This window comes from Thalassophryne amazonica, chromosome 15, assembly GCF_902500255.1.
Source record: "Thalassophryne amazonica chromosome 15, fThaAma1.1, whole genome shotgun sequence".
Lineage (NCBI taxonomy): Eukaryota > Metazoa > Chordata > Actinopteri > Batrachoidiformes > Batrachoididae > Thalassophryne > Thalassophryne amazonica.
The window spans coordinates 26,587,811-26,659,255 of record NC_047117.1 but is presented as its reverse complement, the minus strand read 5'-3'; the positions used below and the strand labels follow the sequence as shown (position 1 = coordinate 26,659,255).

The window sequence follows — 71,445 nt, the reverse complement described above, 5'->3', positions numbered from 1 at the left end:
GGAGGGCCGGGTCCAGGATGAAGCTCCTCTTCACCCAGGAGCGTTCTTCGGGTCCATACCCCTCCCAGTCCACCAAATACTGGAACCCCCGGCCCTTCCGATGGACATCCAGGAGCCGGTGCACGGTCCAAGCCGGCTCCCCGTCAATGATCCGGGCAGGAGGTGGCGCCGGTCCGGGGGTACAGAGGGGCAAACGTGGTGAGGTTTGATGTGTGACACATGGAAAACCGGGTGGATCCGCAGTGAAGCTGGCAGCTGCCAGCTTCACTGCGGCTGGACTGAGGACTTTGAGGATGGGGAAAGGTCCAATGTATCTGTCCTTCAACTTTTGGGATTCCACTTGCAGGGGAATGTCCTTTGTGGAAAGCCAAACCTCCTGCCCAGGCTGATACGCAGGGGCCGGGGCACGCCGGCGGTCTGCATGGTTCTTGGCCCTCGTCCGGGCTTTGAGCAGGGCAGAGCGGGTGGTACGCCACACCCGACGGCACCTTCTCAGATGGGCCTGGACCGAGGGCACCCCGACCTCTCCCTCCACTAGCGGGAACAATGGGGGCTGGTACCCCAAACACACTTCAAATGGGGAGAGGCCGGTGGCAGACGAGACTTGGCTGTTATGAGCGTACTCGATCCAGGCCAGATGGTCACTCCAGGCCGTCGGGTGCACGGAGGTCACGCAACGGAGGGCCTGCTCCAGTTCCTGGTTAGTCCGCTCTACCTGCCCGTTCGTCTGGGGGGGGTACCCAGACGAGAGACTGACGGTGGCCCCCAGTTCCCTACAGAAACTCCGCCAGACCTGGGAGGAGAACTGAGGACCACGATCCGAGACAATATCTGATGGAATCCCATGCAGACGCACGACGTGGTGGACCAGGAGGTCTGCAGTCTCCTGGGCCGTCGGGAGCTTCGGGAGGGCCACGAAGTGGGCCGTCTTGGAGAACCGGTCCACTATCGTTAAGATGGTGGTGTTTCCCTGGGACGGCGGGAGGCCCGTGACAAAGTCCAGGCCGATATGAGACCAGGGGCGACGAGGCACAGGCAGAGGCTGGAGGAGGCCTTGGGCCTTGTGGTGGTCGGCTTTGCCCCTGGCACAGGTGGTGCAGGCCTGGACATACTCCCGGACGTCGGCTTCCATAGACGCCCACCAGAAGCGCTGCCGGACCACTGCCACGGTCCTTCGCACCCCTGGGTGACAGGAGAGCTTGGAACCGTGACAGAAGTCAAGGACCGCAGCCCTGGCCTCTGGTGGGACGTACAGTTTGTTCTTCGGACCGGTCCCCGGGTCCGGGCTCCGTGTCAGGGCCTCCCGGACGGTCTTCTCCACGTCCCAGGTAAGGGCGGCCACGACAGTGGACTTGGGGATGATGGTTTCAGGGGGGTCTGACAGCTCGGTCTTGACCTCCTCTTCGTGCACCCGGGACAGGCCGTCAGATCGTTGGTTCTTAGTCCCGGGGCGGTAGGTGATCCGGAAGTCAAAACGCCCGAAGAACAGCGACCAGCGGGCTTGCCTGGGGTTCAGACGCTTCGCGGTCCGGATGTACTCCAGGTTCCGATGGTCCGTGAAAACCGTAAATGGTACCGATGCTCCCTCCAACAGGTGTCTCCACTCCTCAAGAGCCTCCTTCACCGCAAGAAGTTCCCGATTGCCGACGTCATAGTTCCGTTCAGCTGGGGTCAACCTGCGGGAAAAGTCGGCACATGGATGGAGAACCTTGTCGGACTCCCCGCTCTGGGATAGCACGGCTCCTATCCCTGAGTCAGAGGCATCCACTTCAACAACAAACTGGCGCTTGGGATCGGGCTGCACCAGAACCGGTGCAGTCGAGAACCGGCGTTTCAACTCCCTAAACGCGGCTTCGCACCGATCCGACCAGGTGAAGGGGACTTTTGTGGAGGTCAGGGCTGTCAGGGGGCTAACTACCTGACTGTAGCCCTTGATGAACCTCCTGTAGAAATGTGCAAAACCGAGGAACTGTTGTAGTTTCCTACGGTTCGTTGGTTGGGGCCAATCTCTCACCGCCGCAACCTTGGCCGGATCAGGGGCGACGGAGTTGGAGGAGATGATGAACCCCAAGAAGGACAAAGAAGTGCGGTGGAACTCACACTTATCGCCCTTCACAAACAGCCGGTTCTCCAACAACCGCTGTAGGACCTAACGTACATGCTTGACATGGGTCTCAGGATCCGGAGAAAAGATGAGTATATCGTCTAGATATACGAAGACAAACCGATGCAGGAAGTCCCGCAAGACGTCATTAACCAATGCTTGGAACGTTGCGGGCGCATTGGTGAGGCCGAACGGCATGACCAGGTACTCAAAGTGACCTAACGGGGTGTTAAATGCCGTCTTCCACTCGTCTCCCTCCCGGATCCGAACCAGGTGATAAGCATTCCTAAGATCCAATTTCGTGAAAATTTGGGCTCCATGCAGGGGCGTGAACACTGAATCCAACAGAGGTAACGGGTATCGGTTGCGAACCGTGATCTCGTTCAGCCCTCTGTAATCAATGCATGGACGGAGTCCGCCGTCCTTCTTGCCCACAAAAAAGAAACCAGCACCCATCGGGGAGGTGGAGTTCCGGATCAACCCGGCAGCTAACGAGTCCCAGATGTAGGTCTCCATTGATTCGCGTTCCGGACGTGAGAGGTTGTACAGCCTGCTGGACGGGAACTCAGCGCCCGGTATCAAATCAATGGCACAATCGTACGGACGGTGCGGGGGCAGCGTGAGTGCCAGATCCTTGCTGAAGACGTCAGCAAGGTCGTGGTACTCAGCCGGCACCGCCGCCAGATTGGGGGGGACTAAAACCTCCTCCTTAGCTGTCACACCGGGTGGAACCGAGGATCCTAAACACTCCCGGTGGCAGGTTTCGCTCCACTGAACCACAACCCCAGACGGCCAATCAATCCGGGGATTGTGTTTTAACACCCATGGAAAACCCAAAATCACTCGGGAGGTAGAAGGTGTTACATAAAACACAATCTCCTCCCTGTGATTCCCAGACACCACCAATGTCACTGGCTGTGTCTGGTGTGTGATTAGTGGAAGAAGGGTGCCATCTAGTGCCCGCACCGACAATGGTGACGGTAAGGCCACTAGAGGGAGCCCAACCTCCTTTGCCCATCTGCTATCCAGCAGATTCCCCTCCGACCCCGTGTCCACCAGTGCTGGGGTGTGAAGGGTTAGATCCCCACTCAGGATCGTGACTGGGATTCGTGCAGATCGTCGGGGTTTCCCCACGTGGGTGTTGTGACGATCTAAGGACGAGTGCTGCTGTTTTGACCGTTTGGGGCATTCTCTCTGTGTGTGCTCAGTAGAGCTGCAGAGAAAACACTCTCCACGGATCAGCCTCCTTTGTCTCTGATCTGATCGTTTTTTGGCCCTGCTTGTTTCCATAGCAACGTCAGCAGGGGGAGCTGTTGTCACGTGGAGAGCCCTGGCAGTGGAGCGTGGGGAAGTCGGCTCCCTTTCAGACCCGGGAGGAAGAGGGACGGCTTGTTCCTGACCATGCCCCTCGTCTCGCTGCCGTCGGTGTTCCGTTAATCGGTTGTCTAACCGTATAACCAGGTCGATAAGCCCATTTAAATCCCGCGGCTCGTCCTTCGCCACCAGGTGCTCCTTAAGGACCAGAGACAGTCCGTTTACAAAGGCGGCGCGGAGCACAACAGCGTTCCAGCCGGCTTGCGCTGCCGCGATGCGGAAGTCGACTGCATACTTCGCTGCGCTCCGACGCCCCTGCCGTATCGACAGCAGCACACTTGAAGCGGTCTCGCCTCTATGAGGGTGGTCGAACACCTGTCGGAACTCCCTCACAAACTCAGTATAAACCGTTAGGAGCCGTGAATTCTGCTCCCAAAGCGCCGTAGCCCAGGCGCGTGCCTCTCCTCGAAGCAAATTTATAACGTAAGCCACCCGGCTAGCGTCTGACGCGTACATGACGGGACGCTGTGAAAAGACGAGCGAGCACTGCATCAAGAAGTCCGCGCACGTCTCCACACAGCCTCCGTACGGCTCCGGAGGACTTATGTATGCTTCAGGGGACGGTGGGGGGGTTCGTTGAACGACCAGCGGAATGTCTGTTTCTGGCACACGGTCAGCAGGAGGAGGTGCTGCAGCAGCGCCCTGAGCATGCGCTTCCACCTGGGCGGTGAGAGCCTCTATCCTACGATTGAGAACACTGCTCTGCTCGGTAACTAAGACCAACCGAGCGGTAAAGGCGGTTAAGATGTGCTGCAGCTCACCCAACACGCCTCCTGCTGGCGCCTGTGCACCTCGCTCTTCCATTGGCTGTTCAAGCGATGGTTGACGCCCCTCGGGATCCATGACGCTGGCCGAGAAATCCTGTTGTGAAAGTGACGTGACACGGACCCACAACAGGGGGCGTTAATGAACGGACAATGGATAAGCCAAAAGTAACAATTTAATGTTGTGAATCGCACGACGACGTACAGACAATAACAATATGGTGGACTGTCAATCATACACCAGGTGACGTGTGGGCAGGCTCGACGATAGAAGACGCCTGGCGAGAGAAGAGCTGGATCCCCACAGCTTCCACCACCAACGGAGCTGAAGAACACCGGAACCGCCAAGCCCTGCGCCCCAGGTGGCCGCTGTCTTCAGCAGTCAGACCCGGTACTGCTGGCAGAAAACAGAGACAGTCCTGATGAGTGTGAGTTCGCACACTCAGTAATCCCACCGTCTGTATGCAGTAAGGAGGGAGAACCTCCACCTCCAATCGCACACTCGTGCAGCTCCTGGTCAACCACTTATCTGGGTTGGGGTGTGAGGCGAAGCCGTCGCTGTCACACCAAACGCCAATTCCCCAGACAAGGCAACACTCCAGAAAAACGGCTGCAACAGAAGTTCAGGTTATACACACAAAGTGTCAGTCAGCAGAGAAATTACCTGAATGGTAGCTGATTTCTCGGTGGGGAGGTGGAGTTGCAGTCCGGCCTTTATGGTGGTGGTGATGAGTAGTGGATGAGTGACAGCTGGTACGGATGATGAGTGACAGCTGTCACTCCTGGTTGCTCCGACGCCCTCTCGTGCTTGAAGCCCGCACTTCAAGCAGGGCGCCATCTTGTGGTGGTGGGCCAGCAGTACCTCCTCTTCAGCGGCCCACACAACATAGTCCATGAAATATACAATTATTTTTTTAAGGTTATCCGGATCTGGATCCAGATTCTGGATCAAGATTTCTGGATAAGATTACACTTTATATAGGCTTTGAAGGATTACGTCAAAACTACTTCAGGGATTCTCACCAAATCTGCACCACAGATAGATATTAGGGCATAAAAGACTCCACTGAATTTTGGAGCTGATCCGGATTGTCAGAAATCTCTAATTGCTCTTGTTAAACATGCAGTCCTCTTTAATGTGAAATCTGAATGTGTCAGCAACAGTAATAGAGTCATAAGTCCATTTTTAAGTATTTAACAATGTTTAATGCAGTTCATTGACAAATGAAATGTAAATATGTGCAAATATGGCATGAAGACATTAACTTGGCCACAGAAAGGGCAATAATTTTAAACAAAATAACATGACACCAAAACAATTACATTGTTTTTAGTTACTGCTGGAGAAGAGAAATATCGATTGGACAACTGGCCCTACAACGGCGCCCTCTTGTGGCTACAACTGAAAGTCATGTTTGCCACCAGTGTGGCAGGCTGCCTAACAAACCAACAGCGAGTCTGCATAACCTAACACCCCAGAGCTCCTTCTATGGAGCTAAATCCAGGCCAAAAGTTTTGTAATCTGAAAATAAAAAAAGACTGAAAAAATAAATTTTGAAATTGAAAATTCAATGTTTGTTGTTGAATTTTATAATCATTTAAAAAGTATTATTAAAATAAAAATAAGTGTAAGATATATATTTTTCAGTTTTAACCGGAAAAACAACTGCAGGAGCTAAAAACAAAGCAAAACAAACAAAAAACCCCAAGAAGTTTGTTTACTCTCCATGTTGCCAGGGCCCTACAAAGAAAGAAGCAATACTTTCTCCAAAAAAGGACAAACCTCTCGAGAAAAGAAGCCCCAAATAACCACCTAGTAAAGAAGTGCTCAAATGTTCTACAAATAAGCACCACAAATAATTATTGCTTTACAGGTCTTAGGATCAATTTCCTATATTTTGTTCTCTCTATGTTGCAAGGGTTTCCTCCCATAAAAACATGAATGTGAAATTTTCCTACCACTACCTGAAGGCAGTGCCTTTTGGCCTGAAGGGTATTCCAGAAAACTGGGTTGATTTCAGTTTAAATTCCACCTGAATGCTGTCTTAAAAGACTCTCACATCCATTAATTCAAGTAAGCAGTGATTTGAGTTTTAGCAATTGGTGCAAGGTTCTTCAACTCTAAGTAAAATGCCCATCAAAAGAAAGAAAAGGGCATTAACACAAGAAACCAGCTCAAATCTAGAACTGATTCCAAGTGTGACTTCTGGCAATCTGGAGCTAAATTTCACACATTTTTTTAAAATCCACTGCTGTTCCCATAACTTAACTGGTTAAGCAACAGTAAAAAATTGCACTATGCAGTTTATCAAGTCATTCACAGCCACAGAAGCCTATGACTCACAAACAATGTTCATGTATTCATCCCCTTAATTGTCTAAAGAAAACTGGCTGTGGCAGAGGATAATTGCTCTAAATTCATCCAATGCCACCAATCCAGTGCACATTTTATGCATGTATTTTAAATAGCTAGGATGCACTTGGGTCTTGGATGGCAAATAAATGGTAAATGGACTGCATTTATATAGCGCTTTTCCATCTGCATCAGACGCTCAAAGCACTTTACAATTATGCCTCACATGCACCCCGATGTCAGGGTGCTGCCATACAAGGCAGCCCACGACACACCGGGAGCAACTACGGGATTAAAGACCTTGCCCAAGGGGCCTTAGTGATTTTCCAGTCAGGCGGGGATGTGAACCGAGGATCTTCTGGTGTCAAACCCAACACCTTAACCACTAGACCATCACCTCCCACGAACATGATGGCAACAATACAAACAGTCAACTAGTCCCTTGCAGGGGTGCTCAAGTTCGGTCCTCGAGAGCTACCTTCCTGATACTCTTAGTTGTCTCCCAGACAAGTTGTCTCAGGAAGGTAGCTCTCGAGGACCGAACTTGAGCACCCCTGGATCGTCTACAGCCAGATGAAAAATGGGCATCCCCTTGGCATTGTCCAGTTGGGATCCTCAACACTGTCGCACCTGTACTTTGTGGTTCATGCCCTGAGAAACGCATCACATGGCCAAAACGTTGTAGCTGATATTCCCTCACAATACAAGTGGTAGGCATCATCTGAGTCTGCTGAAGTAACCATTTGTTTGAAACAAAGTCATTCTCGTGATACCCATGGCTCCTCTGAAGAGACCAAGTACGAAAGACATCCAGTTGTCTTCGGCCACTAGTTGGTATCTAAGTCTCACAACCATATAGTCACACAGGACACACTAGGACCCTAAGGCCTTGGACCTTTGTTCTTCTGCAAACATATTGGCACCACCAAACACCGACAGCGACTTCCTGACTCCGTAAAATCTTCCCAGGCGTCTCTTGATCTCAAAGTCCAACAACCCATCAGGGACATTAATGTCCCTGCAGGAGTCCAGAAATTCACTGAAAACCTGTTTATTAGTCTTGATCCAGGACAGTAAAACTGAAGCCGACCAGTCCATCAATTCAGTTGTTGGTCATTAAACCATTCCTAAACATTTTTAAAGGATTTCTCAAAAACAGAGGAATCCTCAAGTCAAAACTTATGAACAATGTTTTAATTATGATTAGGGTAGTATACAAAAAGACAGCGATACCTTGCACTTTAATTCATTATGTTAAAAAAAATTGACTTAAAATAAGCCGACCTGACAACACAAGACGCACCAATCACATAAGGAGTAGTTCTGTATCCACCAATAGAAAACGCGTAACGGTGAAACGTCGCTTTTTGTTTATCAGCTGTTCCGGAAGAGCGCGAGTCGGTCGCTGTATGTTGATGACTTTAGCAAAGCTTTGAAGTTAGTTTTTGTTAAAATGGGATGAAATTAGCGACGCAGGGGTTCGGTCTTTTGGACTAAATGACACCATGACGTCGTTGTCATGGCTGCAGCAGCTACTCGGTTCGCTTTTATCCCATATAGACGGTTTAGCGTTAGCAATATTTCTGACGCTGTATTTCTCGCTCTATATTCACTGCAAACGGCGGAAAGTCGGTAATATTCCTCCCGGTCCGACTCCGTGGCCGGTAGTCGGTAACTTCAGTCGTTTTCTCGTCCCTTCTTTCGTGTGGAAGAGGACTGAAGGAGGCCGCTCCGCCGAGGCGTCTCCTCAGGTGGTTTTAATGCAGCAGGCCAAAGTTTACGGTGATTTATACAGTATTTACGCAGGGAGGCAGCTGATCGTTGTGCTGAATGGTTATGACGTCATCAGGGATGCGCTGTCGGACCATGCTGACGTGTTTTCTGACAGACCAGACATTCCCGCCATCACCATCCTGACAAAGCGCAAAGGTAAAAGACTCACTTTATTCAGCCTCATTCTTAAATGCGGCAAATGCACTTTAAAGTTAGTGTGCAGGATTTAGTGTTATCTAGTGGTGCAGTTGCAGATTGCACTTCTTTGGTGAAGAAGGTTCATGCTCCCATGCCTTCTCTTGTGAGAATCGGCATGAGCCTCCATATCACGCACCAGCAGGGAAGGCATCCAGGGCCAAGACACTGCACGTTTTCCTTGCAACCAATCACCTCAGCAGGTGATGCTCAGGTGTAAACCCACCTGCTGAGGTGATTGGTTGCAAGGAAAACCTGCAGTGTCTTGGCCCATCATGGTACATGATTGCCCAACCCTGTATAGAGGGTTTTCAATCACGTGACCGATTTGCTCCTGTCTGCATCATGGATTACTATGCGGCTGCCGCATGAAAGAAAATAAGAGAGAATGAAAGCTTATTACAAGGCTTTAAACCCTCGAGATAAAGCTATTTATTGTGATCGATGTGTAACAGTTGGTTCATTGGATACATATGTTATACCTGATAGTGAATTTAATGACGATGTAACAAAGTGGCTGGCAGTTTCACAGCGTAAGCTTAACCCTCTGGGGTCCGAGGGCATTTTTTGGACAGTTCACTCGCCTGGCATAAATGTTTTATTATTGCTGTTAACAGCTCTCCCTGCATCCCACAATCAAGTTTTGTCTCTTTTTTTCAGGACAACCTGTGCCTTCAGAATATATGTTTTTGTTGTGTTTTATAAGTGTAATAAAGGTTTACAATCAAAAATAGGCAAAGAAAAAATAAAGTGAAAAATAATTTTCCACACATTTATTCAAAACACACAGCAAACTATAATAAACAACTGTTTTGACACGTTATAAAGGTAATTTGAAGTCTTGTGTGAAAGTCTGTACAACAAAAAGGTTCAAACAATAAACACAAATGCACATTTTGAACAATATATACAAAATGGTCTATGTATTTTGTTGTCCATTGATATGGTAAACAGTGCTTTACACAGAGAAAGCAACAGAGTTATCCAGTAACATTCACATGCAAACTAGTGGAGCAATCCTGATAGTTACACACTCTTTGTTTGAGCACGTGAGATTGTCATCAGAGGCACTCCGTGTGCTCCTACTTTCACTGATTGCTGTGCATAATGGCACAGGGCACACTGAGTATGTACTTGTTGGAGCACCCAGGGGGCTATTCAAACGGGCCAACTAGTAACACATCACTCCTGAAAACGATCTTTAGCTTTTCACGTGAGGTAAATCTGCCCTACGATTGGATTTTGGAAAACCATGTCACGGTGAACCAATTCTGATTGGACACTCACATTGCACACGTCATCACACAGCTTCTATGAGGAGTACAAAGATGGCCGATGGCTGGCTCCAAAGTCCGCGGAGTTAACTTTTCAGCAAAAAAGAAAGTAATTTTCTATCTCATATCATTCAAACCTTATTTATAATTTAGTAAAGCTTGGTCTTAGCCGTCGTATATGACGCGTCGGCCCCAGAGGGTTAATATGGCCAGAACCAAGCAGACCACCTGTAAATCCACCGGAGGAAAAGGTCAGAGGAAGCAGCTCGCTACCAAAGCCACCTGGAAGAGCTCTCCGGTTACCGTCGGTGTGAAGAAGCCTCACCATTACAGACCCGGCACCATGGTGCTGAGAGAGATCCACCGCTACCAGAAATCGACCAAGCTGCTGATCCACAAGCTGCCAACCAGGTCAGCCTCGCCAGCCTCCTGCAGAGCATCACAGTGGGGCTCTGAAAGCGGAGGTCGGTCTTGAAGTCCTGAGCGATTTCTCTCACCAGGCGCTGGGAAGGGCAGCTTGCGGATCAGCAGCTCGGTCGATTCCTGGTAGCGATGGATCTCTCTCAGCGCCACATTACTGAGCCTGTAACAGTGAGGCTTCTTCATGCCGCCGGTAGCCGAAGCGCTCTTCCAGGCGGCTTTGGATTTATGGGCGGTCTGCTTGGTTCTGGCCATATTAAAGCTTCCTTCACATCTGCTGAGCCAGGTCTCTCTGTGTTGCTTAGAAAGCTTGCAACACTCCACTACTTGATGCACAATAACTTCTCGTAGGCTGTAAAATGAGCGACCTGCCTCATTTTATCACCTCTGTATGAACAACTGACGACATCACAAAAGTTGACCATTGTTGAAGCTTCTGCAATTGTTTACCAAATGCACATAGTGTATCACAGCGGCCACCGCATCGTAATCCAGAATGGCCGAGGGGCGCAGAATCACGTGACTGATACGTCACATGAAAACCCTGTATTGTGTAGAGTTGAGCATCCAGTTGTTTTTTCTTTAATCCTCTGATGACAGGCCAGCAGCGGCCTCCATGTGGGGTACCATTTCCATGTAGATATGAAGTGTTCATTCTATTTGTATGAAAACACACTGATTCATTGTTGCACATAATTATGCACTATTGAACAAATGGTTACACTGCTAATTAACACCACTAAAGCCTGTGTACTGTGCTTTAAGTAACCACACTTAATAGCAACCTCATAGTTGAATACTGCAGTGCAGCAGATAACTGAAAAAAATCTTCCAAATGGTGATGCAAGTACCAAATTTGGCAGACATGATCCAAAGCAGTTTCAGTAGTGCAGCAGATAAGAGAATATTTACAGAGGAATCCTTCAAATGGTGATCCAAGTGCCAAATTTGGCACAAATACACCTTAGACATTACCCTTTTGAAAAGGCAGGTGTCCAATTGAATTTTCAATAGGCAGTCAGGTAGGGGTCAATTGAAGTATTTCACAGGGTCAAAATTAAAACATGCTCCAATCATACTGAAAACTATACCATATTATTTGTCTGTTCAGAGATTCCAAAAAGATATAGTTTTGGACTATCTATGACTCAATGTTATGAGGTAAAAAACAGCAAGAATGGTGACAAAGGTCAGTTTCAGTTTGTACAGAGGTCAAAAGTTAGTAGCTCTAATTTTGGGAAAAATTAATGCAAATTATTGGTTGTGTTAATGGGGTTTTAAAAAGGAATATTTTGCATCATGTGTCATGCTTAATTATCATATTACGGGGTAACATATGTCACATGTCATTGAATCCAAAGGATGTTGACATTGTTTAACCTTTACTTTGTAGACCAAGCACTCATCACAGTCAAAACTATTCCATTTATTAATCCTATTGGCTCATCTAATAATTTGCGTGTTTGTTTTTTTTTTTGTTTTTTTTTTACAAAAACTGGAGCAACTTTAACTTTTGACTCCTGTACAAATTGGAATTGACCTTTCTCACCATTTCTGCTATTTTTCACCCCATAACTCCATAGGATTCAGTTAGATGGTCCAAACTATACCTTTTGGAAATCTTTATGATCAGACAAATAATATGGAATATCTTTCAATATGATTGGAGCTTTTTTTTTTTTTTTTACCCCTGTGTAATTTCTTCACTTGGCCCCTACCTGGCTACCTATTGAAAATTCAAGTAGACACTCTGCTTTTTCAAAAGAGTGATGTCTAAGGAGTATTTGTGCCAAATTTGGTACTTGTATCACCATTTGAAGGATTCCTCTGTAAATATTCTCGTATCTGTTGCACTACTGGAACTGCTTTGGATCATGTCACACTGGACATCATATCTTGCAAAGATAGTCAGGTCCATAAGCACATGGACAGTGATGTGTTTTTTTTTGGGGTTTTTTTTTTTATAATTTTACCTCTGTATACCACTGCAATAGCTTCCAGCCCTCATGAGCCTTAATTGGAATAAGCAGTTTCAGAAATTGTCTCGAGTAATTTTTTATAATTAATTAATCAGTTTTCTTAAAATTAATTATTTGAGATCGTAAAATTTGGCCTTGACTGACTTGCTGTTTTTGCTTGGATTGTTTGTGGGTAAGTTGCTGTTATGTTTTTAATTGAATTTCAGGAATAGTTTTTGCACCTTATGGGCCAGTGTGGAGAAAGCAGCGCAAGTTCTGTCACACCACACTCCGTAACTTTGGCCTGGGAAAGCTGAGCTTAGAACCTTGCATCTTGGAAGGACTAGCCAATATCAAGACGGAACTGCTGCGACGAAGTGAGGAATCTGGCAATGCTGGTGTGGATATGGCTCCTCTCATCAGCAACGCCGTGTCAAATGTTATTTGTTCAATGAGCCTAGGCCAGCGCTTTCATCACGAAGACCACAACTTCCGTACTCTGTTGGACCTGATGGCACGTGGGATGGAGATCGGCGTGAACAGCCCTGCCGTCCTTATCAACATCTTTCCACTCCTGTACTACCTGCCTTTTGGGGTGTTCAAGGAGTTGCGACAGGTGGAAGAAGACATCACAGTGTTTTTAAAGCGAATCATTACAGAGCATAGGTCAACATTAGACCTTCAGAACCCACGGGACCTTATCGACATGTACTTGATGGAGATGTTGAACCAGGAGATGGCTGGAGAAGAGGACAGCAGTTTCACAGAGGACTATCTCTTTTATATCATAGGAGATCTCTTTGTTGCTGGAACAGACACCACATCTAATTCAGTGTTATGGATTCTGCTCTACATGGTGTTATACCCTGATATCCAAGGTAAAAGTTAGTCCTTAACATTCTATCCTTTACTAGCTGCTTAGACATAGTTTTGAAATTTGGCAACTTGTGGCACTATCTTGTGCATAAATGCCATCCACATTGGGGCTGAGGTGCACCTGCCCTCCATGGTTTCTTTGTGTAGCTGCTGCAACCACATCTGATTAGTTACTTCTGGTGTTTCCTGGCTGAGTACAGCTGATGTTAGTAATTGGCAGTGGGTGGAGCAGGGAAAGTTGGGAAAGCATGCAGGGCAGGTGATCTCCAGGAGCAGCTTTGGTGACCCCTGTCTTAAACATATGTAACCAAACAGAGTTATAATTAAAACCAATAAAACATTGCATCTTTGCACAGGCTAATGTGGCATTTTGGTTCAAATTTCTAAAACAATTATCTATACATTGGCTTTTTGACAAAACAACAAATACTATGAAGTTGTGGACATAACCTTCTTTCTAAACAAGTCATAATAGATTTTTCAGGTGGTCAAATGTTTAGGTACCATGTTTTTTTTTTTGTTTTTTTTAGTATTTGGTGGTATTGTTTGAATTATTCTGACTCAGACAATTAATATAGCCTTAGGGGCATATAGGGAAACAGGGCCATGTTTAAAAAAAAAAAAAAGCTGCATGTATTGGTCAAGAAAAGCCATGGCAACCAAGGAAGAAAAATGCCTCAACATTTGAAAACCATGACTGATACCGTCATAAATATAGTTTTGTTTGAGGTACCAACTACCAAATTTGGTGCATTTTGTAATTAAAACATCTACTTTCCAGTGGTATGGTTGGTTGGGGGAGTCGGGCATTGTCATGCATCAGTAATATGCACTTTAACTATTTTGTAGGTCTGGAAGTATTTTTTTTTGGGGTACATTTTTTTTTAATATACCTCAAGTCCATAAGTTTTGATTTCTTTCAGACATGCACCTTTGTACTTGCTATAAGAAGGTACTACAGCAGGACTAGTGTATTTAAAAACTTGAAACAATGTGTTTCAATGTGATATTTTTAAATATCTACAGTATACATGATTTTCAGCATGACATAACTTGGCAAATGTGCAACTGCAGACTAAGAATACTAGAAGGTGAAGACGTCTAATAATGTAGCGCCATACTTCCATATCACAAGCATGTAGTATGAATAGTTCCAAACAAGTAATGATTTGTGGAACATTGTGATTGTTGCTCACGAATAGGCCCCCTCCTCCAATCACCACCATCCTTTTGTTGAAGCCTATGTATTTCACAACCTAACAAAGGTACCAGTCAAAAATTTTCCACACTAGTTGTTTGGTTTCTTGCCATTATATGAAACTGGGAATAGAATGACCCTGTATTTTGATTGCTTTTGTAGTTGATATGAAGAAAGCTTTTTATTACAGCTTCAGATTTTACAGAAATGGGTGTAGTTTATGTTGCATAATACATATTTTGATCCATAGGCCTTACCGGACATCTTCCCCTACCAAAGTGGAAATCATTTGATAAAAGCCACCGTTTATCTGCTTCCTGTCTTAAGACTGTAAAATGACTGACTCAAAAACCACAGCAGTTTCACTACTGTACCATTCACATGCCAAACAAAAACACTGCATGTTTGAGTATGTTCTGCCCATCCATGTGTAATTTCATGGCTGTTGCACAGGATATCTCAGGAACTGCAGGTTGTACAGTTTTGGCAACGGCTTGCAGCGTAGCTAGTCGTGCACCATGGGAAAACTTTACCTTGTTACATGTCATTTTTGCTCCTTCACGTCTACAGTACTACATCAGTTACCACTGACCAGATTTTCCTATTCTTGATCTCAGAGAAGGTACATGCAGAGATTGACGAAGTGGTGGGCAGACATCGTGTCCCGTCTCTGACTGATAAGGGAAGCTTGCCTTTTACTGAAGCGATGATCATGGAGGTGCAGAGAATGGCTGTTGTCGTGCCTTTGGCAATTCCTCACATGGCCACTGAAACGACAGGTAAAAATCCACTTTTCACTAATTCCTGAGTTAATACTCAACTACTTGGTACCCTGAGGAGTAACTACACCTCAAGGAAACTGAATATTATGTACAGAGCTGTGTGTTGTAATAAAGAGCACAGATTCACCAACGTAATGCTGTAATTTTTGCTTTCCTTTCACCAGTTTTCCGAGGCTACACGATTCCCAAAGGGACCGTTATTGTGCCCAACCTGTGGTCAGTTCATAGAGATCCCACTGTGTGGGAGAACCCGGACACTTTCAACCCAGCACGATTCTTGGATGCAAATGGAAAGCTTCTAAGAAAGGAGTTCTTCATACCATTTGGAATTGGTATGAAATTCTTAGTGATTCAGCAACAGTATTATGAGGAATGAATTATGCTTGTGAGTTTCAGGTGTGTCAGGTTCTAACGATTTCATCCCTCGTGGCCCTCAGGCCGCAGAGTGTGCATGGGAGAACAGCTGGCTAAGATGGAGCTCTTCCTGATGGTTACCACCTTAATGCAGGCGTTTAGCTTCAGGCTACCAGACAGGATGGCTCCTCCTCCTCTGCAGGGACGGTTTGGCTTGACGCTGGCACCGTGTTCATACCAAGTGTGTGCGAGTCCTCGCTCATGATACTGCCTGGAGAATTCACTGTTGCTCTGGACCTTGAAAACTGCTAAATTATTATTTTGATATGTCTTTCAGGTAAAATGTGATGAGAGGACAACATTATTAGTGTGCCCATGAAATTTAACATTTCATGGGCACACTAATGCTTTTTTTTAACAGAGCAACAAATTTTCACCACAGCATTTCTGAACATCCTAGTTTTATTTTGGATACTGAACACTATTTTATTTTGCACACCAAAGCAACATTGCAAAAATCATAATCTACCCAGGTTAAAATTATTAGCCCCCAGATGCTAATAGTCAAGTATGTATTTTTTTGCTGGATAACAGCCTGCAGCTATTTGTTGTAGTTTTCAACAAGTCTCAGACATGTTTCCTGAGGATTCTCAGCCCATTCTTTGGTGAATCTCTCAAGCTCCTCCAGATTTGATGGTCTTCTCGCATGGACCTTGGTCTTCAGTTCACCCCACAGATTTTGAATGAGATTCAAGTCGGGGCTTTGTGGGGGGCCAGTCACACTACCTTTCACTTTGGTCTTCTGGAGGTAGTTTTGGGCCGTTGTCGTGATGGAAGACAAAGGGAAGACCCAGATCCAGTTTTGTTGCCGACTGCTTGAGATTTGCTTTCAAAATCTAATGCGCTGAAGCATCCCCACAGCATAATACTGCCAGTGCCATGTTTCATTGTGGCGGTGATGTTCTTTGGGTTATACCCTTCTCCATTCTTTTTTCAAACATAAGCAATGTCTCTATGGCCAAAGAGGTCTAGTTTTGTCTCATCTGACCACAGGACACGCTTCAGTCTGGCTTTAAGGTGTCTCTTTTGCAGAAGTGGGGTTTTTCTTGGTGTGCAACCTCAGTGCATTCCTGTCCAAGGCTCTAGTGATTGTCTTCTTCGAGACGACAATTCGGAAATACGCTGTAACAAATGGTGTTTGGTCAGTTATCACAGCGCTTTTTTTTTTCTTTTTTTAGAAAATAATTTATCTGCTTGTTGATTTGAGCCATTTCACGCTCCTGTTACAAAACAGTGATTGTCGTGCAGTAGTAAAGTTTCCATCTGGTAATCCAACCGTATGGGTTGGAATCCCATGGCATTTTTGTTCTTTTTATTTAACCAGGGTTATTTAACCGTGGGCTTCTGTATTGTGTCCCCTTTTATGTATTATTTATATCAACCCAGTGATATTCACTAATTATAGAGCTGGTTTTTCCTCCACATCAGCGGTGTGATGTGGTGCACTGTGTTCCTGCTCGAAAGACACCATCGCTTGCACGAACCTTCGCACCAGGATCGTGCATGCCTGCCTGTCGGCGCAAAGTTTTGTGGTGCGCTAATTCAAACTGTTTTGCTGTAATTTGACCAAATTCGTACTATGTGTGAAGGGGCCCTAAAGTACATCACTGCACAACAGGGGTTTGTGCTAATAAAAGATCCATTCTGAAGGGGGCTAGTCATTTTGACCCTGGTAGTTTTTGTGAACTTATTTTGTTTCTGTGTGCAAAGTAAACTAATTTAAGCATCCAAAACAAAACTAGGATGTTTAGAAATGCTGTGTTGAAAATTCTTTGCTCTGTTTAAAAAAAAAAAAAAAAAAAAGCACTAAGGAAAATTTTGGAGAAAGCGTTAAATTTCATAGGGGTATGTATGTGCACTGCCTATTTCTTAACATCCTTTTTTTTTTTTTTTTTTTTCCTTTTAACCCTGTGATGATCAGAGCGAGCACAGGATTATTGGACTCGGTCTACAAAATTTCAGGAAGTAATTCTGTAAAAAAAGTAATGAATACGTATTTACATGTGTATTTAGGAAAACCCAAATGTAAACTAAGCCTTTTTTTTTAAGTTGTTTGTATGTTTTTAATAATAAGGGCACTATCTTACTGGGCTGTGCCTGTTGGGGAGTAGTGGGAGACATAAATTTGTGATGAAATGTGCAAAGTTCAGTTGGTATCTCGCTGAAATGTCACTATTGTCAACAAGGGTTCAGAATCGGTGTGTGCTGCTGTTATGCTGCTATAATATAGTTATGTGTAAAGAAGCTGTAAAAATGCCCCAGACTGTAGGCATCGGGGGGGAAAAAAAGCACTGTAAATAATAAAATTAAATATAATAATAAATGGTTTGCATAGTGGCAACACACTCAATGATAACAGATTCGTCCAGCAGAGACAACCTCCCCCTCCGTCTCATTGGTAAATCCACACTTCTTTGGTGTTGAAAGAGTAGATACAGATGTACTTCTTGCTTCTCAAAGATGACCGTATGCACTCCTCCCTGCACACTGGCTGAGGGGCTTCTCTGGATGACCACCTCTCCACACATGGGCTGGAACAGCCACCTCTCTGTCTGTAAATTGCAGAGGATAAAACAATAAAATATTGTGCTCCTCAATACAAACAATCACACAGTCCAGATTGCGCAGCAGAGGGGCTGCTGGGCTCTCTTGGCCACTTCTAGATGCACTTATCTCTGCTATTTGGGCATGCTGCCATGGCACCTCGTACATTCTGTATGGAATGTGACATTCTCATTTTTGTTTCCAATCACTCACAATGTAGGTTCATCTGTTGTCAACCCCCTCACAAAGGTCCCGCACATTGAGTTGTGAAAACTACATTTAGTGGAATTCGTGACCACTACAACGGCTCTGAATATGGCGAGGACCTGTCGCATTGCCAACTCTGAACCATTCAAAATTCAGGTGTGACACCCTGTGACTCACGCAAGGGGAGAGTGACGCCCAGTGCATGTCACATGAGTGGAATTCCCTCGCAAATGCCATTTGCAAGCTGTTGCAGCCCAGTGAGATAGTACCCTAACAGATTATTTTATAATGTATATTTGTTTAAATAGGAATAACTCTAACCCTTAGGGTGAGAGGTTCGGTCACCCGTGGGGAGCTCGGAGTAGCTCGGCGGGTCGCCTTGGCTGGCACCTAGCAGCTGACTTAGAACTAATGCGGACTGGGGGAATCCGACTGTTTAATTAAAACAAAGCATCACTTTGTTCTTTCCTTTGCTCCTTCGCATGGAAAGGAGCCAGATGAGGTGGTTCGGGCATCTGGTAAGGATGGACATGAGAGATGGACATGAGAGAGATGGACATGCCTGGACATGTTCCAGGCATGTCCATCTGGGAGGAGACCCAGGACCAGGTGGAGAGCTTATATCTCCACACTGGCCTGGGAACACCTCAGGAACCCCCAGTCAGAGGTGGTCAATGTGGCACGGGAAAGGGAAGTCCGTGGTCCCCTGCGGGAGCTTTTGCCCCACAACCTGAACCCGGAAAATGCCGGATGCCCTCCTGACACAACTCCACATTACATGGAGAAACATGGCAGGAGTGGGGTTTGAACCAGGAACCTTCCCCACTGAAACAAAGTGCACTAACTACTTGACCACCAACCCATTAAAAGCCAAATCACTTAAAACAATTTCTGCGTGCAGAATGACAGCAAAATAACTTTAAATGGTAGATGCATAATTGCACCATACTAATTAACTGTGCAATAAATTTAAAACTTTGGCAGGTCTGTAATAATATAAATAACAGGTGCGAATTTCTTAATTGAGAAAATGATTTTATTTATTGATTTTTTTTTTCTTTATTATATTTTAATCAGTTAAATATTGTAGGTTGCACACAGTTGTATGTATAATTTTAGGACATTTCAGTTTTCTTTCAAGAATATACTGTAATTATTTATTTCCTGTCCAACTTGTTTATGTGGAGCAATCTGTCGATAAAATAAATCCTATTTAAAAATGTCCGACCTTCATTTGAAAGTTTGGTTACATGTAAAATTTCAAGTTTTTCGCAGTTTAACAAAGTTTTTTTTATTTTTTGCTTCCATATTTGCCATGTAGGATCTCTCTCTGTATATGTGTGTGTGTGTGTATATATATATATATATATATATATTGTACTCTGCATTGATTTACATTTATTAGATGGGACAGAAAAGCCAACACAGTTTAAGTTGACAAATTAACTCTTGCAAGGAAATACTATAAAGTGTGTGTGTTTAAACATTTAAAAGGAACTGACACTGGGGACCTTAGGTTGAAAGGATATGCACATGAACACACACAGTCAGCCTTATATATTAAATCATGACCTGCTCACTGGAGCCCTTATTTTCGCAGTTCACATGGTACTCAGGTTAGGTAGCAAGCATCACACTTTACTTACTACGTAGTAGCGGCTGGCTAGGGTGCCCTTTAATTAAAATCCGAACGGGCCCAAAGCACTTGCGCACGTGCGCTTTAATTACAACCACGACCCGTTCACTGCAGCCATTATTTTCGCAGTTCAAGTGCTACTCAGGTCAGGTAGCAACTATAACACTTTACTTACTACATAGTAACGGCTGGCTAGGGTGCACTTTAATTACAATCCGAACAGACCAGCATGCACCACGTACCAGTTAAAGCACACTTTTTTCAATTAAAATGTACCTGCTGTTTGCAGCATGCCAGAGCATTGCAGTGATATGACATGCTATCACCTTTTATCGTCATTCATCTGAGTCTCATGCATAGAACGGGTAACTCAGCTAGTATATAACACAATATTGTTTTTTACTTTTTTGAGAGACCACAATGGAAATAAGTCTAAAGACTTTTTTGTGTCATCCCTGTTATGTATATTTATGTTTTGTCCACAATATTGAAATTGCACAAGAAAAAAAAAAAAAATCCTTTTTCGGGTTTGTCCACGGGACGGCCAACAGGTGCTGATGCAGAATCAAATGCAAATTACGACTCCAATTCCGTGTTGTTTTACAAGGCAGTTATAACAACCCATAGGATTGGTCTGTGAGTGGGACAACCCATTGTGATTGGACAAAGGGAAAAGCGCATTACATTTATGAAACACCTCTTTTTGTTGAAGAACTGAAAGTTTTGGGCTTTGAGAGTTTCAGGCAAATGAATTACAAATTTCACATAAATTTTAAACACAAAACTTAAAATGTTCGATTGGTCAAAAGAATCCATAATTAGTGGCTCAATCTGCTGCCAAATATTATCGTGGCGCCGCTCCGCTGTCCGGATTGGCTGATTACTCGGGTGGTATGAAAAATATTACCTGTCTGCGAAAAGGGTGTATTGCCATTTATTCTTTAGTGTTTTATCCAATCATATTGGCGTATCATTTATAGGTATATGATAAGGAGCGTTATTGCTGTTATTAGGTTTTGTTTCTGTATAAATGTTTCTTTGTTTACTATGTCAGCCTCTAAAACAGCATTGTTTAAACACTGTTTGACCCGGTTGCCCTTTAAACCACTTATATTCTGCGCATTAAGTTACAGTAATTGTTTATTTTTTAATTTTTTCCTTTATTCACTCACCTCTTTGTACTGGTGCCTTTGTGTGAACTCTATATTGTGACTTAAGTGTCACGTTTGTTATTTAAAAAATAATCTGAATTTAATAACTTAGCTTTGTAAAGATAAGTAAGTTTTTGTTTATTTCATGACATGTTTAAATGTGTTATGCTTTATTACTTAAACACTAAGATGTTTCTTTAAAAAACATTAACCCATGTGATCAAAAGTACAAATTGTAGCATTCAGTCGAATTTAGTTCGCCCGGACTTATGATTTAAATACTTTATAATTGCAGTTATCAAACCAATGGAGTTCAGTGTTTTAACTTAATATTCTACTACACATATTACATTTACATATTAATTATCACTACACATATTTACAACATTTACCTTGTAGCCACTTTCAAATGAAGCTAAACTTTCCTCATTTCGTCTCCGTCTTTCTCCTCGCGCTTGGTTCACTTTTTTTTTCTTGTGTCAAGTTACATTCCGGTACCGTCTTTCAACGTACTTCCGGATTGACAGGAAATTCAAAAATAAAAGCATGATAAACGTCTAATGGACATTAACTTGACCCCTGGGTCATCACAATAACGGTTAGTTCGCTCTGACGTCACGCACGTTAGACAGAAGTATTTATTTGCTCGAACATCACTCACGTTGACCAGAAGAAGCACGACCTCAGAAGGAACAAGACGCAAATACAGACTGCACCTCCTAAAAAGCATTTTTATTAACCAAATACGCTAGTTTTTGATTAAATTCTGTTACAACTGAGAGGAAATTGGAGAAACATTAGAAGTGAACGTTTACAACAAAACACAGGTGAGTTCTTAATTCATTTCAGTGTTTGAAAATATAATATGAAGATAAACTGTGACTATTAATCCTGACAATTCATATTTTGTGATAAAGATGATGTGTGTGTTTTTGCTTGTGTGTTTTAAATCATGCATTTATTACCTCTGCCAGTGAAGTTGGACGTTTCGTTTTTGCCCGTTTGTTTGTTTGTGAACAGTCTGGAGCCCACAGTTTTTCAAATATCTTTATGAAAGTTTTACTGAAGATTCATGTCCTGACAGGCAAGAAATTATTCAGTTTTCAAGGTCATAGGTTAAAGGGCAAAGCTAGGAAAAATCTCAGAAAATTGTAAAAATCCCTATCTTTTAACATTGAATGAATTTTTTAAAATTCATAACTGTCAAAAAAGATAAAATTTCTTTTGAGAGGGTTATGTAGGATGGTATCTTTTATTGGCTGCCAAAGTTTGATCCGGATCTGATCCAGATTATAGATTTTGTGGCCATTTAAATTTAACATTGAAAACCCCATTTAATGTATATTTTACATGATATCTTCATCAAACGTGCCCCAATCACTCATATTTGAAACTGATGTGCAGACTGGCACTCACTATCACCTGACAAAGTTTGATCTGGATCCGATCTGGATTGTGGATTTTGTGGACATTTGAATTTAATATTGAAAAGCCCATTTGGTGTACATTTTGCATTGTATCTCAATCAAAAGTGCCTCAGTCACTCTCATTTGTGACAATTAGGTGCAAACTGGAATGCTCAATGAACAAAGTTTGATTCTCGTCTGATCCGTATTGCAAATTTAGCAGATATTTAATTTTGAAAAATTCATAACTGTTAAAAGCCCTTTGGATCTATATTTTGTATTAAATTTTAGCTCATGAAAAGCCCCTTCTAATATGACTTTGACCTTGAATTTTTTTTCCAAAGTAAAAATTTATGGAATTAGAAACTAGTGTTGGTGGAGGTTTGCACTTTAGTTTTGTGCATGATTTTGTTGGATTTGGATGCAGATTCATCATCTATGTTGTTTGTTGTATCACACTGCAGTTTTTGTTGCAAGCATTCTATATTTTCTTGAACAGAAATGAAAATTACTTTGGTTTTTCTGGTCACGTTCTGCTGAGATCTCACCTGTCAGGTTTTGTCCCTCCCTCCACTCCTGTCCGTCCCCCAGTTTTTGCCCCTCCCTCCACTCCTGTCCGTCCCCCAGTTTTTGCCCCTCCCTGCACTCCTGTCCGTCCCCCAGTTTTTGTCCCTCCCTCCACTGCTGTCTGTCCCCCAGTTTTTGTCCCTCCCTACACTCCTCTCCATACACCAGTTCACGCCCGTCCCTCCAGCTCTGCACAGGCCAAACCTCACACCAAAAAACCTCCCAACTCCTTTATGATTTTCTGGAAGGAGCAGCACCCCCATGTGGTGGCACAACTCCAAGTGAAAAATTGTGCCACTGTCAACAAAATTCTGGGAGAGATGGTGAGTGTTGCCTGCACACTCTTGCACATGCATGATCTTGTAGTTGTGTCAGTGAGAGTGTTAACTGACCGTGTGTTGTCGTCTGTTTTCAGTGGAATGCTCTGTCTCCACAAGAAAAGGAGAAATATCACGAGCTGCAGAGACAAGAGAGCAAGCGGTATTATGACGAACAGCTGGACGGAGCTCCCAACAAGAAGGTGAGAAAATAGTCAGATCATACATGTTGTATGTTTATGTCACACACACGTGACCCTTGACATTTATGAAGTCTTAATGTGTGTTTTTTTCTGCTTTTTGTGTGCAGGTTAAAACCGCCGGGCCGTGACTGACTCTCAGGCAAGAGTCAAGACAGAAGTCACATGACCAGAGCAAGAATTTTAGCTGAGGAAGCTTCTGTGATTTGAAGCGAAACGTCCTCGCGTCAAGCAACCCAGTCCAGTCGAAGATTCAAGCTTCTCTACTCAGGCAGCTTGACAACAACCAGCGCACTTTATTTTTTGTGTTTGCTTTGCTTTCCTGATGTTTGAAAATATTTTTGTAAATTAAAATATTTGACTGAATTCATGGTTTTGTGTGTTTTTGTAAGAACTGACAGATCACCACAAGGTGGCAGTAGTGAGGAATGGGCAGCCGTCTTTGAAGAAAGAAACAAAAATGAACAGTTACAACAGCACATGAGTTTATTCAGTTCAAAAAAGCAATAATAATGATAATAGAGTAATTAAATAAATAATAAACAGGGTAATAATTAGTTTTTAACTTTCTGAAAATGCTTTGATCTCCAAACCTTTAAAGAACCCATAGTGACCTTAGTTTACTTCATTTTCTCAACCTTCACTTCAACTATACCTTAAGAATCAATGAAGTAAAAGTAAAATCAAGAAATAAATCTTTTGGGGCTGAAACCAAAAATACAAGAAAATTAAATCAAAAAGATATATAAAAGCAAAACATCGCAGTGCAACTTGATATTAAAAGCCATTTAAAAAAAAGTCTCAAGCTTTGAATGAAAAAGTTCTCTGTCAGAAATAGTGAATAAATCAGGAGGTAACTTGTTCCACAGTTTGGAGCCAGTGACCACAAAAACACAAACGCACAAAGCTCATATTTTGTCCTCAGGACTTCTAAATATATTTGACCAGATGACCTCAGTGCCCTGCTGTAACTGCAGAGTTAAAATTTCAGACAGGTAAGACAAGACCATGAATGGCTTTAAAATCAAACGTTAAAATCAGTTCTAAAGCGAACTGGAAGTCAGTGGAGTGAGTAACGGACAGGGGTAATATGCTCACTTCTGGAAGTGTTCATTACAAAATGAGCATCATATGTTGCACAAGCTGGAGGTGAAGGTAAGACAAACACCAGACTAAAGGGAAGAGCTGATGAACACGTGAATGACCTCAAGATCACATCAATTGATGAAGGACTTCACTTTAGACAGAGTGTGAAGGGGGGGTGGGGGGCTTGTTTTGACAAAGGCGTTTATCTGTTGATCAAATCTCAAACAGCTGTGAAATATCACTCCAAAATTCTTAACAGCTGGTTTTAAATAAATTCAGTGCACGTGAAAAGTTTTCACAACACCTCACTTTTTTCCAGTTTATATTGCAACCTTATTCCAAAATGGAGTAAATTAATTTTTTCTCTCAAAAATCACAACATCCCATAATGACAACATGGAAAATGTTTTTTTTTTTAATATTTGCAAATTTCTTAAAAATAAAAAACTAAGAAATGATGTGCATATAAGTATTCACACCCTTTCCTCAACACTTTGTTGATGCACCTTTGGCAGTAATTACAGCCTCAAGTCTTCTTGAATGTGATGCCACAAGCTTGGTGCACCTTTCTTTGGGCAGTTTTGCCTATTCCTCTTTGCAGCACCTGCCAAGCTCCATCAGGTTGGATGGGGAGTGTTGGTGCAGCCATTTTCAGACCTCTCCAGAGACGTTCGATTGGATTCAGGTCTGGGCTCTGGCTGGGCCACTCAAGGGCATTCACAGTTGTCCTGAAGCCACTCGTTTGATATCTTGGCTGTGTGCTTAGGGTCATTGTCCTGCTGAAAGATGAACTGCTGCCCCAGTCTGAGGTCAAGAGCGCTCTGGAGCAGGTTGTCATCCAGGATGTCTCTGTACATTGCTTCATTCATTTTTCCCTCAATCCTGACTAGTCTCCCAGTTCCTGCCACTGAAAAACATCCCCACAGCATCCTTCTAGTCAAATACTTAACTCTTACCTTACTGTGTAAATTCTGCTGAACTGTATGCCTTGTTGTCACAACAAATCAAAAAGATTTTAAAGGAACTGTCACTTCTTATGACCACAATTTATTAAATAGTTTACAAATAATGAATGTTTGTGAGTTCAATGGTACAAATATTTCATGAGGTGAAAGATGGAATCTGATAACTGCAGAGAGTCATTTACAAGACATTTTGCAGATGTTAGTGTGCACGCTAACGTCCGCTAACTCGAAGCTAACTTCCTCTGGAGTTAAATTTGTCTCATTAATACCTGCAAATGCACAGAGGGTGATCTACAAATATTCCTTGATTTGCTCACCTTCCACTGTGAAAACCTAAATATTGTTTTTGATTGATTGACTGATAGAGGGGCTTTATTGAACATGTACAAATTGTACATAAGACAATTGGATCTTAATAATTAAACAACTGCAAATCCTAAAGAACACAATGCTTATATGGCCGAGGGTATTTTAGCATTGCGTTATATTTAAATAATTAATGTGCATTTTATTGCATGAAATAAGTATTTTATCCAATAGAAAAACAGACCTTAATATTTGGTACAGAAACCTTTGTTTGCAATTACAGAGGTAAGACGTTTCCTGTAGTTCTTGACCAAGTTTACACACACACACACACACACACACACACACACACACACACACACACACACTGCAGCAGTTGGTCCATTCCTCCAATTAGATCTTCTCCAGATCTTTCAGGTTTCGAGTTTCAGCTCTCTCTAAAGATTTTCTATTGAGTTCAGGTCTGGAGACTGGTTAGACCACTCCAGGACCTTGAAATACTTCTCACAGAGCCACTTTTAATTGCCCTGGCTGTGTGTTTCGGGTCATTGTCATGCTGGAAGACCCAGTCACAACCCAGCTTCAATGCTCTTACTGAGGGAAGGACATTATTTGCCAAAATCTCATGATACATGACCCCATCCATCCTCCCTTCAATACGGTGCAGTCATCCTGTCCCCTTTGCAGAAAAGCACCCCCAAAATGATGTTTCCACCCCATGCTTCACGGATGGGATGGTGTTTTTGGGATTCTTATCATCCTCCAAACACAAGTAGGGTTGATACCAAAAGCTCTATTTTGGTCTCACCACATGACCTTCTCCCATGCCTCCTCTGGATCATCCAGATGGTCACTGGCAAACTTCAAACAGGCCTGAACAAGTGCTGGCTTGGACGTATATCTGGCTGCCATCAGTATAACAATGAAAGGCGACACGACTAGGATAGCCCCTAGGGGAAGCACGTACAGGGAGAAAAGCAGGGATCATAAAACTGAACCCTGTTGAACCCCATATAAGAGTGGAGTGGAGGAGGATTCTGCTATGATCTGGACTCAGAATGGAATAATTTAGAACTCCAAATGCAAAGGCAGACTCAGATGGATTGGTGACAAAAACCCAGGTGATTTATTTACAGCAAAAACAGTTAACAAAAGCAAACAGGTAGCTGGGAGAAAACAGTGAGGGACTCAGGTTTCAACACTTAACAAAAATACTCTGACGGAAAATCAAAACCCAGTACATACTAGTTACTACACAGAGGACTACACAAAGCTCTTAGACCATCCACAGAAAGACAATGGATCCCCAACTCAAGACAAACAAGGCGTGGTATAAATAACGTGACAATAGACACAGGTGTGAGTAACTGACGCAGATGTGAGTTGTCGCTAAAAAAAAAAAAACCAGGGAAGTGAAGTACTAACACTAACCACTCGAGGGCAGCAAAACCAAGGCATTGCCAAAAAACATACTGTAACATAAGACCTTCACACTAATAGAGCCTTGTCATTTGATATTTTACCTGAATTTAGATGAAAAAAACTTATTAGGTCTGCTTTCCTCAATCCTGTGAAAAATCACAATTGGTACTTGTCCAGTTCTTCATCTGACAGTGTTTCAACGGCCACTAGAGATGTCTCCAGGAACACTGCCGAAGCTTCTCATCGGTTTATGGCGTATTGGATTTAGCTTCCTCGTATCAATGGGTGCTTTTTTACGAAAAGGTGGTGGAGCCATTCAGTGCAGCGAAACGTATGGAATAAACTGCACAAAAATTACGTAAATCAACCAATGGAACATTTTCCTATACAATAGGAAAAATAATCAATGCCATGTGGCATACAATCCATTTTTGTTTTAATAATTTTAATAGTTGTTCTTAACATTTTAAGTGCATTGCTGTTAAGTACTTTGTAACAATAGCTATTGAAAGCTCTACAGAAATAGATTTATTATTTTTTAATTAATCGTGGTTCCTTTAAAAGCTGTTTTTTTTTTTTAATGTTATTCAGTTTGGGGGATTTTTTAAGGTGCTTAAGCAGGTGGGATCGACAAGTAGAGGTGGGCGTTGCTATTGAACGATCCTTGTGTAAAAAGATCGATACTCAACCTTTTTTTTCTCCCGCACGCACTGACTGCTGCACACGCAGATTCATCAAAGTCTACTCTCTGTGTGTAAGCGCTGCGCTGTGTCACACAACACGGAGCAGTGCACCCTTGTATTGTGGTTTGTCAGCCCTCTACCTCAGGAGATTTAGTTTTAACCTCTTAAACCCTAGAGTCCCCAAATTTGGGGACTTGCCCTGTTTTGGAACATTTGAACACTCATAACTAACCAATGCTGACACCAACATACACTTATTATACATCAAAATGTCAAGCAAAGTCTCCTCTACAAAAGTATCCACTTCAATCACATATCAACTAACTACAGCTGAAGCGCCAAGCAAATAGAGACATAAATCAGAATTCATTTTTTGGGGAAAAAAACCCTCATTTACTCCTACCAAATATTATTTACTTTCAATGCTTTTGCATCCACAACATCCCCTAGGACCTGTCTTTTAGCTGATCCAAACTTTTGCGTTTTTGACCTTGTACAAGCTGAGAAATTCGTAAATCATAATGTATGGGTATGTGATTTTGGTGAAATAGGCTCTAGGGCTTAACGGGTTAAGTTGTGTTTAGTGATATTTTTTGAACAAAAATGGTGATTGTGATAAAGTATTTTGTTGTCACGTACAATGTTTGGCGAAATTCTATCCTAGGTCTTTTGGATCCTTTGGATCTATGAAGCGTAAATATGAAAAAGTATCGGTATCGATATCGGCGATACTGGGCCTGTATTTACTTGGTATGGGATCAATACCAAAATTACCGGTATCGCCCACCTCTATCAACAAGGTAACTTCAGACTGCAGTTTATGGTTTACCCACGTGCTAAAGGTCGTGGCGCTGTCTGCGGAGTCACGTGACCGCCTGCTTAGTTCAAGTCTGTGCGTTTTGTAGCGTTATTACCTCAGCATGGCTTTCTTCACCCGTCAGTTCTTCAGAGGTTTTTGCTCCTCAGGTGTCAGCAGAAGCGAAGTTATAAAACATGTAACTGTTATTGGAGGCGGACTGATGGGCGCAGGAATTGCACAGGTAAAGCGAGCACTCTGTTAGCGCTGGCTAACATAAGCACATTCATTAGCTAACTAGCCGAAGCGCTTCAAATAAACCGACGTTTATTACATGTCTGCATGTTTCCCCATGCAAGTGTGGAGGCTGTAGAGCTGTGTTTTCTTTACGATGGACAAAACTGCCAAGCTTCATTCTATGTTCCGCACAGGTTAATATTTGCTCCACTTTTAAATAGCTACAGCTAACTTTAGCGCTGTCGTGCTGCTTTCAATGGCGATTGAAGAGTCCGAATTTGCGAATTTCAATGAAGAAAACACCGTCGGATTTCTGACTCGATAAATCAGATAAAGCTTTACGGCATTTCTCAGATTCTGTTTGCTGCTGAATGTGGAACAAATAAGTTATTGTGCTTCCGGATGTGAGTTATGAAGCCAGGAATCACCTACAAGCATGTTTTCCAGGTATGTCCGCTGTGATCACAGTTGATCACCCAAGACACCATCTGGTTTTGACCATCTTGGATGGGTGGTTGGAAAGCCACCTTGTCTAGGGTAGAAAAACGGATGTTTTTTGGCCATTGACACAGTTTGACGTACAGAGAGTTTCTGTAGTGGGAGGGGTTGCTGTTTTGCCTTATTGCTGCGTGATAATTTTGACCATCTTGGGTGGGTGGTTGGAGAGCCATCTTGTCTATGATGGCACAGTGGATGGTTTGTTGGCCATTGACTTTATTGTTGGACATATTCAGATTCAGAAAACTTTATTGATCCCAGAGGGCAATTCATTTGCAGCATTCCAGAACAGTTCTCACATACACACAACATACTACCATCCATTTCAGTTACAAGTGGAATTCTGGTGGAACAATAAGTTATACGACATTTAAAAAAAAAAACAGTCCCCTTAGAGTTCATCAATTTAATAGCAGAAGGCACAAAGGAATTTGAGAAACGATTAGTTTTCCGAGCTGGAACATAAAAACCATGCCCTGAAGGCATCAAGATGAATTCTGGAGTCAAACGATGGAGTGGCTGAGCCAGGAGACACTTTGCTTTACTCAGCACCTGTTGCTCCCACAGCGACTGCAAGTCTCTCAATTTAACGCCTGTAATTTTAGAACAGGTTTTGACAATGCCCTGCAGTTTGTTTTTGTCCTTCACAGACAGGGATTGAAACCAGCAGATAAAAGAAAACGTCAATAAAAGAACAATACAAATTGGTTAAAATAGTTTTACTCACATTAAAAGAGTTCAGCTTCCTCAGAAGGTAAGTTCTTTGCTACCCTTTTTTAACAATGCTATCAGTGTTCAGGTCAAACTTCAATTTATCATCAATCACAATGCCCAGGTACTTGTAGCTACTGACAATCTCTACATTTTCCCCGCTAATGACACTAACACTGTGAGGTGAAGCACGTCTAAAATCAGTCATCATGTCTTTAGTTTTCAAAACATTCAGATCAAGGTAATTGTCCTCACACCACTGGACAAACTGCCCCAGAACAGGACCATGAGCCACCTCATCTCCTGACAATAATGAGACCAGGACTGTGTCGTCTGAAAATTTAATCAGAAATCTCTTCTCCTCAGAAGACCTGCAGCTGTTTGTGTACAGAATAAAGAGGAGAGGAGACAGGACACAGCCCTGAGGAGACCCGGTGTTAGAGATGGTGGGAGGAGACAAGCAACCATTAACCAAAACACGCTTTAACCAAACCAATAACCATTAACCATATTGGGATTTTCCAATTGTTACACAACTAAATTGCGCCTGTGCCATCCAACCATCATCTTAGAATTGGAAATTGGATGGCTTGTTGCAGGACAGTGTGTATAAGATGGCACACTGGAGTATGCTCTTCAAGTACAATCTGACAGGAGCTAGCTCCATATTCGAGTATCAAATATCGAACCCGGTGCCAACTTCACACTGGTCGTTTACACCAAGTCCACGACTGAGTTGCGATCGAAAAACTCACTGACTCCCACTGGGGTTGTAGGCTGGTCACATGGTCAGAAAAAGTTCCCTCTTGGTCGCCATCACTCCCGATCAGTCTCCAACAGGTGTGAGAGTGTACTGAACTGTTTAAAACACTTGCACAAGTTGTGTGACCAGTTAACAGATACACAGGTCCCATAATCAGTTCTGATAAACTCCCATGTCTCAACTCACTCGCATCTTGATCCTATGGGTTGCAGTAGACTCTCTCTCAATTGTCTGCATGTGTTTGCATCAATGATCGCAGATATTAACATAATTTTCACTTGCACAATTCAGTCACAATGCAAGCTTGGTGTAAACGCAAATAACAGCTCACAGTGGAGACCAACCAAGACTTGTGAGAGTTGACAAATGTCATGATCTTGTAGGTCTTGTGTAAACAAGGAATAAGCTTATCTCTCAAATGCTGGTGACCATGCAAATATCTTTCTTAGGGTACAGTTTGTTTTTGGGGTTAAGTTCTGTGAAATACCAAAAAAGGTCTTGAAATTTGAGCACTTTGAGTTGGTCGATGATTTGAAATCGTACATGGTCACTTAACACAAAGGCTTTGCACACTTCTGAAATAAGAATTCCACTGATTGTTTTCCTGAACATTCTACGCTGAATGGCTGAATTTCATGTAGTCAGAGTTGTTATAGGATAAGTGAATGATTGACCATGATCAAAAGTTTAGTTAGTCGTTCGTGAAACAGTCCTGCTTTTTCTTTAGGTGCACTGAAGACACATTTACTGCACACAAGAAGTCACAAAGTGATGCAAAGTGATTCTATGGTGCTTTTCTTGATTATTTGATCTGCCTTTTTAAAGCGTCTCAACTCACTTGTTACAGTGAAAGTTAAAAAAAAGTTGTCAATGTTTCAGTTAGTATTTTGACAGTTCAGCTGTTCATGAAGTAGTTTGTCAAAGGTATATAGTTACAAAGTATTATTTTATATATGCCAAGTTACATTTTGTCACAACAGATTGTTGATTAGGGTTTTTACCAAGTATTTTGACATTCAGATGCAGACTGATGGGGGCAATGACAAAATCAATGGCAGAACTTGAGACATTAGTTTGCATTTAGATCAATTTTGGGGGAACTGCTTAAACTTTAGCATTCCAGGGCTACCCTTTTTACGAAGCAGAGTAGTCGTGAATCTTAATTTTCCACTGTTAAGTCAACTTGAATAATAACAGACTTTCATTGTGGAACTGAAAAAAAACCAACAACAGCAAACCAATAAAAGGTCACCTGGTTGTCCTGCTTTATGTGGCGACATAACCTCTGGTGATAATTGTTGTGCGTTGTTATTTTGACTTACTTCCTTCTATCTTGTCCATTTGGGGGAGCTGAATATGGTTTACCAGACATGGGAAGAATAATTAAAATGACTTACTCTTTCATTTTATAATTGTCTAAAACAAATTTCTTTCTGGAAGGTTGCTGCTTCAACTGGCCACATGGTGACACTGTTGGACACATCTGATGACATCCTGAAAAAGTCTGTCAGCGGTATCGAAGGGAGCTTAAAACGAGTGGTGAAGAAGAAGTTTGCTGATAAACCAGAGGTCAAATGTCCATTTTATATCATTGTTTCTTTTTTTTTTATTATTTTTATTCCCCACCTGCCTTGACAAAATGTCAGTGCGGAATATCGTTGAGGCCACCATCTGTGTTCTCCTAGTCTTGGGTTTCAACTAGGCTTTTCTAAGCTGGTATCCGTGGGTGTTATGTAGTAGGTTATGATATTTACTGGTGCTTGTGCACATTACTGCTATATTCATTAGTAGTGTAACGGACCAAAAAAAAAGTCCCAGTAGTGAAATTCATCTTGTACTCAATACTGTGCACATAAATGCCTTCACAATTACGATAAAGCAAACGATATATATAAACAAGTCAGCACCGGCTGTGCCACTCACAAGAATAAATTGCACATTAAAAAACTTTTAAAAAATTCAGTTCAGATAACAGTTTTAGTCATGAGTTGGATTATATTTCAGACTTGCAAAAAAAAAGTGTGTGGGCGGGGGCAAATATCACTTTACCTTCCATCCAATGAAAACATGATCATTTTGCTCATGGTCCTGAATGAAAACTGTGTCATTCACTCACTTTCTATACCCACTTACTCCAACCAGGGTTCATGGGGGGGGCTGGAGCCTATCCCAGCGGACACAGGGGAAAAGACGGGTACACCCTGGACAAGACACCAGTCTATCGCAAGGCTACATACAGACAAATAAACCCATTCACATCTGTACACACACACACCTGTGGTTGATTTAAAGTTTCCAAAACATGGTGTCAGTGTTCAAATAATATTTTAATGTAAAAGTAAGTCCCTTCTGCTTCTCCCTTTTTTTTCACCTGGGATTGAGATGGATCTGCATGTTGATTTGGCACAAGCTGGATATCCTTGACACAACTCCACATTACATGGAGAATGGGCAGGGGTGATCTTGAATCTTCTGCTCTGGAAACAGGTGCACTAACCCTTTGGCCACCATATCTGCCCTAGATAATATTTGAATATAAAATACTTGATTATGAACAGTGCCAGTGAATAAAAATGGCATTTGTCGAAATAAAGCAGAGCTTAACTTCAAATTATTGTCTTTAAGCCATATTGTTCCACCTGTACTCAGCATTAGTGGGCTCATGACATCATGAGGACAAGGGGGAAATGCAGTTTACACACTCTATTCTCAGCTCCTGATATTTTGGAGTGGATTTTTATTTATTTATTTTCACCCATATTTGCATCCTGACATGCAGAGTGCAAGGTGGCAACGTGTGTATATATACAGTCCACGGGCGGCAGAAGCTTTGTGTTAAACAGGCTCTGTTACATGCTTATTTGCTTTTTCTCCACGCACACTTTGATTTCACTGTAACTCTGCATGAACATTTATACAGATAGTACTTTAAATACAAGCCGCATAAAAGTGCCTTGACACTTTAACAAATTTGATTCCTGCACTGGCATGCAATCTGGTGTGCCAATGAGTAAACTCATGAAATGTTGTAAACCGCACATGAATTGTGTGCGGCTGCCAGCCATTGCGCAGAGAAAATTTTGAAATGTTCAAAACTTCTGATACACATTAATTTTGTGAAGTAGTCATAAACATTGTCCAACCTATTCGAAAACACTGTGTGTCGATGAGTCTCATTGGCGCAGCACATCTGAATGATTACGATGAGATATTACATCTATAATAACGTAATTTTACAGATATATTATCAAACTCATAAGCAGGAATGAAAATACAGCTGTTTTTCTAATCCATTACTATATATATATATATATATATATAAAACCCCTGGCAATAATTATGGAATCACCGGCCTCGGAGGATGTTCATTCAGTTGTTTAATTTTGTAGGAAAAAAAGCAGATCACAGACATGACACAAAACTAAAGTCATTTCAAATGGCAACTTTCTGGCTTTAAGAAACACTATAAGAAATCAGGAAAAATAATTGTGGCAGTCAGTAACAGTTACTTTTTTAGACCAAGCAGAGGAAAAAAATATGGACTCACTCAATTCTGAGGAATGAATTATGGAATCACCCTGTAAATTTTCATCCCCAATACTAACACCTGCATCAAATCAGATCTGCTCGTTAGTCTGCATCTAAAAAGGAGTGATCACACCTTGGAGAGCTGTTGCACCAAGTGGACTGACATGAATCATGGCTCCAACACGAGAGATGTCAATTGAAACAAAGGAGAGGATTATCAAACTCTTAAAAGAGGATAAATCATCACGCAATGTTGCAGAAGATGTTTGTTGTTCACAGTCAGCTGTGTCTAAACTCTGGACCAAATACAAACAACATGGGAAAGTTGTTAAAGGCAAACATACTGGTAGACCAAGGAAGACATCAAAGCGTCAAGACAGAAAACTTAAAGCAATATGTCTCAAAAATCGAAAATGCACAACAAAACAAATGAGGAACGAATGGTAGGAAACTGGAGTCAGCGTCTGTGACCGAACTGTAAGAAACTGCCTAAAGGAAATGGGATTTACATACAGAAAAGCTAAATGAAAGCCATCATTAACACCTAAACAGAAAAAAAACAAGGTTACAATGGGCTAAGAAAAAGCAATCGTGACTGTGGATGACTGGATGAAAGTCATATTCAGTGATGAATCTCGAATCTGCATTGGGCAAGATGATGATGCTGGAACTTTTGTTTGGTGCCGTTCCAATGAGATTTATAAAGATGACTTCCTGAAGAGAACATGTAAATTTCCACAGTCATTGATGATATGGGGCTGCATGTCAGGTAAAGGCACTGGGGAGATGGCTGTCATTACATCATCAATAAATGCACAAGTTTACGTTGATATTTTGGACGCTTTTCTTATCCCATCAATTGAAAGGATGTTTGGGGATGATGAAATCATTTTTCAAGATGATAATGCATCTTGCCATAGAGCAAAAACTGTGAAAACATTCCTTGCAAAAAGACACATAGGGTCAATGTCATGGCCTGCAAATAGTCCGGATCTTAATCCAATTGAAAATCTTTGGTGGAAGTTGAAGAAAATGGTCCATGACAAGGCTCCAACCTGCAAAGCTTATCTGGCAACAGCAGTCAGAGAAAGTTGGAGCCAGATTGATGAAGAGTACTGTTTGTCACTCATTAAGTCCATGCCTCAGAGACTGCAAGCTGTTATAAAAGCCAGAGGTGATGCAACAAAATACTAGTGATGTGTTGGAGCGTTCTTTTGTTTTTCATGATTTCATAATTTTTTCCTCAGAATTGAGTCATTCCATATTTTTTTTTCCTCTGCTTGGTCTAAAAAAGTAACTCCTCCGAGGCCGGTGATTCCATAATGTTTGCCAGGGGTTGTGTGTGTGTGTGTGTGTGTGTGTGTGTGTGTGTGTGTGTGTGTGTGTGTGTGTGTGTGTGTGTGTGTGTGTGTGTGTGTGTGTGTGTGTGTGTGTGTGTGTGTGTGTGTGTGTACACATGAATATATATAATATATATATAAAACCCCTGGCAAAAATTATGGAATCACCAGCCTCAGAGGATGTTCATTCAGTTGTTTAATTTTGTAGAAAAAAAGCAGATCACAGACATGACACAAAACTAAAGTCATTTCAAATGGCAACTTTCTGGCTTTAAGAAACACTATAAGAAATCAAGAAAAAAAGATTGTGGCAGTCAGTAACGGTTACTTTTTTAGACCAAGCAGAGGAAAAAAATATGGAATCACTCAATTCTGAGGAAAAAATTATGGAATCACCCTGTAAATTTTCAGCCCCCAAATTAACACCTGCATCAGATCATATCTGCTCATTGACATTGACCCTATGCCATGACATTGACCCTATGTGTCTTTTTGCAAGGAATGTTTTTGCAGTTTTTGCTCTATGGCAAGATACATTATCATCTTGAAAAATGATTTCATCATCCCCAAACATCCTTTCAATTGTCCAAAATATCAACATAAACTTGTGCATTTATTGATGATGTAATGACAGCCATCTCCTCAGTGCCTTTACCTGACATGCAGCCCCATATCATCAATGACTGTGGAAATTTACATGTTCTCTTCAGGCAGTCATCTTTATAAATCTCATTGGAAAGGCACCAAACAAAAGTTCCAGCATCATCACCTTGCCCAATGCAGATTCGAGATTCATCACTGAATATGACTTTCATCCAGTCATCCACAGTCCACAATTGCTTTTCCTTAGCCCATTGTAACCTTGTTTTTTTCTGTTTAGGTGTTAATGATGCCTTTCGTTTAGCTTTTCTGTATGTAAATCCCATTTCCTTTAGGCGGTTTCTTACAGTTCGGTCACAGACGTTGACTCCAGTTTCCTCCCATTCGTTCCTCATTTGTTTTGTTGTACGTTTTTCAATTTTTGAGACATATTGCTTTAAGTTTTCAGTCTTGACGCTTTGATGTCTTCCTTGGTCTACCAGTATATTTGCCTTTAACAACCTTCCCATGTTGTTTGTATTTGGTCCAGAGTTTAGACACAGCTGACTGTGAACAACCAACATCTTTTGCAACATTGCGTAATGATTTACTCTCTTTTAAGAGTTTGATAATCCTCTCCTTTGTTTCAATTGACATCTCTCGTGTTAGAGCCATGATTCATGTCAGTCCACTTGGTGCAACAGCTCTCCAAGGTGTGTTCACTCCTTTTTAGATGCAGACTAACGAGCAGATCTGATATGATGCAGGTGTTAGTTTTGGGGATGAAAATTTACAGGGTGATTCCATAATTTTTTCCTCAGAATTGAGTGATTCCATATTTTTTTCCTCTGCTTGGTCTAAAAAAGTAACCGTTACTGACTGCCACAATCTTTTTTTCTTGATTTCTTATAGTGTTTCTTAAAGCCAGAAAGTTGCCATTTGAAATTACTTTAGTTTTTTATATATATATATATATATATATATATATATATATATATATATATCAGGTATCAACAATTACCTTTCAGACAATTCCAAATGTGTTCACCACACGACACACACGAGAGAAGCTGCAGCTGCAAACAATTTCTCTGTGATTCTCGGAGTGATGAGAGATGGCTTCATCAGTTGAGATCTGAGAGCAAATGCATCATCGGCTACGATATGATTATTTTATATAACGTGGCATCAAACGGGACAAAGCGTGGTGCATTGGCGTGACGAATTGTGCAGCAGTTCAGGGATCAAATTCATGCACGTGTCAAGGTGTCTTAACAGTACATCTGTATTTCGCATGACTATATCACCATTGCAATTAATCCGCATTTCTTATGCATGTCAGACATTGTCCAGGGTGGAGTGGGGGGGGGGAGCATAGCACTATGAATATTCATGGCCTTGACAACACCTACAGTATGTACTACCACTTGAAGAAATGTATTTCCAACACTTCTATTTGCCACTATGTCTCCAAGGCCCTTGGGCCCAAACTAACCAACTTTGGCACATGGTTACTCCAAGTGCGGTGGAATGATCACCATAGCAACCGAGACTTAGACTTGATTTGCATTTTAATTAGGTCATAGGGTGAATTGTTTGGTACTCAATCATGTTTTAGCTCAGAGAGAGTAAATTACACAAAATGTTTGACACAACCAACATTTATTTCCAAGGTTCATTACCAGATGACTTTGCTGTTTATGTCACAAGGTCAGTGCGGAATTGTACCCAGAGCTGGATGGGGGATTTGTGGGTTCACAGCAAGACATTTTTGTGCACAGTTTTTCATCTCTTCATTACATTTCTGTCACTCTGTTTGGTAGTTGATTGACATTTCCTTACCAACTGACTGTTAGCTTGATTTAACGTGAGTGACGGGACTCTGAGAGATTCAAACCCTTAAAGACCAAGTGTCACCTTTTAAGATGAATATCTGTCACATCACTTTGGCAGTGCACACAGACAAAATATAAAGAACACACGCTGTGGTCTGCCAAAGAAAGCAACGCAGTTTGTCAAGAACAAAGGATAAAAACTTCAAAAGGCGGTGGAGTAAGTTAGATGCTGTTTTCTCTGTAGATATATTTGAACGCCCACAGGACCGTGTGTATTTTTGCTTCTGTTATCTTTGTGACAAACAGGTAATGTGACCTAGCTGTTGTCCTTGTTGATTTTAAAAAGTATGTTTGAGAAAGTTTATTGCAGCTACATTTTGTAAAATGTTTGTCAGCTGTTTGCATATTAATTAGCGTTTCCTGACATGTTATTTTGATGAGGGCACCCAGCAAATGTTCAAGGACATCAAGCAGTTGCATTGAAGACATCTGATCATGTCACTGTCATCTGTGCAATGGCAAAGAAACTACCTCAGAAATAAATGAGTGCCAAAGGATGTGTAGTCAAAAAAGGGGCAGAGGCTTCTGGTCACATCAACCAGCTTCTGAAAGAAGTAAATACATATCAGAGGATATTAAAAAATCAATAAGACCGTAAATGTTGAGGTCAGGTAATGGTGTCAGTTTGAATTGTGTGCCTACATTCTTTATATAATGCAACTAACGTGTGCGTGCGTGCTTGTGTGTGTGTGTGTGTGTGTGTGTGTGTGTGTGTGTGTGTATGTATATCCACAGCACATATATGGGTAAAGAGGGGGAGAGTGGGTGCAACCTTATCTGATCTAAGAAGGACAACAGAAGCCTGAACATCGAGCATAGCTGGTTGAAATCAGTTTGTGCGTTTATTAAATCATATTTTTAGGCGCTAAGCAGTGGTTCTCAAAATGGTTTTGCTTTGGTGTGGCAAAAAATTATGACCTGCATATTTCTTCAGGAATCGTGGATGACTTAATGTCCTAAAACTACCCATATGCAAAGGCTCATTAACATCCAAAATTCCATTAAACTGTAATTTCACTCAGCGCAAAAACCAACACATACATGTCTCACATAATCTATTATTAGAATTAACCACACATGTCATATTATAAGCGATATTTGTAACAAAATGCTCAAAAAAGACAGACTTTTGCTTCAGCGAGCACAAGCTGTTACTCAAAGCTACCACACCCAAAATGTCTAATTCAGCTGGGCTTTGTTACAAAATGATGACAATGACCATTGTTTTCCAACAAAAAAAATAACAGCACCCACAGCCAGTATTAAGTTTTTTCACACAGTTTATTTTCTGACTAATATAATATGGCCACTACACCATGTGTGTGTGTGTATAAAATCTTTTGGCATTATACATTTGAACCAATGGGTATTTCTGCAGGTAACGTGTAAAACATGTCACGGTTGCATGCTGCCATTGGTTTGTTTCAGGCCGGTGCAGAGTTCATCCAGAAAGTCATGCTGAGCGTGAAGACGACAACAGATGCCAGCTCTGCAGCTCAAGGTGCAGACCTCATTGTGGAAGCCATTGTGGAGAATCTCAAAATCAAACAGGATCTGTTCGTCAAACTCGACAATGTCGCACCAGCGTAAGTAGCATCCAAAGTCTGTCTGTGTGAGTGGGACAGCTTTCTGGAGTGCCACAAGAGTGGCATTCAAGGTTTCCAGTGAACGCCCATATTTTTTCAGACAATCGTAGAGATCAAGACTAAAAGGGTGTAACGTTTGTACATTCAGAGTAAATTTCTGCATGTTTTTATGCAATTTGGTTATTAAGATTAAAAATCTGTTTATATGAAGCAGTTACTTCAGTATATAATTGTAAATACTATGGGGATTTTTGCACTTCTAGTCTGCTCTCGTTAAGCGTCTTAACTGAATGTCCGCCAGCTGACAGTCTTGTCTGGGCCCGGGACAAGATAATGTTGGATGGGCCCTCTTCTCCACCACCGCCGGGTTTTTTTTTTTTTTTTTTTTTTTTTTTTTTGTCACTAAACATCACCAGTTATGTTTGATATATTGTGATAATGCAATAAATAAGGTATTCTATACGAGGGGAAAATCTTAGCTCTCCATGGCAGCTGAGATTTTAGTTAAATATGACATTTATATACTTGTCACAAAGGACCTGCTAATATTATTAAGTTGTGCATACACATTTTCTAATTCTTATACATGCAGGAAGAATAGACCAGGAAAGAATAAATTAGGCATTTTATTTTGAAGAATTTTCTCTTTGTCAACTGATAATACAGTAAATAAGCATGTATAACAAACTTTAAATGAAAACTTTATCAGTTCAGTGTCATGCTAGAATTGTCAGTTCTGTAACTTCAAAACCAAATGAACATCTCACAACTGACATTAGTTCCTCTCTTCTCCTGTCTTCCTCTCCTTACCTCTGCTCCTTCTCACTTCTTTCTCTTGTCTTCCTCTCTTCTCATCTGCTCTTCCTCTCCTGTCTTCATCTCCTCACCTCTGCTGTCTTCCTCTCTTCTCTTATCTGCTTCTCCTCTCCTCTCCTCTCCTCTTCATAAAAGGCATTGACAATACATTAACAAACTACCACATAAACTCTTCATATGTACTGAAATTTTGTGCCTGATAATCAGTCTCTGCTTCCTGCTCAGTGGACAGCTCCTGCTCTCTCTCTCTCTCTCTCCTCTTCTCTTCTCCGTCTGTGGGAGCCTCACTCTGCCCACCGTGACACAACCTGCCTCTCTCTTCTCCATCACCCCTACCCTGATTCCTCACACCTGCCTGCTGCTCGCTCTCCCTCCTCTGTGTTTCTGTCAAAGATAACGTGTTTTGTCAGGCTTTGTACAAGCTAAGCTAATGGCCGTTAACATTAGAGCTGGTCACTTAGGCTGCGTTACAAGTTTGGCTGCACTTCTTACCTTGCTCTGTTCCACTCGTCCCAGCATCACTGTCGGCACATTTTTTAATATATTTGTTTAGAGCATTTCTCAACCCTTTGTTTTCCTCTTCTCTTTTTCTCTTTTCTTTCCTTTTCTGGGCACCGGACTTAAGCTTACCAGACATACTGATTGCAGACCCGCGCACCTTCTCAACGCCAAATTAAAAACAGTGTTGCCAGATAGGAAATATGCAACTATCGTACCAAAACCTCAAAATTATCGTATTTTGGGAGAAATTATCGTACACAAACAAAACGCATACAACGTAGCTATTTTAGCTTTTTTTTTTTTTAATTTCCGATGGTGACAGGGGTGGGATAAACTACGTATGTGTGCATGTGCAGCCAAAACAGTCTACATTACAGGTCAGTTGTCTTGGGCCCAGGGAGGGAGGGGCAGGGCCGAGGAACACATTACTTTGTATGGAGAGGGGGTGGGCTTTCAAATGACTTTGTCCTGGGGCCGGCCAAAGCTAGCAGCAGCCCTGTGTGTGGTGTGTCTTTGATGCCGCCTGAGTGCAACGCCTGCGAAATGATTCTTGGGTGTCAGAGAGAGATGCGTGTTTGGGCAACCAACTGAAATTATCGTACATTTTGGATTTTTTCCCATTATTGATCGTACAGAGGGCAAAACTATCGTACAAATACGATAATTATCGTACATCTGGCAACACTGATTAAAAACAACATCAAAGGTTGATCCAGGCCAAACCATTTTTGTATTTGGGGTGGGAGGGTTCATGATCATTATTTCTCAAGGACAACTAGGAGAATACAAATAAAAAAACTGTAATGTGATTGAAATAATAGTTTTCCACAAATTGGACTATTCTGACAATTTTTTAAAATCCACAATTTAATGAGGGCCCAGTTGTGGGCCCCCCTCTCCCTGGGCCCGGGACAGCAGACCCCTTTGTCCCCCCCTATCGGCGGGCCTGTCCGCCAGTACTTTTCTTTTTTTCATTTGTAATCACTGCTACAAAAGGACACATGATTATTTATGCATTAACATGATTGAACTTCTGTTGCTGTACCTCTTATTTCAGACACACCATTTTTGCCAGCAACACGTCATCACTGTCCATCTCTGATATAGCCAGTGCCACCAAAAGAACGGACCGATTCGGAGGCCTTCATTTCTTCAATCCAGTTCCCATGATGAAGCTAGTTGAGGTATAGCCCCTACTTTTCTGTCTTCTCACACTGTGCACAGGTGAAGCCAAAAATACACCTGACCCAATCATGAACAGTGGTATGTTTACCACTGTGTTACATCACCTTTCCTTCTAACAACACCCAATAAGCGTTTGGGAACTGAGGACACTAATTGTTGAAGCTTTGAATTCTTTCCCATTCTTGCTCGATGTATGACTTCAGTTGTTCAACAGTCCGGGGTCTCCATTGTCGTATTTTGCATTTCATAATGCGCCACACATTTTCAATGGGCAACAGGTCTGGACTGCAGGCCTGCCAGTCTAGTACCCGCACTCTTTTACTATGAAGCCACGCTGTTGTAACACATGCAGAATGTGACTTGGCATTGTCTTGCTGAAATAAGCAGGGACGTCCCTGAAAAAGACGTTGCTTGGATGACAGCATGTGTTGCTCCAAAACCTGGATGTACCTTTCAGCATTGATGGTGCCCATGAAGTTGCCCATGTCATGGGCACTAACACACCCTCAGACCATCACAGATGCTGGCTTTTGAACTTTGCGCTGATAACAATCTGGATGGTCTTTTTCCTGTTTTGTTCCGAGGACACAACGTCCATGATTTCCAAAAACAATTTGAAATGTGGACTCATCAGACCACAGCACACTTTTTCACTTTTCGTCTGTCCATTTCAAATGAGCTCAGGCCCAGAGAAGGCGGCAGCATTTCTGGTTGTTGTTGAAGCAGAAATAATTTTGGAGAAAAAAAATATTGTAAGACTAAATGGAGCTGCACCTTGGTTTTGAAGGCCATGTTGTTACCTCTGCCAGTTAAGTTAGTTAAAAAAAAAAAAAAACGTGATGAGACCCTGAGCCCACCAAACTGAAGACCCCTCCTCCAACTACACCTCTATCCTGTCCGTGAATATCACAAACAGGGTTGGTGATAAGGCGCAGCCCTAGCGAAGGCCAACCCCCACTGCAAACGAGTCCAACTTACTGCCAAGAACCCGAACACAAGCACAGCTCTCGCTTTGTGAGTACAGAGATTGGATGGCCCTGAGAAGGGGCCCCCTCACTATATACTCCCACAGCACCTCCCTCAGTATCTCCCTGGGTACCCAGATTATACGCCTTCTCCAAGTCCACAAAACGCATGTAGACTGGATGGACATACTTTCAGGATCCCTGTGAGAGTGAAGAGCTGGTCGGTTGTTCCGGCCAGGACGGAACCTGTATTGTTCGTCTTCAGTCTGTAACAGAATGCAAAGGACTGAAATATGTGCTTCTTTCACAGGTAATTGGAACACCGGCAACAAGTCAGGAAACCTTCGATTCCCTCTTGAACTTCAGCAAAGCACTTGGAAAAACACCTGTGTCATGTAAAGTAAGGTTTGCAATCTACTGGTATGTTTCTGACCAGCTGCTCTCACAAAGGTTTAACGTCTCACATCTGTTTCAGGATACACCAGGCTTCATTGTGAACCGCCTGCTTGTTCCTTACATGATGGAGGCTATCCGCTTATACGAAAGAGGTGGACATTCATGTTCACAGCATGAATCAACTCACTCATCAAGACGCATCTTAATTTTTTTGGATGGATTAATGCAACTTTGCAGAATCTTATTTGACACTAGTGAATTATGGGATTGAAAGGAGGTGCTCTGAAATTTCCTTTGTCACGTTGATGATAAAATTAATACAGCAGTAAATCTTGGAGCCCCATTTTAGCATCTGTTAACTGTAATTTTTGTTGTGTCATTAAGTTTTGTCTTTGCTTTCTCTTTGAGGCCATGGATCCAAAGAAGATATTGATATTGCCATGAAACTTGGTGCTGGATATCCCATGGGACCCTTTGAGCTCCTTGACTATGTAGGACTGGACACTTTAAAGTTCATCATGGATGGTGAGGAACATTGTATAGAAAAACGGTAGTTCTTCAGATGTCAGTTTATTTTAAAAGTAAAGCCAGAATTACACTACACAATGAATGATACAGTGTGGTCGGCCCATGTCAATGTAATTCAGTACTGTATTGTAGAATAAAAGCATGCACGTTATGGTTCCCACCTCTGTCCATGCAACAAAGGAGGAGAAGGAACTGTGCAGTACTTACAGGGTGTCCCATTTGTGGCTGATGCCGCTCTTGAGTGAAAGGAAAAATAAATATGTAACGAAGCCATGTTTTGAGCACTCAAAATGCTACTGTGCAAGATACAATTATTTCCCACATTTGTTTAGTTTGTGCATATAGTACCTGATTTAAAAAAAAAAAAAAAAAAATGACACCCTGGGTGAAATAATTTATTATTTGGGATCTGTTTGCAGAAAACATACATGGAAATGCATTTACTGAGGGCTGAGTAGGTTTTGTATGCCCAGAGAGAAATAGGATTTCAGGCACTATACTCTTCCCCCCCCCGCCCAAAAGAAGTCACTAAAAGGAACAGCTTTTTTCTTTTACCTTCTTTCTTTTGGTGGCTCTTGTTCAGGTCTTAAACAGCAAAAGTATTCTTTATTGAAGTCTGTCAGACTGTGGCAGGACTGAGCGTGTCATTAGCGCTCTATCATGTGTGTTTGCCTGCCTGTGTGCGCACCCTGGTTTCTAGACCCATCTCTCTGTAATAAGGCCTATGTGCCGCTACGCAAAGGATGTTATGCCATAACATGGGAAAAGGATTCGTGAACATGCATGAACTGCAGCGTTGTGGCCTGATCTCACCAACACGCACACATTCCTTATGCAGTTATTCCATACATGCTGCAATACAGCGAGCGGTTCTCCACAATCATAGTTTAATGCACATACATGTCATATTATTGTGTAGTGTACAATCAGCTTATAAAAAGATGAACAAATCTCAAATTTATGTTGTTTGAATATAAGATGAACATTTATGATGAGGAAATGTTTTCTCTGTCTCTTTAGGTTGGAATGAGATGGATCCAGGTAATCCACTGTTCCGCCCAAGTGAAATGCTGAACAAATTGGTTGCAGAGGGCAAATATGGTAAAAAGACAGGCGAAGGATTCTACAAGTACAAGTAAATGAATTTTGCAGTGATGATCTGAGTGGAAAATGCCACTGTGGATGAGTTAGTTTGTAAAAGCTGAATCATGAACCATGGACTGATTTAAAGTGAAGAGGAAACACTGTGTCATGTTCACAACACTCCTGGATCCAGTTAGTGTGCCTTCTACATTAAGTCTGTTTCTATGCCATCAGCCAATGAATGATGATTATCTGAAGGAAGATTATTTTTGTTGTTGTCTCTCTTCCTGCTTGCATTGCCATGGGAGATGGGAAGGACACGTCCCTCCCAGTGTTCTGTCTGGTGTATGAGTACCGGTTTTTAGACAGTAACATGGTTTTTGTCAGTGTTACACCACTGCGGTGGATTCAGAATGAAACGATCATGAAGTGATTGCAGTGTAGACTGTCAGCTTTAATTCAAAGAGAGAAATATCACTTATTTACAAATTAGACCCATTTTAATGGGCATTCCTTCCATTTTCAGAGGTCAAACATAATTGGACATATTAATAAATTGTAAGTATGAATGTTAATGCACAATGGCTTAGTAGTTAGCACGGTTTCCTCACAGCAAGAAGGTCCTGGGATTGGTTCTTGTCTGGTCCCTTCGGTGTGGAGTTTGTATGTTGTCTGCGTGGGTTTCCTCCGGCCCTCCAGTTTCCTGCCACAATCAAAAACATGCTTATTCAGGGTCTGCTCCTTTCTCTGCCCCTGACCAAGGCAGCGCCTCTATATCTGGAGTTGGTTCCCGGGAGCTGCACTGTGGCTGCCTGCTGCTGCCAGCAATTGGTTTGTGTCTAACTAATTAGGATGGGTTAAATGCAGAGGACAGATTTCATTGTGTGTGTGTACAATGATGATCTTTGCAGTCAGTGGAAGCCATGAACAACACCAAATGCTGCTGCTTTCCTTGAAATGCTCGGTGAGGCCGGTACTGCAGCCTGTTTGTGGGTCTTTCTGTCCTGCTTTGTCTTCTGTGAGTGAAAAGCTGCTCTATTGGTTTGGCTGATGTGGTTGTTGAAGAATATTCCAGCTCTTGGTGTGTTTTTGGCCCATCTGTCTGATTGATTTGTTTACCAACCTCATTCTGGACTCCTTTACTCTCTCTGGGACCTCATAGTGAGGGTTACAGTGAACATGTATCAAATGCGAACTCAGCACTTGAAATAGAAGAACATCGAAACACATTTTCCAAATGTTTAGTCAGTCAATTGTCCAGTTACTTTTGACCTGGGAGAATGGATGGGCTCTGTGTTTGTTTAATTTTGTTGTTGTTTATCCCCTTGGACTAAAACTGAGTCTGCACTACAAACACACCTCGATTGTTTGATTTCAGCTCCGTTGTGGTGGTGCACAGAAGAAAGCTCGTGTCCTGTCTAAATAGTTGCTTTCCCTACTGCATGAACACATCAAAATGGTCATCAATCGATGTAACATATGAGAGTTGTGGAATTATTTTGAATAGGTTTGCAGGTTAGCAATGTGTATGGGTCTATAATAAAAGCTCCTATAATTGAGTGCTTTGACCATCACCAGTGGATTAAATCAGTAACAGACATTATAGTGACAGTGTAATCGGAGCCAGCCCTGATTATGGAGGTGAGGTTTGAGATTGACACCTCATACATACATACATACATACATGCACAACTAAAGCACTTCCCTCACTCATTGTGGACCCCGACCAGCACCTCCAGAAGCCTGTTATAGGTACAGATGCATTGTTCCACTCATGTCCTGGCAACAAGATGCATTGTGGTGGTTGTGGAGCATCTTGATTTTTATTTTGACACTCGCTGCAGCCACCAGGCTGGAACAAGTCATGCTGTTGCTTTGAGAGTTCTGGAAGTGGACAAAGCCGTTATCTGGAAGCATAAGTATTGTTCCAGTTTCTCATCTTTTTATGAATGTCAAAAAATGAAATCCATATTCAAACATCAACCCCAAAACATTAAAGTAGCGGTCAGTTTCAGGAGTGCAAACTCTTCCGAGTTTGTCCACATTTGTACGTATACTACCTGAATGTATGAATTTGCACATCCTCTGGTTAAAAGAAGTCGGACAGAAATTTAACTGATGAGATGCAGGTTTGAGGTGAGACGTGTTCTGGTGTGTAGAATGTGGTTAAGCGTCAACTCTGTCTCTTCCCTCAAACTAGCATCAGTGATCCTGGTTAGCTAGTTATCAACAGTCTCTGGTAGCAGTGGGCTTCCCAGGTTTGAGTCAGAGGTTAGTTGTTAAGACAGATGCTGAAATCTGAGGTCTCCATCTCCACTCGTTACAGACATCTGTTGTTATAGCGAGTGGAGATGCATAAAATGTATGTTGTTAAATGCACAACGGTTAAGGCTTTGCAGATGCATCAAACTGCACCATTTTGGGTGTAATCCAAATCTAACCCAGTGCAGCAACAGGACTAATTAGAGGTCCTGCTGTGAGGTAGTTGTTTTTTCTGACTCATCTAAAAACTTGGGAAGCAAAAAAAACTGATCACCTTTGGACACACTTTGTTTTCCAAAGTGCTGCCACATTCTCTTCATTTGAACAGTCATGTCTGGACTAGTGTACCTTATTATTGCTACTCTACTTTTATACTTCTCAGAAAAAAATACGGCTGATAAAGTAGGTTAAGTAAGGTATTGCTACTTTGTTACTTAACATAAGCTTGCAAAAGAAACTAATTGGAATCAGTTTTAAGAACTGCTTTATGATATGCAGGAGTTCTGCCATCGATTTGTTTGCTTTACAAACTACAACACATGACCACAAGGTGGTGCTGTTTGACTTAGGATGGGGTAGTCCAGCGAGATGGGTGACATGGCAAGAGATGCAATGGCCCGTGTTTATGTAAACACTTAAATTATTTAAAAATGGTGCTTAAGAAAAGTTGGCTCTACTCCAAATGCAATTGTCCATTCAAAGTAACTGGTGCACGAGCTGATGTTTTAAACTGTCGTCTAACCTTTAACTTGCTTTGTGAGGCCTTCTGCCAGTACGCAGTACTGTCTGTATGCTGAATAGTATTTCCAAGGAGATATATATTTTTTCCTGGCACTTCAAGTTCTGTTTATGTCCCACACAAGTGATCAAATGAGCCAATAGTGCCTTTTATTTTTCTTAAAAAAAAAAAAATTTTGAAACAGTTAAAATGTGACCACTTGGGAAGCAAAATGCTATACCAAGATGACAGTGACCCAAAATATAACAAAGAATTAAAAAAAAAAAAAGCATCAAGTCATACTAAAATAGAGCATTGAACTCAAAATGTTACAGAGATGGTTGCATGGAATAAACATGTCTAAAGACAACACTATTGGCTATCAGAGAGAAAAGACAAAAGGCCCATCGCAATAAAAGACTGTCAAGTGCTGGGGTAAATATATATATCTGCTTCATTTGTCGTGTTTTCCAACAATAAAATATAGGCCTCTGAGCCATCACTCTCACCTTTGTCCTAATGTTGCCTGCAAAAATACCAAGAAAATCGACATTATCCTGACAGTTTTAAAAAGTACACATACTGAGCATTATTTTACATCTGAGCCAGACTTGAGGTCACTATTTGTTACAAATAGTTATCAAAAGAAGCCTTAAGATTAAATTTTCTGCAAGATGCTTCAACAAGAAAAAATGGCTTTCCTGTGTCCAAAGCTTATTTAATATATACCACTATATAAAAAAAACACAAACAAAATATACACAAAAAAACTGAAACAAGGGTTCAAGATATAAAAAGCATTCAAAATAAAATTCAGTCTAAAAGGAAATTGAAATGATCATTTTTGCACCAGTTGGTCAGCGGAACCAAATGGCACAGTGAGAACGTTTCGCAGGTAACGATGAAATCGCTCCATCTTTAGAGGTGTTTGGTCAGTCGGGCAAAAGCCCAAATGGTCTCAAAAGTCCAGTGAGGAAAAAAAAAAAAGGGTAGAGATGCCGAGGGAGTAAATGTCAGCTGAGACGGCTACACACAGGAAGTGGAAAAATAACTTACAATAACTTAAACAGGTGTTTGGAGTGTTTATGCACACGTCAAAAAAAAAAAAAAAAAATCACTGCTACTTCTCAGTGCAGTAAAGCTGATCGTATTTTTAAAAAAAAAAAAGTTTTCTGTGACAGTGTGATGGTGTGAGGGCGATTGTCTTCATTGTCTCTACAGCAGGCGTCTTCAGGGAGGGTGTGAAGAGTTTTTGGTGGTTGGGGGAGCGGCATGTGACGGGGGGACTGTGGTCCTCTGAGAACTGGAGGTTTCAGTTTGGACATTTTAAAAGGTCTTCATGGAATCTAACAGGCCTCCATCTCTAGAAGAGAGCCTGTAGCTGCTGCCTTCGCTTTGCATGTGGAGAAATTGTTCCGTTTTCCTCCTGCAAAACAACAACAGGGACAAAAGCACACTTCATTCACATGCACAAGTTTTCAATTAAGTGCAACTGTACACAAAAGAGAGCCAATTTTCCCTCATCAGTGGGGAAAAAAAGCTCAACAAAACAGTGGCCACATGTACGTCACATACACAAAAACATGCACATGTACATGACGGTGAAGATACTGGCCTGATTAGCATTATAATTCAACCTCATCAAGGAAGCCTGTTCAGTAAATGATGTCACTCTCCATTTATTAATTAGAAATGAATGGAAAACATATTATGTAAGAAACATTTTGTGGGCAAGTTTACCAAATGTTTGCGAAAGTGTGGTCTCTGATAATTTAAAGACTAGAACGGTACTTGGAGAGCGCATACCTCCAGCAACACGAAGTGTGCCGAGAGGTACCCATTAGTAGAGGATCTGTCTGACATGTACAGTATACACATCATTTAGGGCAGGATAACTCAACTGTTCTAATGGGAGCCCAATGAACAACTGGGGATATGTGCCAAAATCTCAATCCGAAAAGGACCACACCCTTTTTTGTTCTGAGTGCTACCAAAATAGTTTTCTACTTGGCCCATACTCACCCTTCCACAAAGCTTTACAAAAAATGGTTCAGTAGTTGTGTAATTCTTCTAACAAGATAGACAACACTGAAGACACCGTCTCCTTGGCAGAAGTAATTATATACAAATAGCAGCTTCTTTAAAATGATCCATTTCTGTTCATAGTGTTTATGTACTCACTCTTTGATTCTACCAGACTATATTTGTGTTTCTAATGTATTGGCCAAACAGCACACCAGTGTTGTCTCCTCAGTAACCTTCTCACTGAAGCGTTTTAATGATGCAGTCACATTGTCCTTTGTGGTGTCGTCCCTATTTGTGTTTGACTCTGCCATCCTGCCCATACCTGATAAAAACTAAAGTAAGATGCTACGCAGAAGAACCCTGAAAACAGGTGCTGACTAAATTGATTATGATGGGAAAAGATGGCAGATAGAGATGTATTTTTTTAGTAAAAGAGAAGTGCATGTGAATGAGTGGATTCACCACAAACACCAGTACAGTCTCTGAGAATGAAAAACATTTGAGAAAATGATGACTTGTGTGCTGTGTCACTGTCCTGAATGCTGTCAAGGAATGTAAGGAGTAAACAGACAAGAGGAGCACGATTTTGTCTGTGTGAAAGATGCAAAGTTGTTGGTGTTCTATTTGGGCCGTGGGTTGAGGCATCAGCAGTTTTTCTCTCTTGGTCTTTCAGCTTTTTGAAGTACGCGTGGCCTTCGCCACAGTGTTGAGCCGACTGAACAGTGTAGTACAGAAGGGTTACAGGTCAATGACAGGATGTGGGCAGGCTGGCTTTGATCTCGTCCAACATGGGAGTAGCTATGACCTCCAGCTCCTCTGCCCTCTTCTGACTCATTCCTGCTCTCGCTCTCTGGAGGCGGGTGCCCAGTTGTGGAACTTGTATTTAATATTCAGGCTGCAGGTGTGTTGTGGGAAAAGGTGACACATTGACCAGCTGTTATTTATTTATTTTTTTTTTTTTACATGGACAGCTGTCAAAAGTACCAAAGTCTCTCCAACTACCCCAACAATTCCCTGAAGTAAAAGCATTTGTTTTTTGAGTCACTTCACAGGACACTTTTCCTGACAAGGAAACAGTTTGTCAACTGTAGAAGTGTTTCCCCCCCCCCCCCCCCCCACGCGCGTCATCCAGGCTTTATCTAACATAACGCTTGTTTCAGTTATTGACAAGCCAAAGAGAGTTATTTTAGACCGCGTATCAAATAGAATGTGTGATCAAAGAGGAGAGACAGAGGTGGAGGAGGTCTCCTGTGACTAAAACGATGGATGTTTTGTGAAGACGAAAAAAAGGAAAAGAAATGTATTAGTTGCTTCTCCCTTGCGGCTAAGTCAAGACTGTTTCTGTAGACAAGCAGTCAGCTGAGCCGTGATGCTCGCTGCATTTCAACACCAACAGACGCACATGCCACCTTCCACGCGGCCTCACCACATGTGGCTAACGGGGAACGGGACACACAGTCCACCTTACCCAGGGAGAGCCGGCCCTGAGCAAGATCTCAAAGCCGACCTGCATGCTCGGCCTTGCACCTAGTTTCCTGGGGAGCGTTTTCCTTCCCCCAGTGCAGACATGAAAAGCGGCGGCCTTCCTGCCTGGAGAAGAGGCCTGAGGGGCTGCTGCTGCTGACTCGTCTGTGTGCGCACGTGAAAGTTTTACAGAGCTGGCGCTAACAGCGGGGGTGTGTGTTGCGTGGACACTGGCCGGCGGAGGCATCGGGCCGGCGGAGGCATCGAGCCAGCGCTTCACATGCTTCAGCCGACACAAACACTGGGATTCAGGAGCAAGTTGACCCCTCCTCCCCCAAGTCTCCCTTCATCTCCTCCTCTTCCTCCCTCCACATTAGTGCTCAGGAATGCCAGTTGGATTTCTTTTTTCTTTTTTTTTTGCAGGAAATGAAGCCCTCCTCTGTTTCAGAAGGCTGGAGGAGGTTTAGTCTCACCCCTCTTTGCCTTTTTCTCTCCCCCAGTTCCTTTCCCTCTCCTGGATGAAGGGAGGAGGAAAGAGTCAGACAAGTTCTCGCCTGGCCTTTGAAGTGTGGGAGGTTAAGATAACTGGCACAGTCTCATGCCTCAATCGCTGCTTTCACCTCCCAGACCAAATCAAAGTGCCCGCAGCTGGGTCCCGCCTGCCTTCTAGCCCCCTAAATTCCCACCTACCCATCGTGCTCCCTCCCAACAGAGTGCCGGGGTTTCTGTTTGTGCCATTCAAAAGGAAAATAGCGCCGACAAATTACTCTAAAAATAAGCCAAGTAGCGAGACGAGTCTCCAGCGCAGGTTGAGGGTCAGACATTTGGAAGTGACACAAGCACAAAAAACTGATATGTGAAGGTCTGGCTCATGAACAAAACAGTCCAGGTCAACGTCAGGCAGCAAAAAGTGGTTTCAGTAGTTTGTACTGCAGACTGATCCGTGTGATTGTATAAATGCTGAAACCTGAAATTTAGTAATAAACTCTGCGTTGTATCGTGCACTCGCCTCACAGCAGTTTTGGCTCATTCTTAGAGCTGAGAGTTCCACACGTTCATATTAAAGCTTGGAGCGGTGACCTCTGTCTCAACATGATGGCTGCCTTTTGTTTTGTCCCCGTGCTGCTCCTCAAGGGGTCATACGATGCAAAATTAGTTGTGCCAACCTTTTACTTATAATTTGGATCTGATTTTAAATGGACTGCATTTCTCTTGTGCTTTTTCATCTGATGTTGACACTCAGCGCTTTACAAACTGGTGTCAGGGTGTGGCCATGCCAGGATTCAGTGGTAAGAACCTTGCCCAAAGCACTTTTGTGAATTTCTTGCCAGATGGGGAATCAAACAGCGGATCCCCTGGTCACGCTCGCCTCGCTAAATCCCAAATCATCACCTCCCCCAATGGAAATTAATTATTCTAAATGTATGTACAAACTCACTTACTACAAACAAAACTTTGGCCTGATGGGGCTAGTTTTAGGGTGTAAATATATTTGCTTTTACCTACACATTCATGTGTGCATGCTGTCTGCTTCATGTATTATGCGTCTGTTGTGTATGTCCTCAGAAATAAACAATGCATCTGCAAGATGCGATGTACACGAGCAGTAGGGGAAGGACGATCAGCAGCAACGAACAATGGCGGAAAGATTTTAAGAGAAGTTGTGTAACCAAGTTCGCAATTACCCACATGTATATGAAGTGTTGTTGCTGTTGCACTGTGACAAATGACTGTCAGAACAGCTGGGAAGAGATCTGTAAAAAATTCTATTCATGGTTTACAGCATACAAAGTTTTACACAGTCCAAGTACATTTGTGTGCCGCTCTAGTGTCCTCTGGTGAAAGCCTCTGGTAACACACGTAGCTAATAGGCAAGTCTGTGTACAATTACGAGCACGTTTAACACAGTTGGTTCATGTGAACACTTGATTAAAGAGCAAGTATATTTCTGCCTTCTTTTACATATGTAATAGCAGCGGGGTACACCCACTGAGCGTTTATATCCTGTGACTGTCCGACGCTTCAGACTGGGCTTCTGATCGGCCGAAGCTCCGACGCGGGTTTTGAATTCTGCACAAATGAAGAGAGGACCCGATGCAGCAACATGCAGCTCTCTGTGTTGCCAGTTGGAATGTGACATCATCTGTCATTCAGAGCCCCAAATCCACGGGAGACTGGTGGATTACGTGATTTTGCCACTCAACAAAATATTTAAATACGTAACTAATTCATATGCATCACAGTGTGACAACACCTGGGAGTGAAGACCCACATGGCTGTGTGAATTCAACATGGGAGACAGGAACAAGTTTCCCCACTGAAAAGCTATTTTCATCAGCTGAAAAGACCTCTAACCAAGAATGTGGTTGGACAAGAATCAACAGAGACTCCCTCATATGGCATAAGGACTCTATGACGTTCCTTCTGTCAGATGTGAGGAGAGAGGGGTGAGGAGGAAGGATTGGGGAGGCTGCAGTGTTTTTTGGGGGGGGGGGGGGGGGGGGGGGTTGAGATTTTGGTTCTAGTGTGACATCGAGTGCCACTTCATCATTTCCAGCATCTTTAATATCTGTTTTTAAGACACGCATTGACTGAAAAGACTTATAATATGACCCCTTTAAAGACACAGGAGGAAATCAGTTTTTATAAAACACCTTCAAATGAAAGCACAGTTTTAAAAAAATGTTTGGCTCTGTCAGCACTCCCCCCCAACCCCCTCTCCAGTCCAAAACACAGACGTCTGAATATGGGGTCTCTGTTGTAGTAGTTCCCAAAAACTAACGAGTCAAGAGGGACTTCCCATGAAAAAAGAAATAAGACAAGGGCCGAGGAAGAGAGAGAGACTAGAGGACAGGCCTGTGTGCAATATTGGAGGGTGGGGTTTGGCTGTGGTCAAAAGGGGAAAGCAGAGGGGAAGTCACCAAAACCACAAACCTCAGGCATGTGTGGGTGAGACCGGAGGAACACAGGAGGGTGTGGGAGGAGGGGGCGCCAGTGGGAGAGAGGGGATGAGGGTGCTGGGTGTTGCCCACATCTAAGCCGGCATCGCTTGGGGGGGGCCGGGCAGCTGAAGTCTGGCCGAGCGCCTCATGCCCCCGCACGGCACAGTCTGAGCTGCTGCGGGCCGGGGAGGGGGGAGCGGGGGAGGTAGGGTGGGGGAGATCAGGGGCGCTGCGGCACATTCAAAGAGCCCGCACAATGACTGCTCCTTCTGGTGTGGTTTCACTTCAAAGGCGTCTGTGCCGCCACTCACATGCACCATGAGGACGGAGAAGAAGAGAAGCAGAAGGGTATAAAAGGCAGAAACTGAGTGAAAGAAGAGAAAGAGCATTAGGAAAAAGTTGGAGCTCTTGCCTCCTTTAACAACAGCCAGATTGCACGAAATACAATAAAATAAATACTGTTTCTGAGCCGCGCTGCCCATTTCCTGACTTCACCCCATCGTACCTGAGGAACTTTCATTTTGAGATAAGCATGTCACAACAAGGGGGGTATTTTATGAGATCACTTATCGGCCTCTTATGAACGGCTGCACCGGGAGCTGCTGCGGGGGGTGGGTGTTAGAGAGAGGAAGTGGAGAAGACATGACAAAAATCTGGACCCTCATGCTGTTTCTCCAGCTGGCCACAACACAATAGACTTGTGACTCAATCAAAACAAATATCAGAGCCCGTTTAAACAATGGAAAGCACTGCTTTTTCTCACACGTAAACACGTCTTTCAGGAGGTTATATCCGATCTGCACCTTTTTTTTTTTTTTTTTTGGTTTCCCATTTGTCAAATAAATCCAGGATCAAACCCTTTCAGCGTGAAAGATGGCTGCGTTTAAGCTCCATCCACATCTGCGCACTTAAATTACACAGAGTGTGACGTGCTGCCGCCCCCTGGAAGTCCGCATTCTGAGCATCGGAAGGCTCGTTTTTCTTCACAGAGTCGTCTTTGTGGAGGTCAGAGGAGTGAGCGACTGGGAGGCCGGTGGGGGAGATCATTTCCGATTCCATTTCCTCCCCACAGAAACATTAGCTGGGCCGTCATGCTGATTTATGCCGAAAATTTTGCTGTGCCTTCCACCCAAATTATTTCTTCTTTTTTTTTTTTTTTTTTTTTGGCAAAGTACACTTTGAAAGACATCCTCTCATCTCCTGTGAGCCCCTCACAGCAAGACCAAGAGCCACTTTTTGTGATCCAAATTCCTTCCCCAATTATCCCAGGTCACTAATAAGGCAGGGTGTGGAGGCACTGGGCTGCGCCACGCCGAGCCTGGAGGCCCGGTGCCAAATTGAAACGACTCAGGGAAATGGAGGCAGACGCCGAATCTGGCTTAATTGCGGCTGGAGTGCGCGGCTGACTGCTCGGCTGTGTGTTTGCCTGTGACAGAGCAAGAGAAATGTGCAAAGAAAGAAACGAGGGTCTGAAAGAGGAGGCGAGAGGCAAGAAATGGAGAGGAAAAAAGGAAAAGAAAGGAGGGATGGAGGCTGCGAAAGATGAGTGGCAGTTGAGTGAGATTGGGTAAACCCGGAACGCTCTAAAAAGAGGGATTTTCTCCTGGCCCTTACCCTCCTCACTCATCAGCCTTTTGACAGCTGACTTCTGGCTGCACACATCAGAGGGAGCAGAACCAGGACACAGTGAGAGGAGAAGAGAGACGGAGAGCAGCCACAAGGCTTCAGCAACCCCTTTTTCAAGACACTGAACAAAGACGTCATTAAAAAAAAACAAAAAAACACATGCACGCAAAAATGACCCTCTCACCTTCCGCACCAGATACACAAGATATCTAAATTAATTCTCAAGCTGTAACCCTGAAGGCCAATTTAATTCATCTTATTCATTACTTTTTTCCTTTCTTTCTTCAAATAATGAAACCATTAACTGAGTGCTGCCTCTTTTGCAGAAGAAAGAAGTTCTAAGATGCTTCCGTGGAGCTTTCAGTATTTGGTTAATGCTGTTGTGAGGGAGCAACAAAACCACTTTTATTAGCTTTTGCGCCATTGTCATTTTCCAGGATATGCAATAGTCACAGTCTATAACCATCACAAACCACAGAGTGACATCACGCTTGCCCCAGAATGTGTTCTAGCACACTGTTTAATGATGTAAAATGCTAGACATGTACGATGTGATGTGTGTAAAAATAGTCACTTTAGTATAACGACAGCACAACCGTGCATGTCTGGAAAACCTCATGGTTAATTTTGCAAATGTATTAAAAATCTAAGAAATCACATGTCTTTGCTCAATACTTTGTTGCTGCACCGTCAGCAGCAATTACAGCGTCAACTCTTCTTGAATATGATGCCACAAGCTCGACACACCTATCTTTGGGCAGTTTTCTCATTCCTCTTTGCAGCACCTCTCGAGCTCCATCAGGTTGGATGGGGAGTGTTGGTGCACAGCCATTTTCAGATCCCTCCAGAGATGTTCAGTCGGATTCAGGTCTGGGCTCTGGCTGGGCCACTCAAGGACATTCACAGAATTGTCCTGAAGCCACTCCTTTTGGCTGTGTGCTTATGGTCATTGTCATGCTGAATGATGAACCGTCGCCCCAGTCTGAGGTCAAGAGCGCTCTGGAGCAGGTTTTCATCCTGGATGTCTCTGTGCATTGCTGCATTCATCTTCCCCTCAATCCTGACTAGTCTCCCAGTTCCTGCTGCTGAAAAACATCCCCACAGCATGATGCTGCCACCACCATGCTTCACTGTAGGGATGGTGCCTGGTTTCCTCCAAAGACGACACCTGGAATTCACGCCATAGAGTTCAATCTTTGTCTCAGACCAGAGAATTTTGTTTCTCATGGTCAGAGTCCTTCAGGTGCCTTCTGGCAAACTCCAGGTGGGCTGCCATATGCCTTTTACTGAGGAGTGGCTTCCCACTCTACCATACAGGCCTGATTGGTGGATTGTTGTAGATATGGTTGTTATTCTGGAAGGTTCTCCTCTTTGCATAGAGAAATGGTTAAGCTCTGACAGAGTGACCATTGAGTTCTTTTCTTGGTCACATCCCTGACTAAGGCCCTTCTCCCCTGATCGCTCAGTTTAGATGGGTGTCCAGCTCTAGGAAGAGTCCTGGTGGATCTGAACTTCTAGCATGTGTGCATGATGGAGGCCACTGCGCTCACTGGGCTTCAAAGTGCCAGAAATGTTTCTGTACCCTTCCCCAGATTTGTGCCTCGGGAAAATCCTGTCTCGGAGGTCTACATATTATTCCTTTGACGTCATGCTTGGTTTGTGCTCTGACATGCACTGTCAACTGTGGGACCTTATATGTTGACAGGTGTGCGCCTTTCCAAATCATGTCCAATCAACTGAAGTTACCCCAGGTGGACTCCAATTAAGCTGTAGAAACATCTCAAGGATGATCAGTGGAAACAGGCTGAACCTGAGCTCAGTTTGGTCTTCATGGCAAAGGCTGTGAATACTTATGTGCATGTGATTTCTAAGTGTTTTTTTAATTAATTTGCAAATATCTATATCTATAGATAGATATTGTAAACTTTTTTCACATTGTCCTTATGGGGTATTGTGTGTAGAGGTTTCAGTGAAAAATGAATGTCATCCATTATGGAATAAGGCTGTAACATAACACTTGAGGGAAGCTTCCACAATACCAGAATACGAATGACAAAATATATATATATTTCAACCTAGATGTAATGCAGTTATTGATAACCCTTGTAATTTGGAAACATTTGACATGTCAGTGACATTGCGTAGGGGCATACTCACATTTGTTTGAATTCTACAAGTATATTACAATTGTAAGGGTGAACTATTTCATAAAGCATGACTGATTAGTCGTTAGCACAGTTGCCTCACAGCAATAAGTCCTGGGATCACTTTCTGTGTGGAGTTTACGTGTTCTTGCCCTATGACTGCTAGGATAGGCTCCAGCTCCCTGTGACGCTTGACTGGAGTAAGCCTGTATAGAAAACGAAAAATACTTTCCAGTTTTACAAGTGACTGATAATCATATGTGTATGTTTTTAGTACACTTTATAGTTCTGTAGGGCAGAATTCTATTTTTACACTCAACAAAAATATAAACGCAACATTTTTGTTGAGTGTACATGTCCAGTTAGTTACTATGACAGCATCCCACCATAACTAACATGGGGAGCATAGCGATGAGGAAGCCATAATAGTCATTTACAAGTCAAGAGGGTGCATCACTCCCTTATAAAACTGTCCAATATGCATCTAGATATATGGGCTAAAATACAACTCAGTGACAATAGGTTTTAAAGATTTGATTCCAATTCAGTGGAATCTGATACAACTCTTTGTTTAATGTAAACATTCATCTTCTATGATAAATTAAGCCAAAACTAGTATTTTGAATTTAGACTACAACCAAAAGAGATGTGATCTGAATTTTAAATTAGACTCCATGCATCACTGAACTACATAATTCATGAAAAACCAGGGACCTTTTTCAAAATTTTTTCTAGTGTACTGCAGCGCACAGGTGTTGCTTTTGCTGGGGGCAGCATCACATTCAGATACAGAAAGCACAGCATAGAACAAAACCAGAAAAATAATCCAGCTGTTTTTAATCAAAACATGAACATCATCGGTTAACGTTCCATGTCTAAATGGGTATGACAGCAATTATAAACTGTGAACCGAACATAAAGTTCAAAGACTTTGGAAATTTCATGAGAATTTAAAGGCAAGAAGTAGCAGCATAGCAACTTAACCCATTTACAACATTAATATTGAACAGTTGACCGACTCATAGTACATTTAGATCTAGTCCGTAATCACTGTATTGATGAAGTTGTATCTTCGACTTTGAAATTGTTTTCCACTTTGCATCAGTAAACTGTTGTACCCTTCCTAGCCAATTCCAAATTAATACGGGGAGTGTAGGACATTCTTGTATTTTATTGCACGTGACTAAATCTTATACTGGTCTGTTCATAAAACAGTTCATGCTTTGGTTAGGGCAGAAGATTTCAACATCGGAATATGACAACTATCATCAGTTTTAGATGTTTTTGCACTTCCACCCACTCAATACCATTGTTCCTTTTACTGGTCAATCTGTGCACATATAGGAATTAATTTCTGTGTGGTCATCTCAATTTATGGAATAGTATGAGCCAAGATGGTAATATAGATGAGTGGCTGTGCAACTGCATGCAAATCTTAATTGTATGTATGTATGTATCTTAATTCATGTATGTCAACTCATCAAACAAAGCAATATGATTTACAGAGGGATTTTTTTCCCCCCTTTTAGAGTGTTTTTGCCATGAAAAAGTGCTGTGTCTGAAAAGGGGAGAAAGCCTGGGGGGCATGTATGTGTCTCAGTCAGATAAGTGTTTTAAAAAAAGGCTCTGAATCAGCAGGCTTAGTTAAACAAAAGGCTAACAACACCACAGGAAGAAGGAAAGATGCAGCATGATGGATTCAGAAAGTGCAGTGTAGGATGAGTAACACTGCATAGCTGGTGTTAGTGAATGAAAACAAACGAATGGGGAATGAAGTGAGGAGGAGGAAACAGAAACCTTATTCCAGAATGTCAGAGTAAAACTTGTCAGATTGTGTTTCCACGGCGTTGAGAGCCAGCTGCATTTGACACGCTAAAGATAACAAAACACCCCAACGTCAGGCATAAAACACTATTCAACAACTCGGCTCTACTTCTCTCCTCACAGACATAAAAACTTGAACTAAATTCATAAAGGTGTTACTTTAAGAGTTATTCTGAAAACGTACCTACAGTATTTCACTGTATGTTGAACAGTCATTACGACGTGTATTACCATGCAACACAACATGCTTTCCGAATTAACTAATTAACACAATGTAGCAATTTATTTTAAGTTTTTTTTTTCCACACACAGAAAGAAAGATTAGGTAACGCAAGGGCAGATCAAACGAAATAGACAAGTTAATATAACGATGTTTTTTAGCATCTACACCAAGCTAACCTCAATCCAGCTCTTTGGGATCTGCTAAATTGAAGGCTTGGGGAGTTGTGGCAGTATCCTCTGTATTATGCATTTAGTTTAAGGCTGTCACTAAGAATCAGCAAGAGTGTCCATCCCGCTGTGGCTAGGCGCTGCTAATTATTGGATCAGAGATAAAGTGCTTCTTAGTGCTCACTCTCTGTGCTTTGAAAGCGGCTGTGGCGAAAAAAATAAAGCAGCCCAATTTTGGGTTCAGAGAGAGCCACTGGGTCAGGAATCGATCAAGTGGAAAACCTTTGTCTGGTTGGGGTGATTTCAACATAAGACCAGATTTGTCACATCTGCCTGGCTTTTTTCTCCTGCCGAAAGGGAGCGGAATAACAAGATGCTACCAGACCCACAGGGGGAGTGAGGTGAGTGAGTGAAGGATAGGGACAGAGTGTGTGTAAGGAAGAGTGAAAAAAAGGAAGGAGCGCTGCATCACCTCCATTGGACAAAATCATCTTTGTTCAAAAGAAGACAGGTGACAGTCAAACCTGATGTCATATATCTTTAATTAAAAGAAAGTAAGAGCTGCCTTTGTTATGAAGATACCCTGAAACCCCAGGTAGCATAAAATCGTATTAAGCTGTTGCATCTCATTAGGTTTGTGAGCCAAAAAAAAGGCCCTACTTCACTTAAGATGGCCATACACTCGACATTGCGTCTGCCTTCTGTTTATGCTACTGCAAGTTGACTAGATGCAGCACAGACCCTGTTATGTTGATAACTATGTATTCTGAAACAAACCCTCTGCGACATCACCCATAGATTTGCTGATGACTGGATGACAAGATCTCCATGTCGCCTGACTCTTCTTAACGTCGCGCCAGCCCAAAATGGGTAAAGAGGTGGAGTGTGGGCAAGAACAATGGGGCCTGAGTGGGTTGAATGAAGCCAAGAACACATCCACCTACCTCAAAGTTACCAACAGGCCTGGCCAACTGATTTCAGATGACTACAGTTTGTGTGTCCAGGGTGACGGGTCTTATAACAGGTGCCTTGGGTGCAGGTATTCAAAAACAATGATCGCCATATTGCCTCTATACCTGTGGCACTATCCATGCTATCAATTACCTCCTACTTAGTGCTAACAATGCTAAACATACAAATTAATTATACTAAAATTTCTACTCAACAGAAATACTGGTGCACAGACTTCTTTGGTGGCTGACAGTACTATTAACTGCATTAGTAAAGCCATATTAACTCAGATATTAGTACTAAAATCCGCAGAAAGGACTAAACAAGTCGAGTCGAAAACAGGTAGTGACCACTGCTCGTGGGGACCTCAACCCAGCACACTAGCTGTCACTCAAAATAAAAATGCATCTAATTAATGATAACTTTATATCTTAACATAATTAAAAGGATAAGTTATACAAACAAGTCAGGAGATGACATCTCCCAGTTCCACAAATCAGTAATGCAACGTGTTGGGGATCACCCAAGTACACTCATATAGTAAATGATGAATTGAAACTGGTCAGCAGGTGTGTGAAATATCAATAATATCTCACTGTGACCTTGAAAAGGATCCCAAGGGCACTGTATCAACTGGTGTTGGGGGATCACCAAAGTACACCCTTATGCTAAATATGAATTAATTGGTTCAAACTGGTTCTCGAGATATCGCGTTATTAAATGGTGAAAACGGACGGACGGACAGACATGCTGATCACTATATTCCTCCTGTATCTGAGCAGGTCCACGGATGCTGAAAAATGTTCTCAGTGCATTGATAAAGCTGGATGTTGACATTGATTCAATGAGCTCAATGTGCACAGCTCTTGTGGACATGCAGGTGAGAAGTACAGCCCAGCGTTTACTGTTTGCACTTCTCCTCTGTTGTGACGTGTGGTGACCGTCCAAGACATCCAGTTCTACACTAGTGAATGGTGGTATGGGCGTCAGCCTATAACGGGTAATCTAACTAACTACTGTTTCCATCGTTACATCCTTGTTATCATTACTGACAATAAAATATGGCAAGTTACTATAATTAAGCTTATTGAAGCTGTTTTCACACACCCACACAACACCCCCCTTTGGTGGGGGGGGGGGGGGGGACAACACATACGTGATGGTGATTGGCTAAGGAAGTGTAGAATTTCATGGTAAGCCAACCAGAAGCAGAGGTGGGCGGGAGTTCACGCACACATGCAAACACACATGCATTTACTCACACAAAAGACCAAAATCTTCAGAGATGTCTGGGTGACTTGGTGGCTTTCCTCTCTAATATCCTTCTTATACTAGCCACTGACACCAAAACAGTTTTGTTTTTGTTTTACCAGACTGTAAACATGTTTGTTTCTGCTATAAAGTTGGACATTTTAACATGGGCTTGCAGGAGAATTTACTCACTTTTGGAGCCAGCCTCAAGTGCCTATTCAAGGAATTGCAAGTTTTTGCACTTCCACATTGGCTTTATTTTTCTGCACTGTTGGTTGTCTCAGGCTTCATACATTTTGCGGAGCACAGCTCTGTGTTGGGTGCAGGTGTAGCAGGTTTTCTGCAATTAGGTGGATTTATCGCAGTTATATGACCGCCACCAATCTGAGCACTGTGCAGGAGAGGATATAGCGATGGTACTTTGCTGCGTGTGGCAATTTTGCTGCTTCTCAGGGACTGAGAGATGTGTCTGGCACAGAGGAGGATAGTTAGATGAACATACTGTAACCCTCCACTTCTAAGTTTTTAGCTGTATGGTACTTTTGAGAAAAGTATCCATAAAATACAGTAGGTAATATATACCAGGTTCTTTTGCTTTTCACGCCATATAAAATGTGTTAGGATACAGTGTTTCTGAAGGAGCGTTCCCCAAGCTAAGAGGCAGACATTAACCCTGATTTTCCTGCCACAGATGAGATAAAACTTTACTTCTGGGCTGACTTGGTGCATGGAGCAGATAATGCAGCCATCAACCTCACAAATTATCTCTCAATATCAACAGTTATTTCATTCTGTGTTGTCAAAACACATGTATGTGCATGTGCTTATGTTGAGCCCTGATGCAACATAACACGCTCACTGTATCTGTGCTGCATCTGTGTTGTATTTACTTGGCAGCATCACAATTTCAAGCATGTTTGAAATTTTGTGTGTAATTTGCATGCAACCATAAACTGCTGTGTAACAGCGTGAGTCACAAAACATTGCGTTAAAATTATGTTCAGTCTATCTGACATACATTTAATGCAGTGCATCCAGGAAGTATTCACAGCTCTTCACTTTTTCCACATTATGTTACAGCCTTATTCCATAATGCAGTAAATTCACTTTTTCCCCTCAAAATTCTACTTGCAACACCCTATAATGACTACATGTAAAAAAAAAAAAAATTACTTTTGCAAATTTATTAAAAATAAAAAAAACCTAAGAAATCACATGTACATAAGTATTCATAGCCTTTGCTCAATACTTTGTTGATGCACCTTTGGCAGCAATTACAGCCTCAAGTCTTCTTGAATTTCACACCACAATCTTGGTTGGATGAGGAGCGTCGGTGCACAGCCATTTTCAGATGTTCAATTGGATTCAGATCTGGGCTCTGGCTGGGCCACTCAGGGAGATTCAGAGTTGAACTGTGGGACCTTATATGTGGACTGGCATGTGCCTTTCAAAATCATGTCCAATCAACTGAATTTACCCCAGGTGGACTCTAATTAAGCTGCAGAAACATCTCAAGGATGATCAGTGAAAACAGGATGCACCTGAGATCAATTATGAGCTTCATGGCAAAGGCTGTCAATACTTATGTACATGTCATTTATTAGTTGTTTTTTTTTTTTTTTTCATTTTTAATAAATGTGCACAAATCTAAAAATAAGTAAATAATAATAATAAAACTTTTTTCACATTGTCATTATGATTGTGTGTAGAATTTTGAAGGAAGAAAAATGAATTTCATCCATTTTGGAATAAGGCTGTAACATAAAACATTGAAAAAGTGATGTGCTGTGAACACTTGACATGAAGCATGAAGTCTGTGAGTCTGAGCTGACAATGTAGCTTGGCACCAATGATTTTCTGACACGACATCTGACTTCATCTGCTGGTGATCACACAAAAACACTGAAGCGGCCACACTCACACGCATGCACATTCACACAGAAAATCCAATGCCTATTGTGCAGAGTCCGTTAAACAAACCCAGCACACAATGCACAATCCCTCTTCAGGCCTCAACACCACTGACACAATGACTATGGTGCGGTTAGGGTGGACCCTTTTAGGATTAGTCTGTGAGTACATACTCTCAAATCAGTGTTGAGCAGTTTTAAAAGACTGACATATGTTGAAGTGGACCAGACAGGGAGGCGATAGAAGTTTCTTACCATTTTCTCAGATGTACGCCGTTTTCATTCTCTGGCTTGTACCTGCAGAGAATTGCATCTCTTTTAAAAATTTGAGGTATCTGGACAGTGCAAATCTTAACTGTCCATTTTGGCCTACAGTGTACAGACCAAAAATAGTGACATTGCATTAAAGATTGCAATGGATTACAGTTGCAGTGCTAAGAGGCGGCTCTAAGGCGCAGCTAAACAAGGTCAGCAGGAAAAACATAATGTAGTGCAGCAAGCAAACAAACAGTGCAGAACCCAGAACTAGTAAGTAGTCGCATAGAATGGACAGACTAATCCCAAAGTAGGTGTAATATGTGAAGACGGGGATGAGAATGAGATGCACAACAGAAAGAAAAAATAGAAGTTGAACAAGAACAGAGAAGTAACTATAGTAAACAGCCGAGCAAGTCAGTTTACTGACAGCGGGATGAGAATAAATGATACAAGTTTATTATAATGTATCTAAGTCTATTTGTGACATCAGATTTATACTCAAAAATTAAATTATTGGAATTTGTATAATTTGTTAGTGGTACGTTTTGGGCTGAGAAGAGAATCTCAAGATTACAGATCCATGATGGTTCTCCTATCGAGTTCTTTACTGGCAATTTGGTGAAAACCTGCCCCTCTTAGTTGAATGATAACCAGGACTGTTGAGCCTTGGCAGAGGTATGCACTCTCTGAGTGCCCGCTATTTACTGTTAGTGTCTCCATATAGGTGTAAACATCACATCAGCTGAACTACAGCAAGAACGTGCTTTCTACCAGACAACCAAACTGCTCACAACTTCAACATGCAACACAGAGAGAAAGAACACAAAGTCTCACCTGTGGCCGATTCCTGCATCTTCTCCCTCTTCCGCTTCTTCTTCTTTCCCTACAAAATATACAGAGGAACACATAAAGTGTGGCTCCAGCACTCACGCTCACTAGACCACTCTGATATCCAGCTGCTCACTGCCATGTTCACTCATCCCCTGCTGGGCATCCAACGAGCATCCCCTGGACTCCAGCCCGCCGCAAAACTGCCACGCCAAGGGGGGAGGACCAGGAAGCTACAACACCGTGCACGAGGGTTGCTGATGTGGCGTCTGTGAACATTTGAGCCACATGTTGCTGCTATGGTAATCTGATGGTTCTACCTGGTATTTACAAGTTTTAAAAGGGATACGTCAATTATTCACTTGGAGGGGGGGGGGGGTATGATGGCCTACAGGTCATAGAAGCAGCCTTGTTACCAGAGAGTCCCAGTTTTGATTCCTTGACCACAGAAAAATGTGGGTGGAGAAAGTGAAAGAAAGAGCACTCACTTTCACTTCCATGACTAAGTGCCCTCGAGCAAGGTCTATAATCCCAAAATTGCACTTGGTGTTCAGCTGAGGACCTTGAATGACTGCACCCTGACACCCTGCATGACCTTGCGTATGAACGGTTGAATGTGAAGCATCATAAATGTAGTCCACTCAACATTACTGTTTCAAAACAACGACAACAAAAAAAAAAAAAAATGCTACAAGGCCAAAAATGTGGATTTGAAGGCCCCATTTTATACTTGATTGTTGTATGAAGGGGAGTCTCAAAAATGTTTTTGGCCATATCTGTGTTGTGACCACTGTTACCATCGTCACATTTCATCACCGACACTACATGTGAAGCACCTTCAATGACAACCATGAATATGAAACACGGTTTGAAACGTTGGCTGTAATTAGGCCGGTCTCGGTCAATAAGTGAAGAGAGCCACTTTTTTCCTAGCGAGGTGGTGGGAGTGCGTTAGGAATTATAGCTTATGCTAAATCCCCAGGGGGGAGACTATAGGTATAGATAGCAGCGTAGAGTCGTCCTAGTCAAATATGAGCAGCACTTTGGTTTCCTGCTGCAAAGTCTGCTAATCCACTTATTCATGAGCTAATCTGCCTTCAACTGCTGCGGCAAACAGGGAGAAGGGCGACTATGTGAGAGTGGGTGAGAGAGAGGGGATCCGCCGCAAAACTATGAATGCTACACACTCTCCATGCCAATGTGTTACCTATTTTGGGTGTTTCGAGGCATGAATTGCTCCTTGTACACAGAAAAATATAATTTGTGGGCTGGGCCACGGAATGCCGCACACAGCTTCATCCAAGGGATTCTAATTGTATTTGTTTAAAATGTTTAACGCCAAACATCTCCTGTATTTTTTTATTATTATTATTAATCCAAACAGAAACATCTGCCTGATAAACATGTTCACAGTAACAAAGCCGGCTCATAAATGGTAGCTGAGCTAACTGTCGTGGAGCAGTCTTCCCCTCGGCGAGGCGCTTTGGCAGCGCAGCAGCGGAGGCAGAATTGGGAGGGATGCTGTCGGTGTCCGAGGGGAGGCAGATAAACACCACAAAGCACTTTGGTGGTGGAGTGAATGTGAGTGCTGGAGCCACACTTTTTACGAAAGGCTGGTGCTCGCGCTCACAGTTTTCATACACGCCACATGCTTGGAGACACATTCTGACAACTTCCCAGACACATTCGTGCACACGGTGACACACACTGTTGACAGACTGCATCTTAAATCCACCTGAACTTCCCACATTAACAAATAAATATGAGCTGCCGCGCGAGCAAAGGTCGATGCTGCTGAATGTATGAACCAGCTTCCTCATTGGTGTCTAACGGCTGATTTTTTACATGCAAAGCCTCACGCTGATATGGAACATCAAAGAGTAGCGTAACCATTACCGGGCAATTTTCACTCACTGTCCCAATAATAACATGTATGTGTGTATGTGATTCCGTAGTCCATTTTAGTGTGGGTGGTAATATAATGGTGAATCGCAGAGCTATGAATTACACATTAGGCTGAAACAAAAGGTCTACAAATGGATCCCATTAGCATCGAGTGGACTAGTGTGAATTACGCATCATTACTGCACCTCCATTTAAAGAACACGTCACACGCAATGCAGACAAACAAACACCATAAATCAGCACCCACACGCAGCGCACCTCTGCCAATCTGTACTGTTGGTACTTACATAATTGTCTCGAGCAGACCAGCCTGGGTAGAGTTGCATGTGGAGCTGCCGCTCCTTGCGGGCTAGCTCATAATACTTAGCTTGCTCTTCCCGAGATAAAGCATGCCACTGTTTCAGTACAAAGCAGATTAGGGGGGAAAAAAAATAGACTGTCAATTACTGGCATGCAGCTTCATGTCCTCTGCACAGCCATGTTTTGTGTTTAAAAAAAAAAAAGATTTCTGCACATGTGGTTTGAAATAAATTGCATAAGAAAGAAAAAGGATAAAGAGGAACATGATGAAGAAATTAACATGCACCGGAGTCAGCGAGCATGAAAAAAAACAAAAAAACAACAACTTTGATTTGATATCAAAACACTGGTTCCAATTTAGCAGAGCTTTTTATTCAAACTGTGTCAGTGAGCAATTATTCCGCGCAGACCACAAACCCGGCTTTGCTGTGGTCGGATGCCTCAACCGCTAGGCCTATTCGTTAAGGCTTTTAACATGACTGTGGTTCCACTCTTTCCCCAATCCTCAAAAGGAACAAATTTTGTCATTTCCAAGCATGCCATTATCCAGGCATATTTTATTAAAGCCAATTTGATTAAATGTCACTCAGATAGGCTGTAATTACAACTACTTCATAAAAGAGTGAATAGAAAAAGGGAAATTTATTTATTTATTTATATTTTAAACACATCAGGCCATTATATATGTATCATGCCTGATTAAAATATGGGGTGAACGCTGACAACTTAGTGATCTAACTTGAATAAAAAAAAACCTAAACTATAGTAAGAGTAGGTCTTCAAGTAATTATCATTGACAAGATTTTTAAAAATAAATCAAATGTGTATAAAATGTCAGGTAACAGTAAAGTTACCATCTTACATGGTTTCAAATTTTATATCTAACATACAATGACATTCAAATTGTGTTGGATAAAAAGTAAAACCAAATCCAAGTCCAGTCTTAGAGCAGTTCAGTTTGTAAATACAAAAAGGTTTAAAACACACTTTAAAGTGGCTTTAATGCACTGAACCGTTTCATCCACAGTGTGCAATTTTTAAAAACAGAAACTCAGGCCGCATGGTGGGTTGGGCCCCACAAATAAGAAGCCCCGCCTTCCCGTCATATCACAGTAAATGTCAGTAACTTAATGGTGACGATTATGATGCCAAACATCCAGCTTTGAGGTGAACACAGATAAATTTTCCACAATTTGGATTAAGTTTGAGAAAGTCATTAAGCCGAATAAGATCATCATCTGTGCTGTGTGTGGAATGTTTAAATGAACGGTTTTCAGGGGAAGATCCACAGGGGGGTGTGGGGGTTTGTAACATCTGAATCCCTTCAAATAATCTATATACTACGAATCTTGTTTTATTTTCATGTAATTTATAACAAAAACTCATTCTTAAAAACAATATAATGGTAAATGGTAACATATCATTCAAAACATAAAAGCCACTAAAGGCATAAAAAGGGCTTATGGTCATCGCTACATGTCAATCAAATATCTGATTTGTTCCAAATGGCTTCTGACTCTTTCTCTTTGCCACATTAGATTAAAATGTATATTATTATACCTCAAATGTTAAAATGTAAGTGTTCAGTTCTCATATGTTCTTTGTTTCTCAACACAATGTTTATGACGATCTTAGTTAGCATAAAATTATTGTAGCTGGGCTAGGTTTTATTTATTATGTAAAGTTGTGTAAATATGTTGTGTATTTATTTTTTATTTATATCTGTAATGAGTTAATATATTGCTCAATTTGACATTCAGATTTGCCTTAGAAAAAAATGCCATTATTTCATATAGTCAGCCTACATGTTTTTTTTTTAAACAATCACTTTAGGTACCAGCACAGTTTTGAAATTATCAGTTTAACAGTGATATCACAAAAACCCCAAAGTCTTATTGTTATAACCAGTAACAATAAGAAAGAAGACAGAACACGTCAACAATCTTATACCCAGTCTGATTGTTTACACGTCATTGTGTTCACATCTATTTTTTCCTTAGGTGGGCAGATAAAACAAGCTATTTTAAAGGGATGGATTGTACTGGGGGCACTGGGAAATGTAGTGATTGTGGTAAATAGTTTGTTCTTTATGTCTCACAGATTAGGTAGGATAGCCCTTATCAAAAAATTTTAAGGTCCCTAGAGAGGTTAGGACCAGCTCAGGTTAAAAAAAAAAAAAAAAACTAGTTAAAAACTGATTTGATCTATTTAGTCAGGATAGGTCCAGTGTATAGGGCCATAGTATATACGTCCATATTTGGTTTACAGTTGTTGAACAGCAGCCCAGAATATACTAATAGTAGCCATATTTGTAGCCATATTTGTTGGGCAGTTAAATTGTTTCAACACTAAGTGAGTGGCAGGTTGAGACAGGTGTATCAGAACAATGAAGCGGGGTGACCAACCCTCCGTCCTAGAATCTGATTGATGGCAGCGCTCTCCTTCAGCGTGCACTCGGCAACCACATTTGCACGCATCTCTTTCATGTACAGCATGAAGGCGTTTAGCGGTTTCTTGATGTGCGGTCTTTTGGACTCCTGCTCTTTTCTCTGTTCGTGTTGGGGTTTCCTGTCAGAGAATGATAAAAAAGGTAAAGACAAAGAAGAAACAAATGCGTAGTTACACAAACCAAAAACAAGATAACATCTGAGTAAATATCCCCCATCTGAGATATTCTCAACTTTGTTTCCTTATAATCATAATGATCGTCACACATGGCGTTCGAGTGTTCTTCCTGAGTCTCTGTGGGTTTCAGTCGGGTGCGTGGATTTCCTCCCGCCATCAAAACTGGGGTTGCAAACATTAGCTCAAGCACCAGTGATATCCTTCCACAACAGAGTTCTGAATGTAGCTGCCACTGCGATGACATTAAAAACACTTTTATAGGGCACAGCAGTCTCGTTTGGGGGCGGGCGCTAAAGGGGTAAAATATGACACATACGACGTAATTTCTCTACTTCCGGGGGAAAAACCACGGCATTTTCAATGGGTTTTTGGGAAAATTACACGCAAATACAGTGAAAATGCAAAGAAAAAGTGACGATGCGTTGGAAAGTTAACGCGTTGTAGTTATGACCCGGAGCTCAAACGTGTCCAGGTGGTTTTACAGGTGAAAGAATGGAGCTAGTCTGGTTAGCTATGTAAGCTAACACTTACCGACACGGCTTCAACTTCCCTTCTCCATTGGGACCCGAAACAAAAACAAACACTTTTCGCGATTGCTTCGGTGGTTGCAGCTGAAAACAAAACAGTGCACCATTTATCC

General features: G+C 42.2%; 3 protein-coding genes and 2 long non-coding RNA genes across 7 annotated transcripts; 3 read left to right on the top strand and 2 right to left on the bottom strand.

Annotated features, from left to right (window-relative positions):
* Positions 1–7,985: 7,985 nt before the first annotated feature.
* Positions 7,986–15,745, top strand: LOC117526446 (cytochrome P450 2U1). Its single transcript, XM_034188518.1, has 5 exons — positions 7,986–8,524; positions 12,443–13,093; positions 14,907–15,068; positions 15,236–15,403; positions 15,509–15,745. The coding sequence occupies exons 1-5, from the start codon at positions 8,101–8,103 to the stop codon at positions 15,688–15,690; spliced, it is 1,587 nt and encodes a 528-aa protein (XP_034044409.1). The 5' UTR covers positions 7,986–8,100; the 3' UTR covers positions 15,691–15,745.
* A 13,086-nt stretch (positions 15,746–28,831) lies between these two features.
* hadh (hydroxyacyl-CoA dehydrogenase) lies at positions 28,832–48,638 on the top strand. Its single transcript, XM_034188527.1, has 8 exons — positions 28,832–29,015; positions 32,421–32,549; positions 39,751–39,908; positions 42,283–42,409; positions 43,686–43,775; positions 43,851–43,923; positions 44,180–44,296; positions 45,320–48,638. The coding sequence occupies exons 1-8, from the start codon at positions 28,896–28,898 to the stop codon at positions 45,436–45,438; spliced, it is 933 nt and encodes a 310-aa protein (XP_034044418.1). The 5' UTR covers positions 28,832–28,895; the 3' UTR covers positions 45,439–48,638.
* On the bottom strand, positions 40,517–40,843 carry LOC117526460. Its single transcript, XR_004565291.1, has 2 exons — positions 40,735–40,843; positions 40,517–40,700 (listed from the first exon to the last, which is right to left on the bottom strand). It is a non-coding gene; the product is annotated as an uncharacterized LOC117526460 (long non-coding RNA).
* On the bottom strand, positions 48,511–70,779 carry LOC117526457 (lymphoid enhancer-binding factor 1-like). Of its 3 annotated transcripts, none has more exons than XM_034188536.1 (5): positions 70,586–70,779; positions 68,168–68,275; positions 65,982–66,030; positions 65,145–65,186; positions 48,511–49,788 (listed from the first exon to the last, which is right to left on the bottom strand). In XM_034188536.1, the coding sequence occupies exons 1-4, from the start codon at positions 70,673–70,675 to the stop codon at positions 65,152–65,154; spliced, it is 282 nt and encodes a 93-aa protein (XP_034044427.1). In that variant the 5' UTR covers positions 70,676–70,779; the 3' UTR covers positions 48,511–49,788; positions 65,145–65,151. The 3 variants fall into 3 exon arrangements, with proteins under 3 accessions (XP_034044427.1, XP_034044425.1, XP_034044426.1); XM_034188534.1 differs by having other exon boundaries at positions 65,982–66,024; positions 70,586–70,764; XM_034188535.1 differs by having other exon boundaries at positions 65,982–66,021; positions 70,586–70,764.
* Positions 53,956–69,219, top strand: LOC117526462. Its single transcript, XR_004565293.1, has 3 exons — positions 53,956–54,028; positions 56,235–56,240; positions 69,208–69,219. It is a non-coding gene; the product is annotated as an uncharacterized LOC117526462 (long non-coding RNA).
* Positions 70,780–71,445: the final 666 nt, after the last annotated feature.

What these genes read in the sequence shown, in the direction of transcription:
- LOC117526457 (XM_034188536.1), bottom strand. Translation starts at nt 70,675, where the DNA reads ATGCTGTACATGAAAGAGATGCGTGCAAATGTGGTTGCCGAGTGCACG. An exon ending in GGTCTGCTCGAGACAATTAT is followed by an intron (nt 66,031 to 68,167) that starts GTAAGTACCAAC and finishes TATATTTTGTAG; the next exon opens with GGAAAGAAGAAGAAGCGGAA. An exon ending in GATGCAGGAATCGGCCACAG is followed by an intron (nt 65,187 to 65,981) that starts GTGAGACTTTGT and finishes AATTCTCTGCAG; the next exon opens with GTACAAGCCAGAGAATGAAA.
- hadh (XM_034188527.1), top strand. Translation starts at nt 28,896, where the DNA reads ATGGCTTTCTTCACCCGTCAGTTCTTCAGAGGTTTTTGCTCCTCAGGT. An exon ending in CTCGACAATGTCGCACCAGC is followed by an intron (nt 39,909 to 42,282) that starts GTAAGTAGCATC and finishes CTCTTATTTCAG; the next exon opens with ACACACCATTTTTGCCAGCA. An exon ending in AAACACCTGTGTCATGTAAA is followed by an intron (nt 43,776 to 43,850) that starts GTAAGGTTTGCA and finishes CATCTGTTTCAG; the next exon opens with GATACACCAGGCTTCATTGT.
- LOC117526446 (XM_034188518.1), top strand. Translation starts at nt 8,101, where the DNA reads ATGACGTCGTTGTCATGGCTGCAGCAGCTACTCGGTTCGCTTTTATCC. An exon ending in GTTATACCCTGATATCCAAG is followed by an intron (nt 13,094 to 14,906) that starts GTAAAAGTTAGT and finishes TCTTGATCTCAG; the next exon opens with AGAAGGTACATGCAGAGATT. An exon ending in CTTCATACCATTTGGAATTG is followed by an intron (nt 15,404 to 15,508) that starts GTATGAAATTCT and finishes CGTGGCCCTCAG; the next exon opens with GCCGCAGAGTGTGCATGGGA.